This window comes from Numenius arquata, chromosome 4, assembly GCF_964106895.1.
Source record: "Numenius arquata chromosome 4, bNumArq3.hap1.1, whole genome shotgun sequence".
Lineage (NCBI taxonomy): Eukaryota > Metazoa > Chordata > Aves > Charadriiformes > Scolopacidae > Numenius > Numenius arquata.
The window spans coordinates 2,297,924-2,370,012 of record NC_133579.1 but is presented as its reverse complement, the minus strand read 5'-3'; the positions used below and the strand labels follow the sequence as shown (position 1 = coordinate 2,370,012).

Here is a 72,089-nt window from a genome sequence, read left to right as displayed (position 1 = left end):
ACACAAGCATGGTAATGAAATTCACAGATGATGTTAAATTGCAGGTTGTGCCAGCAGCAGCCGAGACCGGCAAATAATAGGGGGTCTTAGAAAAAAATTTAGAAACGTGGGCCGAGAATAACAAAATGAGAGTCAACTTGGAAAAGTGCAAATGCATCTGGGGAAAACTAATTCGAAACAGATACCCAACAAGAAGAATAAATCTGGAAAGCGATGATACTGAAGTATATACCTGAGGTGACAGAGGATGGTGAGTGAGATAATGCATGAGTCTGCAGTGTCAAAAAAAAAAAAGAGCCAATAGGATTTGGAGCAGCCAATACAAGACTTCTCTTCCCCACAAGGTTGAAGGGATGGTATCTGGAATGTTCTGGTTACCACTAGGCATTGCCCAATCACAAAATGCAAAGTAGAACCTTGATTTTAAATCAAGGGGGATCCAATGGCAATTTAGAAGTTGTGTCTAGTCTAGTAAAATTATCTCATTTTTCCTTTCTATTCTAGGGAGAGAAAAAAAGAGAAAGGAGATAGAAAGCAGGTGACCTATAGCACAGTCCATTCCACTTACAATAAAACCTACCTGCTCAAGGATAAATATGCATCTCTCTGTGACTGCAGAAGAGCTTGAACTCTGAGATGATGAACTGCCTAACTTTGAGTAAGTGTAATTATATTTACTTTATTGTACCCTCTCCAGCCCTCCCTTGTGTCAGGGCTGTTCATGTATTTACTTTGCTGGATAAAATGCCAGAAGTAATTCAGGTGGAAACGGCTTCATATCAGATCTTGCTTCTGAATGCCCCAGCCAGCAGGCACCTTATCCCTGAGACCTTGTTGGCCTCACAACGCTTGCACTTCCAGGTGGCCAATGGTCTAGCCACAACAGGAGCCTGCTGCTCTTCTTCATTCCAATTAAATGGCAGGGATTTTGGATGTAGCAAACACAAATTTGAATTTGAATCTGGTCAGACTGACAAAGCTGTAGAAATGGGGTCTCTATTTTCAGTGTACTTTCTGCAGCCGAAGGTCTTGAGTGGAAGATATTGGCACTGGGGTACCGCCTTTGGATATCAGACACGCTTGCATGATGGAGCGAGTGTCCCACCCAGAAGCCTTGGATAGAGGTTAGGACGGGTTTCAGTTCATCTGGCTGTAGCTGTCTACCATGCAGGCATCAACACCTGAGACACATACAGGTACCTAAAGCCAGATGAGATTAACCCCACCTCCACTGGTTTAAAATGCATCTTTACATCAAACAGGAGCATGGATGGATGCCAGTACCTAGTTCCTAAAGTTAAGGCAGTGCACAGAAGCCTTGGTATCTTAGCGCTTGAGATTTTAGTGGATAGTTGATAAGTGAGATATGTACATAGGTGGCCACTGTAGCATTGACTTTCTGGACTTTTGTCGTAAACTTTGGTGTCTATATTCTCTATAAATATAGTGTATTTGGTACCAAGAAGGTATTGCATCTGGATCTTATCCAAAACCCTTACTGTTCCAGTGAGTGATGTGTTAACCCAGATTTCGGACTGGTTTTTGCTACCAAGGAACAGAACAAACCTTGGTTAATTAGAGCAAACACATCAAGCTAAGCATGCACAGCAGAGGGAAGGAAAGCCACATGAAAACTGTTTTCTCTTGCAATTTATCTGAGTTGTTAAAGGAGCAGAAGCAGCCTTTTCTAGTTGTTTTCAGAAACATCTGTGTTCTCTATTTTCATATTTCTATGAAGTAAAATTGAAAGAATAATATTGTTCCTGACAATCCTTTTGATTTCCACACAGATCTGCTTTGAAAATTATACTTAACAATCTATTCCATTCTTACTGATGGTCTTCTTTCCACTGGGTACCCAAATGCTTCTCTGCTTGGATTCACTGGATTTTTAAAAATCTGCCCAGAGAGACAGATCCACTCCTGATGGCAAACAACTCATGACGTTGGTGTATTTTCCTTTAAACTCTTTTCTTGAGAACATTTCACCTGCTTGCTCTGACATGACAATAGTTAATCAAAAACACCTGGTATATCACCCTTGTTATGGCACGTAGCTGATCATGTAGCTTCATCAGGCTTCAGAGCTGATGTCCAAGTCTAGCTCAACTTGGTCCTAAGTTAGCCAAAAGTAAGTTCTTTTGGCACAAAAGACCCATAGTATGTAGCAGATTAACTATCAGCATGTTTCTGGGTTAATTAAAAACCCAACAAACCCTTCACATTTCCTGAATGGGAAACTTTTGAGTTAAATCTTAATTCTGACAGAAATTGAAATTTTCAGTTTGAGGGGTTGTAAATGTTTGCAGTTTGCAGCCATGAAGATTGACGGGGAGCCCATGAGGTAAGTGCTTTCCTCTGGATGGCAAAACTATTCATGAGTTCTGCAAATTTCTTTCCTTCTAACACTGCCATTCCTGACCTTTACAAGTCGTGCAGAGGGTAGCCAAACCAAAAGTTACTAGCAAATTTTATTAGAAAGTGTTTTGTCTTCATGTGCTTCATGTGCTGTTCAAAAACTCATAATACTTAAGTGTTCTTGAATAGCAGCTCTTTTATTTTTAGTTTACCTCTTACTGATTCAGGGACCAACTGCCCAGCAGTGAGAGCAGAATACTGAACAAATACCTCGTCTCTGATGGAGAATTCATTGCTGTTAGATATTGGAATAGAAATTTTGTTGCCTGCATTTTTCTTTTCTTTTTTTTTTTTTTTAATTGTGCTCTTAAGTTTCTCATAGAATACCTGATAGGAGATCCACAACTTTCTTCTTTCATACACCACCAGGAAATATGGGGATGTAAAAATAAGGGGAGACCTTATCAACGCTTATAAGTATCTCAAGGGTGGGCTGAAGGAGGAGGGAGCCAGACTCCTTTCAGTGGTTGCCAGTGACAGGACGAGGGGCAACGGGCACAAGCTGGAACATAGGAGGTTCCACTCAAATAGGAGAAGAAACTTCTTTACGGTGAGGGTGCCGGAGCCCTGGAACAGGCTGCCCAGGGAGGGTGTGGAGTCCCCTGGAGACTTTGGAGATTTTCAAGACCCGCCTGGATGCAGCCCTGAGTGATGTGCTCTGACATGCTCTGGGCAATCCTGCTTCAGCAGGGGAGTTGGACTAGATGAGCTTTATGGTCCCTTCCAACTCTAAAAAATTCAGTGAAATTCAGTGAAAAGATTACTGGTAGGAACTTCATAATTTCTGGGAAGGAAAAAACCCAACACTGAGTTAATTTTATGAAGAAATATATTTCAGTGAAGAACTCCTTTCTACACATGCCTGAACACCCTTTAGATCCAGTAAGACATCTTGGCAATTTTTATAACTCCCTTGCTACTTCCTAGTTACTACAATAAATTCTTGATCTGATCACTTCTCTTCTAGCTGTAAAAAACAGAAATTTTAATTCCACAGGCTGAATTAGAGGATAAAATCCTCCATTCTGACTCTATTTTTTGTGCCTTCTCACTGGAATAATTATCAAAAAAGTCAACAAAAGTCTGGATAGCTTGTGTCAGAAAAGACAGATTGGAAGGGAGCCGCGATAGGAATTCTCATCGTCTTTTTCTGTACTTTCTGCATTATTTCTGGCTTATCATTATATGGTTTGTGTACTTCTTGCTACTCGGAGGGCAGGTTGTAGACATCTTTAACACCATGTTTATTTATATTTACCAGATGATTATCAATCATTTATTTACAAGGACTATTACTTCATTTTAACTTATTTTTAAGGGTTTTTTTTCCACCCATATGTTAAGAATTACTAAGATATGAGTGTAAATTGCTATAAAATTCTTGTTAGAAGTCTTCCAAAAAGCTACAGGTTCTACTGGAAAGCTTTCCCCCCTTCTTTATTTGGCCAGAAGGGGAGTTATGTTTAGTTTAGTGTAAGTCATTCTCACTCAACAGCTCAACACTTTGAGGTCAGAAGTTTGCAGATTTTGTGTATAGTGCCCTGAAAATAGTTTTTAATACTCACTTATTTAATTTAAAGAAAAAAAAAAAAAAAACAAATAAGAAAGGGCTATGAAATTTTGAAACCTGTAGACTCTGTTTGCAGCAAATGGATAATCCAGAAGCTTCTGTGAGTAAAAGGGAGAGTCACAAAAGTACCCTGCATGTTGGATGGATCTAGTAGGGACTCTGCAAGCAGTTAGAATTTGTATTACTACAAACATGAAAAAGACCAATTAAAGGCTTAATGTAAAATTAATGTAAATGTTTTGATTAAGAAAATTTCTTAAAAAAATTAATGAATGAGCTTCATAATTCTTTCTCTTTTATTTCATAATGAAATTTCTTAAAAAAATATAGCTCCTCATCTGGACTGGAAAAACATCCCCTCTGTGATCTGATTTCCAGTTAGTTCATATAAGTCATATCTAGTCTTGGAAAGAGCCCATTTTATCTGCACTGGGTTTCTATTGCTACTAAATGCACCCCTTGGTTCAAAGTGTGATGCTGAAACTTAACAGTAAAAGCACCCCTCAGACAACGTAAGGAATTCCCTTTCTACCTAAGACTGACTTTCCATGACAATGGCTGCTCTCAAAACCAGGAGTGAGCTGTTAAGCATAATAGTGAAATTAAACATTTTAATAGCAATGATCAGATTTCCAGAAGCATCTTCAGGATTTAAGAGCAATGTCTGATGGCTCAAAGTTACTTTCTTATTTAGAACACCCTACTCTAAACCAAAAAGTGGTGATGTCTAAGAAAAAAAGACTTCTTCAATGTGTTCAGATATGAGAGTGGGGCCCATGAAAGAAAAAAAATCAGGTATTTTCACTGATAAACTTGCATGAGAAGCATATGACACTCTGGAATACACTTCAAATTACTGTATGCTTCCATAACTCTGATCTTTTCTATGTGAAGTTTCTGCCACTGATTTTGCTAAATGTAAGCAGGTCAGAAGATATGATTATCCTTTCTCAGTACAGATTTTCTGACCCATCAGCTTTTTGCATTTCTTTTGATTTTATCTTTTATGGATGTAGATAACAAGACTTTTTTTTTTTTTTTTTTTTTCAGCATTACATAAAAGAGGGCTGTACATCACATTATTTCCCTGCTGTATGTTGACTACTTTACTTCCTACCTCTTTTTCATGACCACATTTGAAAGCAGTTTCTCCTTGGTATTGTTTTCCATAACTTACTGGATGTTCTGTTTTCAATCCCAAATGCACTCGCTTTGGACTGTTGAATTTTTTTTCTTTTAATTTTCTCCTATCTTCAAATCCATCCAAATTTTCATCAGCAACATCACTGCATTAGCACACACCTTTTCTGTCAAGAACATGAATGAATTGGTCTTGTCCCAACAGCAATCTTTGGGAAAGTCTATATACATTCTGCATTGTCTAATATAGGTATTTGCAGTACTTTTAAATTTTTTCACTATTTATTTGCAGTAAATATTTTCTATCCTTGGTTTTCCCTTTAGCTAAAATCCTTACCTTCTCTAGTAATTCAGCAACTTCATTTCAGTTTATAATTTCCCATAGGACATTATATCATATGCTTTATGCAAGCATAGTTATGTTTGAGCTACAATATTTGTTTCATTAAGAACCCAATTTATATCAACAAAGAAAGATAGCAGGATGGTTTATCTTAACATAACTTTTATAAGCTCAATTTAACTTCTTTACTTGGGTCTATTATTTTATTGTATTTTTGTTTTCCTTTTCACTGAATTTCACTGAATTTTTTTTTTTAGAGTTGGAAGGGACCATATAGATCATCTAGTCCAACTCCCCTGCTGAAGCAGGATTGCTTAGAGAATGCTACTCAGGACTGCATCCAGGCAGGTCTTGAAAATCTCCAGAGAAGGGGACTCCACAACCTCCCTGGGCAGCCTGTTCCAGGGCTCTGGCACCCTCACCGTGAAGAAATTCTTCCTCATAGTCGAGTGGAACCTCCTATGTTCCAACTTGTGCCCGTTGCCCCTCGTCCTGTCACTGGGAACCACTGAAAAGAGTCTGGCTCCCTCCTCCTTCAGCCCACCCTTGAGATACTTATAGGCGTTAATAAGGTCTCCCCTCAGCCTTCTCTTCTCCAGACTAAAGAGTCCCAGCTCTCTTAGCCTTTCCTCATAAGGGAGATGCTCCAATCCTTTAATCATCTTTGTTGCCCTTCGCTGGACTCTTTCCAGTAGTTCCCTATCCCTCTTGAATTGGGGAGCCCAGAACTGGATGCAATACTCCAGTTGTGGCCTCACCAGTGCAGAGTAGAGGGGGAGAATGACTTCCCTCGACCTACTGGCCACACTCTTCCCTATGCAGCCCAGGATTCCGTTGGCCTTCCTGGCCTTCCTGGCCACAAGAGCACATTGCTTGCTCATTGTCATTTTGCTGTCTACCAGGACTCCCAATTTTTTCCCAATTAACTCCCAACTTTTAATTAATTGTCTGATTCCTTACAAAATATTAAGGTTTGACTTAGATGTAGTCACCTGGATAACATCCTTTTTCCTACCTTTCATACAGATGCAACATTTGCTATTCTCTAATCTTATGCTTTCATCCACAGTCTCATTCTTTTGAAACTCTTACCTTACCTAATTATCTCAAAATTTTGAAATGGATGATAATCCAACTATATAATCTTGACTTCATTAAGATATCTGAATTCTACATCACATTCCATCCTGATAATTTTTTATCTTAATTTCTGTTATTCAGTTTATGTCTTCCATTTCATATCGAAATAATTAGTATTATTGAAAACTGAGGCAAACTACTAATTTATTGGGGGAGCATATCTAGATTATCTTTAATCTCAACCTCGGCCCTTTTTTTTTTATTTTTTTATTTATTCTCTTTTTATTTATATTCCCAAAGTGCCTTTCTTCTTCCCTATTTATTTTAATATCTTTTAAAGGTCTAACTCAGCTTGACTTTTGGCTATTCGCATTTTATTCCCAGCCTTCTTGACCTCTAAGAGATGATTTCTTGGCTGATCAGCCCTTTTTTCCATTCCTTGCAGCTCTCTTCTTACTCCTAATATCCTTTTTGTTTATTCATCCAGTTAGGTCTGAAGCTCTTCATTGTATGTCTTTTTTTTTTTTCCAATGGAAGCATGTTCTAGATGGTTATGACCCTTTGCCTAAAGCCTTCCTCTATACACAAGTCTTGAGTTCAGTCCAGATGACTTAATTAACTAGGATTTCCCCTTTTTAATCAGATTTGTGCCATTGGAATAGAAGTAGTCGTTATTTTTTTCATTTATTTTAAACTGAATCTGTCAACGAACATAGTCACAATTCTCAGAACTCCTTGCAATGTTATTTTATTATTCCGCTATTTTACAATGTCTTCTGAGTAGGTCTGTAGCATGATTCTTAGTTGTCTCAGTAATTATGTGTAAGCGATCACATTTTTAAGGTCTCATCATGAGTAATAGCATTTGTTTTCCAACCTGTATCTGTGAAAGCAAAGTTTCCCACATGATTACAGCTTGTAGAGCCATTGCTCTGGAATAGTGCTGTAATGATTTTTCTCCATAGCCACACTCATTCCTGGCTTCTAAATTTCTATGAGTTTGAGAGCAGTAAAATTCCTTTTTTTTTCCTTTTCTTTTTTCCCAATCAGTAAATTCCAGTGATACTTCACCTCTTTCGTCCTTAGTCTTATCTTTTCTGAATGGCTTAGTTATTCTTTGTGTATGACTGCTGTGTTTCTGATAGTCCCTTTCCTATCCCATTCCATAATTCTGCTCCCTTCATTTTGTTTCCTATTTTGCTTGAAAGCGTATGTAATGTATTTATTTCTTTCAGTTACTCCGTATTACGGATCAGATGAGGTTTCCTACATCGACAACACACAATGATTTCTTTACAAATGCGATAATTTCAACTGCTGTTTCTATTTTCTTTTTTTTGAATGCCTATCCTAGAACCAGTGAAATTCCTTTCTCCTTTGCCATATTTTTAAGATCGATTTTATTCTCTCTCTTTAATAAAACTTAATGTACAGGTTTCATAAATTTCTCAATACATCTCTTCTTATCATAAAGATCTTTCGGTTGCCACAACTATCCCTATAATACTGGAAACATCTTTTTCCTTCCTACAGTTTTCATTTCTCTTTCTTCTGTTCCCTTCAGCTAACCACCCTCACAGGAAAGAATTTCTTCCTCAGATCTAACCTAAATATCACCTCTTTCAGTTTAAAACCATTACCCCTCATCCTATGACTCTCCTCCCTGATCAAGAGTCCCTCCCCATCTCTCCTGGAGCCCCTTTAGGGACTGGAAGGGGCTCTAAGGTCTCCCCGGAGCCTTCTCTTCTCCAGGCTGAACAACCCCAACTCTCTCAGCCTGTCCTCACAGCAGAGAAGCTCCAGGCTTCTGAGCATCTTCATGGCCTCCTCTGGCCCTGTTCCAACAGGTCCATGTCCTTCCTGTGCTGAGGACTCCAGAGCTGGATGCACTACTCTGGGTGGGGTCTCAAAAGACACTTCTTTTGATGTCAAAGCATTCAAACTTCTTGAGCAATCATGATCCATCAGAAGTCATACACCGATGGGCCAGAAAGTACTTTGTTGCTGTTACCTCACCGCAATGTTTCACCAAAAAATAAAAGGAAAAATAATGAGGTAGAAAGAGTGTTCATATATGGATATATGACATTAATAGACATTGTCCAGCTTTAACTTAACAAGGATTAAGACCTGCAGCCCCCAGTGGCCTCGCCAGCAGTCTGTGCAGGACCAGCAAAAGCTCCCAAGTCATCTTTTGTGCCTTTGGGCTGACTTTGCAGGTGCCTTTCAAAAGTACACATTTAATTCCCCGTCCCAGAAGCTGGCATGTAACATATGCTCTGAGTTGCAGGAACCATCTCAAATAATCCTTGTTTGTTTAGAGAGGATTCCTTCTTGAAAAATATTTCTTCCACAAAGGAGGTGATGTGTATTTTTATAAACTTCAACCAAAAGATGTGTTCTGAAAACACATTTTCAATAAAAGTAGTTTATTTTGGACTGATGCAGCATTCATGTTTTTTAGCATATTAACAACATGATCTAGTGTTTCTGAGTCCTTGGGTATCCATCTATTGTTATTTTTTCCTGTTGCAGAGAACACATTAAGACAAGACCATTAAAAAAGGCATTTAAGTGACCCGAATGTGAGAAAAAGTCATCTCCAAACCCTTATTCCCACTCACAACTCCTGTTCCTTTCTCCTCTCCAAACCAGGAGACTCTGAGTCTACATGATGGCCAATCCCTCTAACCCCCTGCCTCTTGATTCCTTACTCACCCCTGGCTGGTCCTCTTCTCTAGTCCTAAGCCAAAAGTGTAAGCCATGGTGATGGCCACCTTTCTGCAGGCCCTGGAGAGCAGGAAGAGTCACTGACACATACAGTGGCGAGTACAGGGTTACGAAGATGATCAAGGGGCTGGAGCACCTCTCTGATGAGGAAAGGCTGAGGCACCTGGGGCTGTTCAGCCTGGAGAAGAGAAGACTGAGAGGGAACCTGATCAATGCTGATCAATATCTAAAGGGCAGGTATCAAGAGGATGGGGTCAGGCTCTTCTCAGTGGTGCCCAGTGACAGGACAAGGGGCAACGGACACAAACTGGAACATGGGAAATTCCGTCTGAACATGAGGAGGAACTTCTTTGCTGTGAGAGTGGCAGAGCCCTGGAAGAGGCTGCCCAGAGAGGTGGTGGAGTCTCCTCTGGAGACATTCAAACCCACCTGGACACGTTCCTGTGGGACCTGCTGTGGGTGACCCTGCTCTGGCAGGGGTTGGACTGGACGATCACCAGAGGTCCCTTCTAACCCTGACCATTCTGTAATAAGCAATGCAGCACAGTTGAGACCTTACACAGAAGTAGAGACACCGCTGCTGCCGCAGCACATGCCTTGGGCTCTGAAACGTGCGGTTGGTTTGTGGCACGTGTAGCATGTTGAGAATCCCTGCTCTGAGAGCACAGCTACGCTGACTGCTCTGCACACAGGGACACCAATTGCACTGGGAGGCAGTAAGAATATGAGTGGAATAGCAAATAAATACATATGGAAAACAAGATGTTTGCTCTTATATTGTAAGGGAATTTATTTTCTTCCAAAGCATTTCCTGAAAGTAAAATTAGGCTCTGTTACAGCCAGCATATTTCTGTCATCTATTTTTATCGCTGTAGACACTGGAGAAACAGCAAAACTGTCTAACATTCCCTGCTGTATTGACTCAGCCTGAGCCTTTTGGAAATGCTTTACAGACTCATGCGATGGGTGATACTTGATTCGATGCAATGTTTCTTTTGACCAAGAAATCAGAGATCTAAATCCTGGCCACAGAAAACAATGCGAACTGTTACTGTTCAGGTCTCGGTTGCTGAACAACAACAGGTCAGTTTGTTTTCTGTGTAATTGAGACACGGACAGTCTCACACGTGAGGGGACTACATGTCTGGTAGGTAGGTACTAACTTATCGGTAGTTTAGTTCCCCTTCCTGCAAGGTGAAAAGAGATTTACTTGATTAATCCTCAGGACTATTGTATGATTTAATAAATCATAGAATCATAGAATGGTTTGGGTTGGAAGTGACCTTAAAGACCATCCAGTTCCAACCCCCTGCCATGGGCAGGGACACCTCCCACCAGACCACGTTGCTCAAAGCCCCATCCAGCCTGGCCTTGAACCCCTCCAGGGATGGGGCAGCCACAGCTTCTCTGGGCAACCTGGGCCAGGCTCTCACCACCCTCACAGCAAAGAATTTCTTCCTGAGATCTCATCTAAATCTCCCCTCTTTCAGTTTAAAACCGTTCCCCTCGTCCTATCACTAGAATCCCTGATCAGCAGTCCCTCCCCATCTCTCCTGGAGCCCCTTTAGGGACTGGAAGGGGCTCTAAGGTCTCCCCGGAGCCTTCTCTTCTCCAGGCTGAACACCCCCAACTCTCTCAGCCTGTCCTCACAGCAGAGGGGCTCCAGCCCTTGGAGCATCTTTGTGGCCTCCTCTGGCCCTGCTCCAACAGGTCCATGTCCTTCCTGTGCTGAGGACTCCAGAGCTGGACACAGTGCTCCCAGTGGGGTCTCACCAGAGCAGAGCAGAGGGGCAGAATCCCCCCCCTCAAATAAAGCTTTTTGAAATGGTCACATAAGAAGAGTCATGCATATGTTAAATATTTTTTTTACACAGCAACAATAATTATTTATGGAATTGTATCAGTAACATTTCAGCAGTGACTGCCCCTAGAGGTTATCAGTTATTTAACTGTGACTGTATCAGGAATAAAAAGAACACTGAAGCCAATATTTTTTAACATACATCCGAAGTAGAATTTTTAGTTATTCAAATAAAATCTAAATGTTGCTACTTAAAAATAAAAAAAACCCCCAAACCCCAAAATGAAATACAACCAACCTGCTTCATCATATAAAAATAATTGCAAGGTATAAAAGTAATTCATTAAATGGAGTGTTTAGTTAGCTGCACATTTTTCCTGGGCCTGGTAATATTGAGAAACAGCATGTTCTCGTTTCTCCTCCTTAGATTCTTTTTGGTTTGGTTTGCTTTGAAACAACACATGGCAGCGCGAGCTGATTAGGCAGGCTTTGCTTCACCGAGCTAAGAGCTCGTACATGTGAGCTCAAAGAAATAAGAAGGCTTCTTCTCCCTTTCCCAGTATTGTTGTGTGCTTTCACAAGCACAACTTTGGGAGATGTAATAAAATAAACAGATTGTTTTTAAACAGATGTTCTTGTGCTGGTCTGCATGGGAACAGCTGATATATGAGGGAATAGTCTAAGACCAAATACAAAAATAATATTTAAATTGGAACAAGTGCCCTTGTGATTTACACCTAACGCTGCTCTCACTCTGACGGGCGGCCAAATGTTACAGAGAAAATATCCAATGTGTGTTCTCATTTTGAAACAGCGCAGAAGGTTTGCAGAGAGAAAAGCATGAAAGGTGAAAGACACCTCACAGAGTCGGCTTTAAGATGCAGTTCAATGAGTTGTGATGGGTTTGTTACACACAGCCACTCTCAAACTTTCTTAAAGCCATTTATATTTTTAGTAACTAGTCCAGCTTCAAGACTAGGAGTTTCAAAGGTGTCTAAGAAAGATAAATATTAAATTACTTTTGAGTTTGACTCCTGAGCTGCCATTCAAAGAACCTGATCCAACAGGGTGCCCGGGAGCTGAGAGCACAGAGCGCATCGTCGGGTGAAATTTTATGTCAGCTTCTAAATCTCTCCCGACCTGTGCTAACTACTAAAGCTGCACTCCAAAAAGAGATCACCTTCTCTGCTAAAAGCGCTCTTTGGGTGCTCAAAGAGAAGAATGAGAATCCACAGGATGGTAAATCAGTGCTGGGGACACGTCCCGTGGAGTGGTGAATCAGTGCTGGGGGACCTTGTGAGCATGAGAAAAGCTTGTCCCACAGAGGACAGAAGTGCAGGTGAGCATAGGGTGGGTATGGAATTTTAGAAGGAAGGTAGAATCGCTGTCCCTGTGGGTCTTCTGTTAAATTGGAGGAAGACAACGTGCCTCAGCCAGGGCCATGATAAATAGAAACACTTTTCCCCGCTGGCTCCAGTCCATAACGCTGCCAGTCAGCATGCAGAAAACCTTACTCCAGGCAGCAAACACCATGCTCAGATTTGGGGTAGGCTACAGAATAAATGTGATACATGATTTGGCAGAATTAGGCAGAAACTGGCCCACAGTGCAGGGAAGTAGCAGAGAGGAGTTAAATTCCCCTAGAGAGAGAGTTTCAGTAAGGGGAAATCTATAAAATCCCATCCTACAGTTGGTCGTTAGGGCATTAACAAATAAACGAGGGCTGTAACCATCCAAATATCTACAGCTTTATTTCGTTTTGGGAGACTGTGCCAGTGGTATATGTGCTCTGTCTGTATATGAGCTCAAATTTTGAGGTAAGGGGTGGTAGAATAAGGGCCCAGAATAAAAAGAGAAAGAAATGGCCTGCATTAAAGCAAAGGAGAAAATGTCTTAGCTTTATTTTAGGAAGTCAGACACTTCTTGGAGTTCTGCAAGGAGCTTTTGTAGAGGTTAACGTGGAGATCATGTCTGGTGGCAGGTCCTAGGTTAATTCTCTAGCTGCTGCCAGATCCCTCAGTGGGTCACATTGTACAGTGAGGGCTACCCTGGACTTTAAGGAAATAGTTTAATAATGTTTCTGGAGTGGCTAGTGCAGTGCGTGATGAAAATGCCTGCGCCCCTGCCAGTATGGAGCCAAACCAAACATACATAAGCCCGGGATACCCTAGGGCTGATCTTATTACCAAACTTCCAAATAAAATTCAAAATATTACAACTTCCTTTTTCCTTACTTTTTTAAAAAAAAAAAATTGAATGAACTTTTTAGAAGAGAGAGGGGAAAATTACAAGTGGAGAGAAAATGTTGCATGATCCCTTAGCTAGACATCTGGAAATCAGTCAGCCCTTGGGACAATCTTGGACTAGAGATCTGATTCCTTTATCTTCTTTATTCACAAGTCTAGTTCATATAAATACAGATCAAAACCCAAAGTCTACCTCTGAAGACCCAGAAACATATTCCAAATATTTTCAGTTGCCTTTCTTGTTTGGCAGGAGATGACCATGTTGGATGAAAGCACCTTTCCAGCCAGCGCTAGTCTGCAGTTTGCAACAGAACTGATTTTTTTTTTTTTTGGTTTGTTTTTCTTTTAAAGGAGGGATTTTTTCAGGAACATTGGTTGTTTAAATGGCAAAACATTTGGGCCCATTTTGTTTCCTGCTTTCTCCTCCTTAGCCTATAATTCTGTAAGATTGCCACCAGATGGCCAAAAGATCCCAGTGCGGTCTGGACACAGGTCTCCAAAGTGCTCTCAAGAATGAGAGAGAAGGTAGAATTTGCCATTTGAGCTCTGTGTCATAGGCTTTCTCAAAGCCTAGGCTATGGTACAGTAGGGTTTTCATACTTCTAGCACTCAGGATTTAAATAATGATCCCATCTATGAACAGGGAGGGCAAAAATATCAATAAAGAACTGTATGTCTTTCATATGGACATAATCTTTCCACAACATTATCCAGAGGACAAAAAAACGCTACCAAATTCTTATACTTATTCACAATTCTTTTGCTGGCTTAATTTGGTAATCCAAGTGTTATATGTCATCTCAGGTCAATTGCTTTTATGTTATTTAACATGTTAGGTGCCAAAGAGATATTAAATAACAGTAATCCTTTAAGGTAATGTGATATACCAAAATACTTATGCCTATGTTCTCATATAAAAAGTGTAAGGTCCTTTAGACACAGTTATGAAATACAAAGGAATCAGTGTTTGAAGCTATATTTTATTTGTATATGTAAATACCTCATCCTTTAGTACTGGCAAAAATAAGTCCTCCAGTGAGAACCCAGTAAGAACTGTTCTTGAAAAAGGCTCTTTTGGACTAATCTATAATAACAATAATGTAGAAAAGCAAAGTAGCAGACTAGGAAGAAATTTGCCCATGCAAAGAGATCCTGGCAGGATTCAGCTCTGCTCATGTTCTCAAATCATCTTCCTTTTGGTGCTGTGACCAGAAGGACTGTGGGTATATCCCACGGTTCGTGCTGGGGTGGGTGACTGCTTCCAGGCCACTTTCCCATTGGTCTTGTGGAAACGGAGCAGCGAAGGGAAGGGTTAGGGAGGGCTGGTGGGCTTCTGGGTCTCACCCGTACTCGGGGTCAGAGAAGGAGAGAACACTACTGCTGATGAAAGGCCCAGTAGCTGCAGCTTCAAAGATCTGTATTTCTGTACTGAAGACAGCAGGAGACTCAGGAGGCTGAGGAGATGGGGGGAATATCAGAAAGGTTCCCTCTCAAATCATACAATCATAGAACGGTTTGGGTTGAAGGGACCTTAAAGATCATACAGTTCCAACCCCCCTGCCATGGGCAGGGACACCTCCCACCAGACCAGGTTGCTCAAAGCCCCATCCAGCCTGGCCTTGAACCCCTCCAGCGATGGGAAATCACTGATGAGAAACTAGATTCCTCTTCTGAAAAGCTATTCTTTCTCCATGGACAAGCAAGGGGACCCAGGGCAAAGAGCCTCACCAGACTTTATTACCTTACGTCAGTCTCCTCCTAAGCTCATAGTATAGATATATATAAATAAACTCTGAAATTGGGTGATATAACTACCCCATGTTGATATGATGATAAGACATTCTTTCTCATTCATCCTTCCCTCATGGTAAATGACATCTAGTGTGCCATGTTTTTAAGGTCAAAAAGATGCATCTGGTTCTCCTGGCAGAATTTAGTAAGGTGCCTGAAGGACAATGATGATAAAGTTAGTTCTCGGGGGGGGTTCATTCCCATCTTTTTAGACCAGTCTCCAGGAAAACTTTGCATCTGTGCAGATGACAAATACCAATAAAGTAAATAAAGTTTAAAATAAAATATTATTTTTCTTTGAGTTTAAAAATGGTGCCTTAGTCATAGGTCTGATTCCTGTGTTTGCGTTTTGAATAATTTCTACTTGGTTTATTGAGAAAAATAACCTTTTGCCACATTTTATTTTCTCCAGTGCCAGAAAAATATGAAAGATAGAGCTACACATTTGGTTCTATCTTTTCCTTCCCAAAGCTGAGATTGTAAGGATCCTATTTGGTGCCATTATAATAATGATCCTATTTTATGTCATTTTTAAAGAAAATCTTAGATTTACCCCTTGCTTTCCTACCACAAAACTGAAGTGGTACAAAAGTGCCTCTGATCACTTAAAAAGTTTCATTTCCAGTGATGATGCTGGAAGACAACCAGCAGAAATTGAAGAGTCCATCTAGAATCTAGGGAGTATTTAGAGTGCCAGTTGGAGACAGTATTTCTGCTTAGGAAAGTAGTATACTTGTCTCAGAGTTCATTGATATTTAATAACCATGGAGGCTCATACTGTCTTTTGCAGCAAAGTTATACCTTAAAAATTGGGGATGGTATCATTTTTACTATAGTATTCCCTGCTAGGCTGTATAAACTCAACATTTCTGCTACATAGACATAATTCATTATAAACACAATCACTGTTCTGTTCCTTTGTGCTTTTTTCTTAAGTTTAAAGGACTTAAAGATTTAAGTCCCTCGTAAATAGATTTTCCTTTGAAGAGAAATATCAAGAACAAACATTAGCTGCATAAGTCCTAGGGATTTGTGAACTTTCTCTTTGCTGTTTTCAAAAAACTTCTCAAGGTCTGCATTTTCCTTACGATTTCAGAAAGCAACAATGTCAGAACATCTTAACTGAAAATCACCATAAAGAGGAAACTTTGGAGGAGAGCATACTTGAAATTAAAACACAAGAGTCTAAGGACAAAGAGACCTTGGAAATAGGTCCCAGGCTCACTCAGAAGATTCAGGAACTGTTTGATAAATGCAATCTCAGTTTGAGGATGCATTTCCCATCAGGTTAATGATGATGCAATGGTGACTTTTCACAGCTCTGGTCATTTTGCCTGAGACCTGCACGCTCTAAGTTGCAGAATAGCAACAAAATTCACTTGGGATGCAAACTTTGGCAGTGGCGGTGGCATCCAGTGGTTTCTTTTGTATGGAGTTAACCTTATTTTGGTAGGATGTGGAAATTTTGTGATGAGCTCACTACAGCAAATGAACAACCAAAAAGATGGACCAGTTAAAAATACCCAGGTGTTGATGGGAGATTTTTTTTCCATAATAATTCCCTAGGTCTTAGTAGGTAATTTTAAGTCAGAGAATTTAGCAGTCATTTAAAACACCATTCAGCACAAAATTAAATGTTGTTTGTGTCACGGTGACATCCAGCTTTGGAAATCTTCACTCCAGGCTACTTTTGCCACTCAGTTTCTGCTGGTGGATGGAGTTTGAACATACCCAACCTCCTTCCAGCTGTAACTTGGCAATGTTAGTGTAGTACTGTCATTTTCAAATGATTTACTCTACTTAACGCTGATGTAATTTACAGCTGAGTATGGCCCCAAGTGCTGATATTAGTTTGGGTTAATTGCTTTTTTCAGATTTTAGTAAATACATGTGCTAAGCTCACTGCAGAGTGTGTTTGAACTATCTTCTCAAGTATTTCTCAGCTTTTGAAGCAACAACGTTGCAATTAAATGCCAAAACAAGAGCAAAAAGACCTGTTTCTTACAGATGCTAACCCAGGTGTGAATGCAACAGCCCTGTACTTCAGTGAGGTAAAGTGATGAGCTCGGTGAAAGATGTTTCATCCAGTTCAAAGAGAGAAGAATAGAGGAAAGAACAGAAGAAATAATTTTCAGCACAAAATCTGGTGTGACACAAACGATATTTGTCTCTTTTTCAGCTTGTTAATGCCCTTTTATTATTTTAAATCGCCTGTTTAGAAACATTTTAGGGTTGAAATGACAAGGGGTATTTCCAGTTAATCTTAGTAAAAGGTTGGTGCTTCTCCTTAAGCCAGTTCCCGCGTCACACTGCTTTCATTCCTCCAGCCGCTGATATGAATGATGACCTGCTGAAGTGCATCTCTCTTGGCAATACGTAAAGCTGGCAGGGATTCCTGGACAGTCGCGTGCATTTACTTTATGAACAAGTGCACCATTCTGTGTACCAGCACTTACAGCGCATGGAACAGTCTGGAAAATACGGAGTGACTTTCTGAGAGGTTTAACTAACAAATCTTTTGTTGCAGGGATCGAAGGCTTGCAGTGACGGTGGCTTCTGCTTTGTCAGGGCTGAGAAGTTTCTTTAAAAATTTTGAGAGGGAGAAATTAAGCTAATTTGAGAATGAACAAGGGGATGAGTGGCTTCCATCTTCTCTGCCCTGTGCCATATCTAGACACTGCAAATATCTGGAATCAAGCTATGGTCACATTTAACAACAGACATCCTTTAACTTCAGTGTATCCCGGATGCCATCATTAACATACAGTCTTCTTTAAAATCATTATCATGGTTTTAAACTGAAAGAGGGGAGATTGAGATTAGATACTAGAAAGAAATTCTTTGTTGTGAGGGTGGTGAGACCCTGGAACAGGTTGTCCAGAGAAGCTGTGGCTGCCCCATCCCTGGAGGGGTTCAAGGCCAGGCTGGATGGGGCTTTGAGCAACCTGGTCTGGTGGGAGGTGTCCCTGCCCAGGGCAGGGGGTTGGAACTGGATGGTCTTGAAGGTCACTTCCAGCTCTAACGATTCCATGATTCTGTGATTCTCTGTTCTCAGAGCGAAATTCTACTACCACTGGTTACACTGAGACAGTAACCACTTTCAGGGTAACATCTGGTGAGTACGGCTGGGAGACAGCAGGAGTATTTTTAGCAGAAAATCTTTTGGAACTGTTAATTTACCCTGATTGATGATCTGCTCCATGGAGCGCATGTGAATACAAGATCAGATCCTGTCTGATAAAGATTGAGGGCGGTAAAGGGAATACAGTCTTTGTGTGTGGGTTGGAGTACTGTGTTTTATCATAGAATTGCCTGGGTTGGAAGGGACCTTTCAGATCATCGAGTCCAACCATCAACCCAACACTGACAAAACCCATCACTAAACCATGTCTCTAAGCACTATGTCTGCCCGGCTTTTAAATACCTCCAGGGATGGGGACTCCACCACTGCCCTGGGCAGCCCATTCCAAGGCTTAATAACCTTTTCAATGTAAAAATTTTCACTTTTTCTTTTCAATCTTTGAGTTGATTGAAGACTATTCTGTGAAAATTGGACCTTTTTTAATGTCCTGGAAGCTAAGATGTTATGGCATATATCAGAGTAGTTTGTATTTAATTGTACAGATTATTTTCTTAATGGAGGACATTAAAACTGCAAAGAAAAGCAATGCAAAAACTTATTTTTACATTCTTACTATGTAAGTTTTTGTGCTGTTGCCAGCCCATCCTGTTCTGCACCTATGCTGCAGCATTCTAATTCTTACAGCCTTACAGAATTGTGCTGAGAATCTAGAAATCCTTTTTTGAATATGAACATAATTTCAAATTATGCTTTGGAATGGAAAAGCTTGTTAAGAAAAATACCCATGAAATCTCATTTTCTGTGTCACTGTTTTTAAGGCACCACAATTCACTGATGTATCTGGCACCACTGATGGCACCGTTCTACTGATGTATAATCACAGCGCAGTGATTATAAACACAGCAGTCGGAGCTTAATCATTCCCATCAGCAGTGATTTCACTCGTCCTCAGACGTCCTTAAATGTACCATCTTTAAGCTGACACGGCACTATCTACCAGTTTTATGCCTGTTTGTTGAGAAATAAGGCCCTTGACTCTAAAATGGGCTGCTCAGCAACTTGTAACCCTAGAATTTAAAATAACTAAAGGAACCTGTGTGGGAACCATAGAACTCCTAGTGTAATGCTTTTCCACTGCTAGAGTAAGTGCACAGGCATGAAAAAGGTTCAAAGTAAGATTAAGTAGAACATGAAACGGTGATTTAATTAGTTGCATTTGTTCTTGTAAGTGAGTAATGAATCACTGACCCAGCATCATTTTGGAGGATCAGATTTTCCTATAAAATTTGAAATGGAGTACTTGACTAAGTACAGTTATTAAAGATCATACTGAGCTCTGCAGAAAAGTGGAGGTATTTTCCTGGATGTTTTAGCTGTATTCTAACTTGAGTACTTGAATGCACCCTTCTTGTATTTCCCGTGCTAATTGACAGGAAATGCTCTAGTTTTTAACCTATTTGTTGTTTTTTTTTCTTGTTTTTGGCTTCTTTTTCTGCTGCGTTCTGCTGTAAGTATTTCGTGCTGACAGGGGCACAGCTGGCTTTGGCACAACGAAATGAAAAATCAGTTCAAGATAATGGTGGTGGATTGTCAGGTTTGTACTTGAATTTAGCAGTCTGATGAAAATAAGATGCTCGTCTTCCTATTTGTATCTGGAGTTTGCACCTGCAAGCAGCTGTTGACCAAGAGCTGAATTTCTGGCAAATCTAGTTTCTACGATTTATACTGGTGTCTGACTCGGGAATTTTAGTCTCACTAATCTTCAGTGTGACTCAGGTGATGTAGACAACTTTGATAGTGGATATGGAGAAGACTGAGGTACTCACCGACTTTTTTTGCCTCGGTCTTCACCGGCAAAGTGCTCCATGCACACCTCCCGAGTTGCAGAAGGCAAAGGCAGTGACTGGGAGAATGAGAAACCTTCTCTGTAGGACAAGACCAGGTTTAAGATCATCTAAGGAACCTGAAGGTGTACAAGCTCATGGGACCTAATGAGATTCATCCACAGGTCACGAGGGTCCATCAGTCAAATCCATGTCTCTCCAAAATAGGATGTCATGTGAGAAGGCGTCAAATGCTCTGCACAGGTCCAAGCAGATGATGTCAGTTGCTCTTCCCTTAACCACCAGCGTTGTAATGCTATCGTAGGTGGCCACCAAATTTGTCAGGCATCCTTTCACTAAGGATTTGAACTTAGTGAAGCCATGTCAAGGCCAGCAAAGGGAGGGAGGGAGGTGATTCTGCCCCTCTGCTCTGCTCTGGTGAGACCCCACTGGGAACACTGTGTCCAGCTCTGGGGTCCTCAGCACAGGAAGGACATGGACCTGTTGGAACAGGGCCAGAGGAGGCCATGAAGATGCTCAGAAGCCTGGAGCTTCTCTGCTGTGAAGACAGGCTGAGAGAGTTGGAGTTGTTAAGCCTGGAGAAGAGGAGGCTCCGGGGAGACCTTAGAGCCCCTTCCATTCCCTAAAGGGACTCCAGGAGAGATGGGGAAGGACTCTTGATCAGGGGGTGGAGCCATAGGATGATGGGTAAAGTTTTAAACTGAAAGAGGGAGATTTAGATGAGATCTCAGGAAGAAATTCTTTCCTGTGAGGGTGGTGAGGCACTGGAACAGGTTGCCCAGAGAAGCTGTGGCTGCCCCATCCCTGGAGGGGTTCAAGGCCAGGTTGGATGGGGCTTTGAGCAACCTGGTCTGGTGGGAGGTGTCCCTGCCCATGGCAGGGGGTTGGAACTGGGTGGTCTTTAAGGTCCCTTCCAGCTCTAACGATTCCATGATTCTGTGTTTCTATTATAGTTAACTGAAATTGCAAACAAAATTACAGGTGAAATAATTGGTTGTACGTATTTGGAACATGTCCATTGAGATAACTCTTTTAAGACTGAACAAGATACATTATTCCTGTTTCTCTGAAAATATTCCTTCATTCCTTTTGGCTGGAACTGTTTTATGCTATTAGGGTAGGGCAACATATTTCAGTTTGTGATAGCGTCTTCCATTACTGAAGATCCCTCTCAGTTAATGTAGGTTATGAGATTTGCTTAAATGAAGAAAATTCTCTCTAGTCTTCTCTCTAGTGTATTGACACTGACTGTGATCCATCACTTTTGTACATTTTGAAAAACTGGTAAAGTCAAGTTGTAAAACACTTTTAAGGCGAAATTTTCTGATATGGAGCTCTCCTTTCCAAAGACTTTTCTTGCAATACAGATTGAAGGTCTTATTGTACCTTGGGATAGATCATATCATATGAACTTCCGTATTCCTTTGCAGTCTTAAACATCTCTTGAGGGTAAAAGTCGATGAGAAGCCATCATCGATGAGAAACACCAGTTTGTTTTGTATAGGTACAAATTAAGTTATAATTTCAGCTGGCCTTGAAGAAGGCACGAATGGTGCCTATGGCTTCAGCTTTCATTATGAGTACAAGAAGAGCAGGTGGTGTCTCTCAGCAGGTCACAGCATCACTGATTCTTTAACTTCTGCAATAGCAATGGTTAGTTACTTTTTACTAGCATTCAGGAAATACTTGCTCTAATTTTTCTTTCAGAGGAGAAAAGATGTTCTGTAAGACATAACTAGTGTATAAGAGTAGCTGATTAGAGGGTTATGTCTGTTGTAATCAAGGAAATTCAAGGTGTAGCCCCAGGTACAAATGGAAGCTGTTGTTATATATGGATTAAACTACTATATTAAAACATATATATGTTATATATGGATTAAACTACTTCAGCTGTTTATATGCCAACATAACTTTCAGCCTTCTTAGGTAGCCTAGAAGTGCCCTTCCATGTTTATTTACATCACTGTGTTATTTAACATATGCAGTGTCGGCTGTTGAAAGCCCAGGGTTCCGCAGTCACTAGAAGTGTCTGATTTCAGGGGCCAAAAATCCCAGCAGGAGGTTGACTGAAATAAGAATGGCAGCTTTTCAGTGCTGAGAAAAAACTATTCTTGTATATAGCTTGTAAAAGACCTTATAATCTTCCCAGATTAGGGTCATTATGCAGTATAAAATAGTTATTAGCAAATTAATAAAAAGAACACACACAGTAACCGTGCAAACATAGAGGCCAAATGAAACCCTGGTGTAATCAGTGGAACTTAATTGATTTCATATGAGTTGTTCCTACCTTCATTTCAGTTGAACTTAGTCATTTCTGTGAGTGCTTAAAATAATTTTTTGAAACCACTCTGATTAGCACTATATCAAAATGTCTGATAAAACAATGGCTTTGTTTTAATAAATTACAGGATTTTAACATTAGAATCCATTATATTTTATGAACTTGAACCTTGATCAAGAAAGGAATGTCATTTTCTTACCAAAATATCAGCATTGTTGTATACAGCTGGGAAAAAAACCTTCAGAAGGGCATCAAAGAATAATATTGTGCTCTGTCTCTTGTTAATACAGAATGTGGAATTCCAATTTGCATTTGCATCACTTGGCAAACCTGCTGTAAAAACAAACTCAACACCACCATTCCCCTTTTTTAAAATATTTTGTCTAGTTGTATTACCAGAGATCTTTGTCAGAGATCTTTGCTTGAGGTCAAAGAGGCCATTGTATTGCCTGTATTCATAAAAGTGTAAATAATCTAACAAGACATAGAAGATTGACATGAGTTGAAGGTGTCTCCTTTAGTCTTTGCCAGTTTTTTTCCAAATTGAATGCAGATGTGTTCAGGGGAAAACTGCTGATGACAGGAGTGATCTCAAAATGAAGAAGTTAGAGTTACCCTTCCATTGACGATATTTTTAATTCAGGTGATATAAATAATAGAAATGCATCTCTCTCCAAATCTTTTAGCGCCAAGGAAGAATTGTTACAAAATTAGTTGTAACAAACCGACAATAAAAAATACACCTTTGCCCAAGGCCAAGACTTAAATTCAGGGTGAAGCTTGATAAAACCATTGCCACTGTTTCTGTTCAGCAGTAGGAAGTTCTTTTTCCCCATCCAGTCTGACTCATCAGGCCCAATTTCTCCAGAGCCCTTCCTGTAAGTGACTCACTGACAACTAATCAGTGTCATTTATCCTTCTTCTCTAATGAATGTTTACACCACGATGCTGCAAACTTCCCGAGAGCCAGCGAGTCCCACATGCTTTGTCTAAAATGGAGCCAGTCCATTGCCATTTTCCAAGCAGATCGCAGGACCGAGCTTCATTTTTTCTATCAATTTTAATAAAAAACATAAAAACAAATGTGAATGTTCTTTAATATGAAAGGACTCTCAGTTACTTGATTTTTACAGGGTGTACTTTCCACCTCGTTGTTGAAAGTAAGGGCTTTTCTATATTGTTTCAGAAAACATTTTGTGAACCACATTTGGTCCATGGGCTGCATGTTTCAGTTTATATAGAAAATACGAAACAAATGAAAAAAGTTGATTTACCCAGGGTCCAAAGTGACTGGCGTTTCTGCACCAAAAATGTCAACACTCAGGAACAAATTCATGTAAGGCAAAAATTCCAGAGGTAACCAACATCAAACAAATGCCTGATGCTAATGGATTTCTCTTTCTCTCCATGTCACTAGGGTAGGACTTGCTTGAAATGTTTATAACAGCATTTCTTAGTAGAAGACAACATAATCATCAGCAGGAAAAGGAGAATATGAGACTTGTGTTTCTTCTGATGTAAATTCGATACCTTGCTGAATGTTGTTATATTTTTCACTTCGCAATGACTGTTGAACCGTAGAGGAGCAGAAGAAATGAAAGGGGAAAAGTGCGGAGAGCCCAAGCTGCAGAGAACTATCCCTCACACGTCTACGAAGATGGATTTCTCTGAAAGGCTTATCTGAGATTGCTTGTCTTCTCATGCACAAATGACTGAAGCAGGGACCACATCACCCCAGAAGTGGACAAAAAACTCAAAAACTTTTTGATTAGTAATCCTTCCTTAGAAGGAGGAAGCATGAATAAAAATTGCCCAATTCTCTTCAGAGTGAAGAAAAATTACCTAATTTACATGAATCTGCTCTTTATCATAACATCATAGCATCATAGCATCACAGCATCATAGAATCATAGAATCATGGAATGGTTTGGGTTGGAAGGGACCTTAAAGATCACCCAGTTCCAACCCCCCTGCCCTGGGCAGGGACACCTCCCACCAGACCAGGTTGCTCAAAGCCCCATCCAGCCTGGCCTTGAACCCCTCCAGGGATGGGGCAGCCACAGCTTCTCTGGGCAACCTGGGCCAGTGCCTCACCACCCTCACAGTAAAATAGATAAGTGGATAAACTCACCTGTAAGGCAAAAAGAACTGGGTTACTCTGTTGTGCCAAAATTAGCAGAAGATAAGCTCCATCTGACAACTTGCAAACGGGAGTGGTGTTTCAAATTTAGAGTGGTTCAAATGAATGATTTTTAATGTAATTTGACTACTTTGCCTATGGACAAAACTAAACTAAATCACATTGAGCAAATAATTTTACTCAGTCTAAAGCACAGCATAGCAGGCTCTTCAAAAGTTTTGGGAACCAAAACATGAAATCATGTTAGAAATCAGAGTAACTTGACCTAAGTACAAAGAGAGTTAACAAGTACTTCCTAAAATGGGAAGAAGCCTTCTGTATTCAGAGTGTTCTTTCCCCTGGGTTCTAATGTCTTATATCATAGGGTTGAGATGAAGTTCAAAGTGGGACAAAGCCAATATCTTTGACCTTCTCTTAGCAAAACAAACAGTAATAGTGAGTGTCAGTAAAAGCCCAATAGCAATGAATGTTTTTCTTAAACGGTAGAGTCGAGTCAGGGACCCAGCTCTCCCTTCCTTTCTGATGGTGAGCTGGTTCCTCTGCTGGAAGGCTCAGCTCAGGAATTGAAGGATGGCAGTGTGTAAGTGTGGTGAGAGAAGCTCCATGGATGTAGAAGGTGAAGAAGGAAGGATGTGGATCACAACTCACAACAGTGTTGTAGTTACTGAACACATAAGCCAAGTTCTTGCCTTATGACCATACGTTATGAAGGAGGTGAATCTTCCAAGAAGCTATAACTCCACACTGATTTCCAGTAGACTTTTTCTTTATCATGTGCTTAAACAAAGCTTTCTTCATTGTGATTTTTTTTTCGAGTTTGTATAAAAGTTTAGTGTTGACATTTTTGTAGAATTTCTTCTATGGCATCTGTTGTTTTGGCTTTTCACTTGCTACCTTTAATCAGTTTTACATGCCTTTAACCACAGTTTTTGCTCCCTATCTTCCTGATTATTACAAACCTGTCAGGTAGATCTACTGAAACAATTCTAAGCCTTGTCTTTCTAAGATTTTGATATACCTTTACATTTAGTAAGTAGGAATAATCTTCCTCAAAAATGACTAAATTTTACCTTTGTTCCAGGATTTGGGATTTTTTTCAACCTTTTTTTTTTTTTTTAATTTCATACATGGCAGTCATCTGTGGCCATGTATCTCACTTCTAATGAATAAAGGCATCATCAAAGGGATGTTCCAGTCTCAGGAGATAACTATGACTGCAATAATTCTTGCCTGTTGCAGAAGAAAGGCCATTGATTGCTGCTGCATTCAGTTCTGTCCAGTATTGCAAATGCTGTCTTCATGTTTAGAGCATTTATAATCTTATTTCTTTACAGCTGCAGCCTAGACTTCTCCAAAATAAAACCTCTGTTTAAAAGCAGGGCATGGTTTAGAGCTGTACTTGACTCAATACTATTGCAGTCTTTGTTATTTCTTGAAGAGTTACTTCCTGCTTCATTTTGGTTTTGTCTTACAGTCTCTTTGAAGCGGTCACTTTTGACTTGATGCTGGATATTCCTGTGGGGTTATGCTTTACAAGGCTTTATAAGTCCAGTTTACAGCAGTACTGTCCTGCTTTTCTTTCAAGAAATTTCTCTGCTGTTGCTCTACAATCACAGAATGACTCAGGTTGGAAAGAATCTCAAAGTAGGGTCAGCTCTGAGCTCAGGTTGCTTAGGGCTTTGCTCAGTTGGGTCTTAAAAGTCCCCAAGAAGAGGGATTGCCCAAACTCCTGGGCAACTTGTTCTGTTTCTGGACCATTTACATGACAGAAAAGCTTCTTAATCTATTCTGACTGAACCTCTTGTTTCAATTTATATCCATGTCTCTTGTTCTTCTGCTGTGCACCTCTGTGAAGATACTGGCTCCATCTGCTCAGTTATCTCCTCAAAGCTCCTGCCAGGCTGCTCTCAGTTCTCCCCCAAAGCCACCTCTCCTCCAGGCTGAACATGGCCTACTCTTAGCCTCTTCTCAGGTCAAACACTGCAGGCCTTGATCATCTTGGTGGCCCTCTGCTGAAGTCAGTCCAGCTTATTGGTGTCTTTCTTGTGTTGGATGAGGTGTGTATGGAAACCTGATGCTGTCTAAAAACTGCCGAGTGAAAGAGAATAATTACTTCTGTTAATCATCCCAGGAAGCTGTCAGCCTTTGATGCAAGGACACACTGCTGGCTTGTATTCATTTTGACTACCAAAGCCCCAGGTCCTTCTCCACAGAGCTGCTCCCTGCCAGTATCCCAGTAGGCCCAGCTTGCAGCAAGGGTTTCTTCCCAGCTGAAGGTTTTGGCAATTGTCCCTGCTGAATTCCTGTTGGCACATTCCTCCAGCCTGTCTATCATTTTTCCAACCTTCTCCACCTTCACTTCCAATCAGTCAAAGGTAGTAGGGCTTCCCTTCCTTCTGTGCAGTTGGGGCTCAACCTCTCATCTATGCTGGGCCTCTGTCGTCTTCCCAGATGCTGTGCAGTCTGTTCTTTGTCCCACGTCTCCTTATTGTGGTGACCTGACACCTCAACCAGCCCATGGCTCCTGCAAGCAAGGACAGTCTCCCACTATGTAGTCTGTAGGCTAGGATGTGGGTGGCCACATCCTCCCTCCAGAACCCTGCCTGGGTCAAGGGCCCTGTTGTGCCAGAAGATTAAAGATGTATGGATCTTTGGGCCATAAATAGGTGAGAGAAGTATTTAGAAACTGCTAGACCTGGTAGAAGAAAATGTGTGGAGCTATCTTTTCCCAGCAACTTCGCTCACTCCAAAGTTCTTAGAAGACTTCCTAGAAGTCCCCAGAGATATTAGAAGAAGGTCTCAGAAGATCTAGAAGAAGATCCTGGAAACTATTCTGAAAACTATTGTGTCTATTAACTTCAGTTTTCCATCTTTTAGTAGTTATCATTTATGTTGAAGTCACATTCTCTGAGAAATCACGTTCTCCATTTTGGGTCTCTGATTCTTATTACAATTTAGTCTTGAATTAGTGATTCCATAAAAACTCAAAATTACATGTTTAACTGAACAGTCTCAAATCTGTTGTAAATGTTTGAAGAGTTCCATCCTCTCTTTGAGTTTTCATAGGAAACTGATATCTTTCAAAAGGTTCTTTCCCTCTAGGAGTTCCATTTTGCTAAAATATCTGTAGTACAGTCTGATAACTGCCTTATGCCACTTCACTCTTCCGGAATAATAAGTGCTCCTCATGTCTTTGGCCCAACCTTATATAATACCTAAATACCTTCTGGTTACCTTTTTATATTTTTAAATTGATTTATTCATCCTTAAGAAGAGATGAAATCCACACTCAAGATTTCGGCTGCATTTCTAGGCAAATTTTACTGCATTGAAATGTTTATCTTATTAACTATTATGCATTTAATAACTCACCATTTGTCTTCCACTTGTTGAGAAATTGTTTCTTCCTCTATGTCCTTAGGTGGTGGTCTGTGGGAAACTGGTGTCAGAATGTCTGCATGTCTTTCTTATAATGCTGAGCAAGTTGGCAACATAAAAATAAAAAACTTTTGGAGGTAAGAAAGACAGAAATCTAAGCAGACCTCTATCACATACACAAAAAAAAAGGTTAAAAATCATAATACTCACACAATATTATATTCTACCACAGTCCTTAAAAGGTTATCCATTTGGTCCAAATAGATGAGTTAGAAAAAAGACAGGCATTTAGAGGCACAGATTTAGACATGTGCCTGAAGCTGTAAGCGGTGAACAGGTCAGCAGCTCATCCAGAAGCTGATGTTACTTTTTCTGCTTCCAATACAGTGAACTGGTCACTAAACCTCATTGCCTTCAAAGTAAATATTTAGAAACTTTTTCAGGTTTAAATTTAATTTCCTTAAGCAAAGTTCATTTGGGCATATTCAGGTCAAACATCTTCTGGAAGGTTCTTTTACTCGCAGAGGTTGCATATGAAGGAAAAGGAATCCTCCAAAGGTCAGTAAAAATACTGCAGAACATAAACACCCATCCTTCAAAACTGGTGCCAAGGTGCTACACATCTTTCCATTAAAAAAAAAAAGAAATATTAAAAATGTTGGAAATGACACAATGCTAGAATCAGAACCCGATTTGCAGTTGAAAGATGTTGAACACCCCCCACCAAATATTATTCTTTTTTACTTCAGTGTTCTTCAAAGTTCTAAAAAGGATGCTTCAGTCCAACAGAAATGAAACGTAAACTTCTGCCTGGAAATGAGAAATGTTGCCTTTTTTAGTATTGGTATACACTGGATTTTTCAACTGCATTTTCAGTTATAAAGATACTTAGAGCACCAAATAAAGGGACTGCATTATCAAACTTATGAGACAACACAAAAAATGTTTAGCCTTGGTCACAATGAGCCCACAAGATGAGCCCCGCGGACACTACACTGACGGCCGGGGAGATTTTGTTTTAAAATTTATTTATCCCAAGAAGTTAAGCACTGATGCATTCATCTGTTTTCATTATGCCGGTTATGATAAGGTTCCTAAAAGAACACTGTAGCAATGCCCAGAGTGGTGAAATGTGACACAATAACCAAAGGAAAGTCTGGAAAATGTGTCCTTAATATGACAAGTGCACTTCGCCTGATAAATTCTTAACCCTTCTGCTTCTCTCCTCTGTGGCCACTGGTTTCTCCTGAGGTACTAGTGAGAAGAATACTGATTTTATCAGTGCCTCAAAGTGTGCTAATTACCTCATTTCTGAGAAATGTTATATTATGCCTGGCACGGCTCTTTAGCATCCACTCTACTCAGCAGTAATTTCTTGGCAAAGCAGAGTTCTTGCTACATGTAATTAGCATTTCCTCCCATTATAAATAATCATTCCTCATTTTCTACTAATTTTTTTCTAAGCTGCTGATACACTTCCAGTAACAATAGATAAACCCGAGCAAATTGTTTCATGAGCCTTCCACATGCCAATTGTTTTACTCTTGCCACCTAATCCTGTGCCATTGGCTCCATAGTATATTAAGAATACTAGTGTTTGTGCTTGATGGAAGTTATATTTTAAACTTCTTTGGAAATTCAAGAAAAATATTTAATACTGAGAATATGGCTGTTCCTATTGTACTTGTTCTATCTTCTTTGTTTAAAGCTTTGATTTCTGGGTGGAATTTGGATCTGGTACGTGTCGATATATAGGATAGGGTTCAGTTCAAGATGAAGACACCAAAAGTAGTGTCTATATGTGAGGTGAGTGCTAAGCCCCCAGTGTAGTCAATAAAGATACAGTCAATACAGTCACTGATGTTGAAAGAGTTGTTCAAGCAACCTGCCAGGGTGGGTGTCCCCTGAAACTTGAGATGGCCTTGTCTGGTCACCTTTTGTACTTCAAAAAGGCACAGATCTTCTGATCTGAAGCAGACATCTCTGATGCCTGGCCATCTTGAGTTCCTGGGTTGGAACTCAATGATCTTTAAGGCCCCTTCCAACCCAAATCATTCTATGATTCTATGATTTTTTCAGGAGCTTAGATAGCTCTTTGGACACCTATTGTTGGTTGTTACAATCCTAAACTGAAAATTACTGCTATGGGCCTAGTTGGCTTATGATTTGAGACTTCATCCTTGGCACTGCTGTAATTGATGCCATTTCTGTCACCGTACTGCCAGAAGGAAGTAGATAATGCCATGGCATTCTTGAGTGAGTAATTTATGTTTCTTATTCTCACTTCACCTGTGCTAAAAAGGCCTACTCTTCTCTTTTTTTTCTTTTCTTTTCTTTTCTTTTCTTTTCTTTTCTTTTCTTTTCTTTTCTTTTCTTTTCTTTTCTTTTCTTTTCTTTTCTTTTCTTTTCTTTTCTTTTCTTTTCTTTTCTCTTCTCTTCTCTTCTCTTCTCTTCTCTTCTCTTCTTTTCTTTTCTTTTCTTTTCTTTTCTTTTCTTTTCTTTTCTTTTCTTTTCTTTTCTTTTCTCTTCTTTTCTCTTCTTTTCTCTTCTTTTCTTTTCTTTTCTTTTCTTTTCTTTTTTCTTTTCTTTTCTTTAGATACAATAGAAAACTTATCTTCTTTTCCAGGACGATCCAGAGGTAAGTAGATCTGTTAGGACTTGGCAGAGCTCAGGTCAAAACACTGCCCTCCACGTGATCCTTGAGTAACCATAGTCACGCTACTGAGCTTCCCAGTGCTTCATTGCCTCTGGGTGATGGGTATCAGTATGATGAAGTATCGAAAATGCAAGGCCTAAACTTGAATGTACGAGACTTTTTGATCTTAACTATGCCTGGAGATATGGAACAGGAAAAAAAAATGCACATTGGTTTTTAATTCTATGAATGAATTGTCTGGCATTAAATTTATAATATCAAAAGTATCTGGAATCCCAGACAGGCAGTTAGCAAAAAAAAAAATAAAATTCTAAGGTAGTTAGGGAAAAAAAAACAAAACTAAATATTCCAAGTTTAATTGTCTAATGTTAGCAACCAGCATAAAACTAATTTGGTGTAAATACACTGTTCTTAAATCACAGAATCACAGAATCACATGGGGTTGGAAGGGACCTCCAGAGATCATCTAGTCCAACCCCCCTGCCAGAGCAGGTCCACCCAGAGCAGGTTGCACAGGAACATGTCCAGGCGGGTTTTGAATGTCTCCAGAGAAGGAGACTCCACCACCTCCCTGGGCAGTCTATTCCAGTGCTCTGCCACCCTCAAAGTGAAGAAGTTCCTCCTCATGTTTAGGTGGAACTTCTTATATTCAAGTTTGTGCCCATTTCCTCTTGTCCTGTCCCTGGGCACCACTCAAAAAAGACTGGCCCCATCCTCTTGACACCCACCCTTTAAGTATTTATAAGCATTAATCAGATCCCCAAGACCCCAGTCCCCAAGACCCAAGTCCCTCAGCCTGTCCTTGTAAGGGAGATGCTCCAGGCCCCTAATCATCTTTGTAGCCCTCTGCTGTACCCTCTCCAGCAGTTGCCTGTCCTTCTGGAACTGGGGAGCCCAGAACTGGACACAAATGATGACAATTCAGTTATTACACGGTCATAATTCATTTACTAAAATAAATGTCAGTCAAAATGATAAAGCTTATGCTACTTTGTTGAGTAACGGATGATTAGAAGGTCAGAATTTTTATTTATAATCCAAGGAATAAGCTGCAGAAGAACCAAGAGTGTAGTGAGTCATTACTTCTATTGTACAACAAAGACAAAGATGGTGCATTTCATAAGCCTATATCCTGTTCTCTTTGACCCATGCCTCTGTACAGCCTCCTTCCCAGGTAAAACATAGATTTTATGCTTATATATTGTATTGCCATTTCTGCTTTTTTCCTATGTGTGAACAGTGTTTCTGTGAAAAAGCAGATAATTTCTAGTCAAACCTTAAAATACAGTCCATTTCCTAGAACAGAGGGAGTCTTTCAGTAGATAAACTGAGTTATTTTTCTTTCTTCATTTCTTCTACATTCTTTCTCATTCCTGATTGTATAACTTCCTTCATTGGTAACATTTGCCGACATTAACTACAAGAATTATTGCCCTTTTTTTTTTTTTCTCGGGCTGCTCAGTAACCGTGTTGTGGCAGCCTCGGCTGGCACATTCTGTTCTTAATTAGGTTTACAGATATTTTGACTCATTCCATGGTCTCACTAATGTCTCTCTCTGGCCTGTAACCGTCTTTTGTCACTGGTCTGATTGTTTTCTCTTTGTCTTTTCTGAGTGGGCTGAAGAGTCGGGAAATAGTTCTTTTTGTGTATATTGCAGATGGTTCCATCCACTTTTTCATTTTTCTCCTTGCAAGCTTACAGACATCTTCGAGGTTTCTTTTCTCTGTTCTTCTTCATTTTATCCATTCCTCCCCTTGGCACGGAACTTCATGAGGACTTTAGTGTGGCTCCACTGGTTTTGCTTCCTAATTTTCAGTGCGTGTCAGGTCACTGACTCATTTCTTTCAGGAGAAAACTGAATGCACACAGGTTCGTGATTGTGTGCCTTAGTTGTCAAGCCTGAGAGTTACTATTATTTTTTCACTATTTGCTACTGCTTCTTATTTGAGAATTTACCATTACAAGAGGCTTGGGTCAAGGCATTCTCGTGCCCTAGGGTCTTTCATGTTCATAATAGACTTCTTGCTACTGTGCTTGTTAGTATTGCTCATAACCTTTTTTTTTTCTACGTTTAGATGAGTAGTTACACTGACTGCCCGTTAGACATGGAAACAAATAATTAGGCAATGACCACAAGCAATGGAAATGAAAGTCATCTCATAGACTGGCCTGTTCTTAAGGAAGAACAGCTCAATGTTACAGCTGTGGATGTCATGGCGATTTTACAACGGCTATATTACAGGGCCATTTACATCCTCGCTCTTCTGGTAGAGCCTTGTCTCATAACAGCCTCCAAGTACTGCCATAGGTTGAATATGAGGAAATAATAATAGCAACCTAAACTGTGACTAACCAGTAAAATCTACCCTCTGAACTTCCTGAGATGCTAAACTGGTGTCTTCCCTTTGATAATTTACTGCAGCTCAGATGAAATCAAAGGACCTGCGGCAATTCAAAGGAGCTGAGAATTCTTCCCCTTGTGTTCAGACAATGGGAGGACACTTCCTGACGTTAACATAAACAAGTACGCGCTTCATTTCAGAAGAAAGAAGATTGGATTAAGCGAATCATCCAACATCTAGCCCTGCAGAGACAAATGATGTGTTAAAGTTTCGTGTATGATCATGTAAAGGAATACCTGCAGCTGCATTGCGAGCAGCGGTGTTGGACGGGCTGGGTGTACGTAGGGGAATATAACTGGCGATGATACTTTATACTTCCTTAACACCTTTCAACACAAAGTACATTACCAAACGCTAGTCATTTGAGCCTTACAACATGTCTGTAAGAGACTATTATGCCATTGTAGAGATTGCACGCAGAGATTAAATGGCTGGGGTGAGGCCACACAGCGAGCGAGCAGCAGAGCCAAGAGGAGAGCGTGAGCGTTGGCTGCCAGCCCCATGCTCTCACTACCAGACTTCGCTTCCTTAATTCCCATATTGCTTCTCTGATACAGCTACCGGAACTTTTGAGCCCTCCATAAGTTTGGGTGTAATATCAGCCCGGTTGCGTTTCTCTCCCCTCGCCCCCCTTTTATGACGTCGCAAAATATCGCAATTACAGTTTTTAAAGGATCTCATTTTACGGGTTGCCCCAGGTCGCTCAGCCCTGGTGGGGGACCAGCCTGACATTGTGTTGCTCCCCATCCCCTTGTCCCCAGTACACAATTGCTGGCTGGGGCTGCTTCTCTCTGCTGGCTTTGGCCGTGGCCTCAGCGTTATGCCCTCAGCTCTGCTGTGTGAGTGGCTGGACCGTTCTGTGCCTTAAATAATCCCAGCTATATGCTGGCTAATGCGAAACAGATGTCTCCCAGGCACCGGCAGGAGCTTTCAGTCCGGCTGCTCCCCTAAATTTCTCACGGGCGGACATTCAGGTAACTACTATGGGTTGCCCACGACCTGCCTTGGGTTCTGCCTGTGCCTCTGAGGGTGATGGGGAGGGAGGAGGGCGGAGGGGGAGTGGGGAGGAGTGGTTCCCCCCCCAAGCATCCCCTGTGCCTGGCGGTGAGCGGAGCAGCAGCTGTCTCCTGCCTGCCCTCCTGCTGCCGGCCACGGCCCGGGGGGACACACACTGGGGACGGGACTTGGGGGGACGGGACGGGGGGGATGGCATGGCATAGGTTCCTTTTCCTGTGACCTGGGGTGACAGGAGTTTGCAAAGTCTCCTCATGTGGCTCCTGTGGGTGCCCCAAGAGCTGCGTGCGATAACGGTTGCCGAGTCAGAGCGATGCTCATGAAATGAGAGGGAAAGGAAAAAAAAACCCCAAACACGGAGAAAAAAAAAAGGTAGGAAGTACCGAAAAGAAAAAAAAAAAAAAAAGAGAAAAAAGAGAGTCTTGCATGTTGCCTCTTTGTACTATAGAAACTGGGGGTGTGACTGAAGATCCAAACCACCTACACCCCGGGATGCTCCAATCGCTGCCTGAGTGCGCTGCACCGCTCCTCCCCTCTCCTTTTGGCCGAGCAGAGACCTTCAGAGAAACTGCCTGTTCTGGCTCATACAGACTGCAAGATATAAAAGCTGTGAGCAGCTCCTGGGGCCAGAAGCTTCAAAAGCAGCAGAGTTTTGTTCTTTGGGGGTTTGTAATAAGAGACACTCCTTCACAAAGGTTCACATCATCATATAGGAGAGTGCTATAGATACTGGGAGAACAATAGACTGTATTCTTCTTTTTGTTTTTTTTTTTCTTGGTATTATCCAGAGGTAAGCCATTCAGCTCAATAAGTTTGCTTTGCATGCAGCTTTATCAATGCTCATCACATTTTGCTGAAGTTAAGATTTGAATGCTATTTCTGAGATGTCCTGCTCTCATGCTTTATATGTTTTCTTTTGCCTACTTACTAGTTTATCTGTGCCACATTGTGTCAGAAAAATCCATGCATATAGGATAGGCATAGCCTGGGATGTATTTTTCATTTTCAGTGGAAAGCATTCCCTGAGGTTTCTTGCAGCCTCCCATTTAAGATTTATGGTGTGGTTTATGGACTGAGCTGGTGTGATAGCACTGTCACTATTTCAGGAATCCTACTAGCTCTCATCATGTAATTCATGGGATAATGGTATTTCATTTGGTGTGTTTGTAGCAAGAACATATCACTGAATGATAATATGGTAATCGAAAATTGCTCAGTACATGTTCTCACTGGATTGTTCTTATGATTGAGCTGAGAGACAGAAATCATATTTCTGGTCACAGCCTACCAGCTCACTTTGCCTTGCTACCGGGATGTACAGAATCACATCTTTGACATCTTCTCTTCTACAGATCTGTTCTCTACTGCCCTGACTTAAAGCAGAGCACCTCTGTGGCCCATCTTTCTCCTTTGGCCCCAAAAATGACAGTAATCACTGCAATCAGTTGTGCTTTCCTATTTTCCATTCTCTGTGAAACAAGTGCATTAGTGTTACCCAACTCCACTGACCTACTCCTGTCAGACAATAATTTCACTGACATTGAGACAGCTTTGGCAGCTCATCTGGACTCTGCAAAGATTCCCAAAGCCAGGCGGAAGCGCTACATTTCGCAGAATGACATGATTGCCATTCTTGATTATCATAATCAAGTCAGAGGCAAAGTCTTCCCACCTGCTTCCAACATGGAATATATGGTAAGTGAACTTTGTTTATTTCAGAGTAAAACAAACCCTAAGTCAGTGATTTCATTTTCTTAAACAAATTGTGAGGGTTCAGTTGACAAATGATTTTTAACTATTATTGCTTACTAAAACGTTCTTTCCTTTTTTTTTTTTTTTTTAAGTTGCATTAACTTAAGCAAGCAAAAGCTAAATACTGGGCTCTGAACCTTTTACTTGTCCTGTTGAAATTTTGATTTCTGTGAGTAGCCCCGATGAAGCTTCTGGGACCCAAGTAAATGAAGTTGTGAGCTAAGTGCTTCCTGGCCTGAGGAACAGTATGTGGTCACAGCATGTGATCCCATGTGTTTAAAGTGCTAATTGTTAATAGTCCCATTGCTTTTGTGGGGTACACTGAAAGCCATCACCCTGATGGATGCAAAAAGGGAGCCAGTGACCATTTCTGATTTCTTTCACATGTAATACTTTCAGAGACGATGTGGTAAAACTGCGTTTGCAAAGTCATTCATCTGATGCACTGTGTTTTACTTACTGCATATTGTTGGTGTGCACCTAATACTTTTATTTTTCCATCAAATACAATGCTGCTTTTAAACGTTTCTCTAGTATATAGGATTTCCATGTGCTCACAGTGTTATGTTTGTGGCAGGCACCTTTCCCCCTTATTGGCAGATACTCATTATGTGAATTATCTGTTCCTGCAGGTATGATAAAGTTATTCATTCACTGTGATTTCATACTTGGCACTACTGCCCTAAGCAGCGTGTTTGCTGTTCTGTGTTCCAGCTCTGAATGCATGCACGCTGTGGAGCTCTAATTTTAAACATAGGTTGGGCAGGCAAAATTTTTTTTTTACCTATTAATTAAGGCATTCACACTGTTTTGAAAGCACAGACAAGTTGTGTCAGCACCATAATATGTGCTTAAAGTCACAGAGTTCCTCATATGACAACAGACGGTTAACAGGTTTGGGAAACAGGACACCAGCAGCTGGACATAAAAAGGGAATAACAGTAATAACAACTCCTCCTTTTTAGCAGCTAATGACTAACAGTTTGGACATCTTTCTATCACAGATGTTACCTAAATCTGGATTTGATAATATAAGCTGCCTAGCACATCCCAGCAGCACCTCGAATTGCTGAACGCACTCGAAACATTGCAGGGTGAAGACCTGTTGTCATACCACAAGCTTCAGAAGTTTGAAGTTTGGTTAAGTGGAAAGGTCAGAGACAGAAAAAACAGAGAGGTCAGAAGTCAAGCTCAGTCATCATTTTCATCGCTGTGCTCTCCACTGACGTCTCCTTTGATTCTGCATAAATAAACTTTGTTGTAATGTCTGAGGGAATGGCAGCCTACCATGCCCTTCCTTGGCTTGTGTGTTTTAGAAATGTGCTCCTGCAGTTTGCTTAAGTGAAGCCAGCACCCCGTCAGATTCCCAAGAGATTCCTAAGTGCAGTGTTCTTAGCCTGTTCCTTAAAAAATCCTTCAAGAGAGAAAGTAAGCTTCCTTGATTAAATCTATTTTAATGTACTCGTATGCATAATCTGCCAAGATTTTACCTATATAGGTTGGGTGGTCCGCTGCAGCTTTGCTCTGTGATGGTGTTGTGCAAGGCTTGATAAAAAATTAAGACTGAAGCTCTGATCTTTACAGCTTACATCCTATTCTTTTCCTTGTCCTTCTCACTATTGCTTTTACCAGTACCAACCAGTCATGAGTACCATTCAGCCTTCCAGTCCCGAAAGGGGCTCCAGGAGAGATGGGGAGGGACTCTGGATCAGGGAGGGGAGCCATAGGATGAGGGGGAATGGTTTAAACTGAAAGAGGGGAGATTTAGATTAGATACTAGAAAGAAATTCTTTGCGCTGTGAGGGTGGTGAGACCCTGGCCCAGGTTGCCCAGAGAAGCTGTGGCTGCCCCATCCCTGGAGGGGTTCAAGGCCAGGCTGGATGGGGCTTTGAGCAACCTGGTCTGATGGGAGGTGTCCCTGCCCATGGAAGGGGGTTGGAACTGGGTGATCTTTAAGCTCCCTCCCAACTCTAACCATTCTATGATTCTATGATAAGATGTACTTGTGTTCCCATCAGTAGTCTCAAGGGCAAGGTCTGAGGTTTTCTTTCGCAATTGGTTTCCCAGTCTCAAAGTACTTTGTGACTTCACGCCGCAGAATTCAGAGCAGCACCTCAAGCCAAGTAGGTAATGATCCAAAGTGCAGCTTGAACTTGGATCCCCAAGGGGCAGCCAACCTCTTTGCCACCATTTCTCTTTCAGAATTTAGTCTGTGTGTCCTATGTAACTTTACGAACAAAAAGAAGCCCAGTGAGCAACATCCCCCACAGCTTACTCTGCCATCTGCTTTGTAGCCATGGTAGCATCTATTTAACTTTTTACCTCTGTGGCTACAGAAAGGTTTTGGTAGGGAGGTCTTGAAGATGACATGGTGCTGTAAAGCCAAACTGGGACTGGGGACCTCTGTATCAGTAGTGTCCATTTGAGTTGGCTTAGTCCATTCTTTGGTCTCTGTATAGTTTCAGTGTATGGAAAAGTGCAGTGGTAGTGATGAAAATGGCCTTTCCCTTTTCCCCTTTCCCCTAAGAATGGCTAAAGAAGATGTCACATGGTAGAAAGCTGGAATTACTAACAGATACAGTAAATTGTGGAAATCTCTTGTAACTGTGTTGAAGTAGAGAAGGACTAAGCAGTTTGGAAGTACAAGATTCTCATCTTTTGTCTGCCCACAGTCATACTAAATTGTGTTTTGTTCTTTTTTTCCTATTTCTGTTAGTGTCCTGTCCACCGCAGTTAGGGACTCTGTTCTTCTCATGAGCTGCTGTATCACATTCTCGCTTCTGTGTAGTTCCATTTGCTTTTTTCTTCTCCACTGGTAAGAACTCAGGGTTTAGCTGTATGGATTGGTTCTTGTGACTCCAGTTCTCTAGACTCAACCTTTTTTGGGCTTTTGTCCTTGACACATTCTGTTCCTTCCCCTGATTGCAGTCTACTTCTCACATATTCAATGGGGGTCAAAAGCAAGGATGGGAGGCGTTGTTCTATTACCAATACCCAGCAAAAGAAACAAGCGTGTCTTTTGCCCATCAGACTTTGAGTAATCTCCTCTTGGATATTAACATCTTATGAGTCAGGCTTTAAAGTAGTTCTCCTTTTTGGTTCTGGTTCTGGTATCCCTCATGTCTTTAGTGGGAAGTTTTTCTGCAAGTACAAGTCTAGAGTCAGGGCGTATGTGAAGGAAAGTGAAAGAGAAACAACTTTCAGGCCTACAATGCAGAAGTAATAACCTCTTTTTTTCTAAATTTGTTCTTCTTATGATATCCTTCATTCTCCTTCATCCTAAGACTGCTGTTCTCCAGTCTTTGCTCATGCTCTAAAAGCTGATGCTGTGCCGGCAGAAAGAAAGATGAGACCATCCTTTTGACCTGGCAAAGGTTGAAAATCATCCACTTGGTTTTGCGTACTTCTTCTGGAGAAATCAGAGACCTTCCATAAAATTCATGATGCAGAAGAAGTGAGGTATAGTATTGCCTGCACCTCTCTAGTGTGAGTGGTACGTAAATCTGCAAATCCAAAAGAAGTCTTTGAACAAGCAAATCCCTTTCTCTGAATGCTAATTCTGTTCTTTAGAGGCCTGTGTTGCCTTTTTGGAACATCTCAGCTCCTTGGTAGGCCGGTAAAGATTTGCAATGTGTTGCCAGCTGAAATTTGAGTCTCATAAAACATGTTGTTTAGTATGTGTCGGTACTATCTTTAGGCTCTCAAAATATTCATTATAGAAATACCGGTTCCTATGAGAATCAAATGTTATTTTTACCTTCCCTACGATCATCCCCTCTTGAGGCCATTTTCATGCAAATCCATATGGCCTTTGTTGTGGCAAAACCTGGTTGAGCAGGTGCTTACATACAGGCATGCTCTTTACAGTTTCGCATGCACTGAGCAGAAGTGATAACTCTGATAGAGCTGGGTCCTAATGAGAATGGAATGCTGTCCTCTATGGTACTCCCATAGGCAAAGTGGGAAAAAGTTGTTTTAGTTAAGAGTACTCTAAGGTGATCTGACTAACTAGTTAAAGAGCCATCACAAAAGACAAGCTGTGAGTAGGCTCTGCAAGGATGGCTCTGCATCCAGCTCTGGAGTCTTCAGCACAGGAAGGACATGGACCTGTTGGAATGGGTCCAGAGGAGGCCACAAAGATGCTCAGAGGGCTGGAGCCTGTCTCCTATGAAGACAGGCTGAGAGAGTTGGGGTTGTTCAGCAAGGAGAAGAGAAGGCTCCGGGGAGACCTTAGAGCCCCTTCCAGTCCCTAAAAGGGCTCCAGGAGAGATGGGGAGGGACTCTGGATCAGGGAGGGGAGCCATAGGATGAGGGGTAATGGTTTTAAACTGAAAGAGGGGAGATTTAGATGAGATCTGAGGAAGAAATTCTTTGCTGTGAGGGTGGTGAGGCACTGGCCCAGGTTGCCCAGAGAAGCTGTGGCTGCCCCATCCCTGGAGGGGTTCAAGGCCAGGCTGGATGGGGCTTTGAGCAACCTGGTCTGGTGGGAGGTGTCCCTGCCCATGGCAGGAGGCTTGGAACTGGATGACCTTTAAGGTCCCTTCCAACCCAAACCATTCTATGATTCTATGACTCTATGAATCCTGAGCCCAGTACTGATTAACATAGTCATTAATAGACTGACAGTAGCATGTCTGAAGTATAATAGATGGGGCAGGATTGTACACTTAAAAACAAGAAGCTGAATGTTTGTGGAATGCTGTGTGAAGATTTTAAGAGCAGAAAAATGCTCTAGATAAAATCGAGCCTGCTTAGGTATGTTCTGATGTAGTTTCCATTCCTTTTTGTTCAGCGGTTCCACAAATGGACTTTTATAGTTGGGAAAATCTGCTGCACATTGAACATTTCACTTTGTAGGACTCAAAATAGTAAAAGGTTCTCAGACTTGCCTGAAACTAGTTAGTTTAGATACCTCGGAGTTATTTCATGGCAACATAAAGATAGTTTCTTATGAGCTGGTGGCAGAGGAGCTGAAAGGGAATGGAGAATTTGAGCCTATTCATTTCAAGTAAATCCACATGAAAGACTGTGATAAAATGGAGAAAAGAAATGAACTGTTGTTCTAAAATGAAAGTAATTGTGTTCCAAAAGAAGCTCCTGTAGTCCTATGAGGGAGTCCATGTGAGTCATGGGGGAAGTCTGTGGCCCTGGAATGACCCTCTTTGCTGAGGTGATGAATTTGGAGACTTTGCTTCCTGTCCACAAAGATCCTCAGATAACTTACAAAGTCAGGTCAGAGAAGCAAGAAAATAGACCACTTAGTGGTCACAAATGTAAATAACTGCATTGTTTTTTCATTCCTAAATTTGAAAGTCTTGATAAAATTTTCTTTCTGTCAAGGTGATCTTAAAAACGCTCTATGAATCTGCAGTAGGTGATCAGTAAGACAAAATGAAAAAGAAACCTACTTCAAGTTTTCCAAAGTCCTATTTAATACCCAAAGCCTTTTATATGGATGTGCAAAAAAGGAGTTAATTTGGGTTTCTATCCAATTCAAAAGCATTTCTGATAAATAAGCTCCTCAACTTGTTTACCTATTTTTTTGCTGTTGTCAGTGTGGTTTCTTACAAACCATTCTAAATCTTAGAGGACATTTTGTTCTTGAGTTGTTTGCCCTGGCTCATCTACATGGTCCCACTGAAATCATCCATGTCTGAGTAAGGATTGCAGGGTTAGTTCCTTCAAGATTTATGTCTAATGAGTTGGATGGGATCTCTTAATTCATATAGTTTATCCCTGCCCTGTTACAGGACTTCCTTCTGCATTAAATACATATGGTTTTCATCTTGTCTTCTTCTGAACACATATAGTGATGCTGTCTCAGTCACATCTCTTGGCAAATATTTTACCTTAGGAATAGAAATGATTTCCAAATGTCTAACCTAAATATTTCCCTCCAAAAGTCAGATAATTAATGTTTATATACACTTTTTAACTGCCTAGTAGAATTTATCTCTGTTTTTATTTCAGACATTATCCTTCACATCTTTACTGGTAGTTTTCTTGGCATTAAGATGCATGCATGTATATAATGTTTCCTTAATTTCCACGTGCATGTCTTACAAATTACAGTTGTGCTCCATTTACACCTCTTTTGGTAAATAAGTGAACAGCACCCTTGGATGTCAAAGCAGATTGGGCCCATCATTTTAACTGTGCACGTGTAAAGACACAAGTGCCATAATGCAATGGAGAATTTACTCTAGAAGTTACTTTTTCCACCTAACAGCCCCATTCCCGTAAATCCTATATATACGTTGAAGGTTGAAATAAAGTAATCAGATGGAGAGTCAGGGCACAAAGATCTTAATCTGCTTTTTATCATGACAGAGCATAAAGTAAATCATAGAATCATAGAATTTTCTAGGTTGGAAGGGACCCTCAATATCATGTAGATCACCATGAATCTCAGTATCTAAGACCCCAGCCTTCTGGGAGGAGAGATATCAAGGGGTTTGGAGCTTTCCCAGTGTAGTCTACCCATCCCAGTTTGCTGTGGCTTTTAGCCTGCTCTGTGCTGAGAATTCACAGGTGAGGTGAGAACAGATAAGAAGGGATGTGGTGGTGAAATGTGTTCACTGGCTCCAGTTTCTCCCTCCCACAACTTGTGTTTCTGTTCAGCCAACTCAGTGTGTCCTCCAGCCTGCTGCCAAAACCCAGCACCAGCAGTGTCTGGAGAACATGGGCTAGTGAATTCTGGAATATCAATCCTCTCAGAAAATGAGAAGAAAACAGAAAGAACCGATGTGGTTTACAGGGTTACAGTTAGGAGTGCCTGTCCGCACGACAGCTTTGAAAGGAAGCAGTGATTTTACAGCATACTCAGCCTTTTTCTACAGTGGAGGTAAAACATCACAACTGGCAGTAAGCTGAAAGAAAGCGAGCGTAGATGGAGCTTATCTTCTGCTAATTTTGGCACAATAGAGTTACCCAGCTCACTTTTGCCTCACAGGTGAGTTTATCCACTTATCTGTTTTACTGTGAGGGTGGTGAGACCCTGGCCCAGGTTGCCCAGAGAAGCTGTGGCTGCCCCATCCCTGGAGGGGTTCAAGGCCAGGCTGGATGGGGCTTGGAGCAACCTGGTCTGGTGGGAGGTGTCCCTGCCCAGGGCAGGGGGTTGGAACTGGATGATCTTTAAGGTCCCTTCCAACCCGAACCATTCTATGATTCTATTTCCTGCTGCACCGTTGTCAATAATGCAACACTGTTCTACTCGTTGGCCATCAGTGAGATACAGGATACTGCTCATTTTTCCAGCAGAGTTTCACCTACAGAAGGCGAGGAACTCTCATTCACTCCCAGTAGCTAAACTGGTGTTCATCTAAGGTCAAATCAAAGTGGATGCTTAGCTATAAGAAGTGCAAAAGCCATCAGTTCTGTTCAGAGTGAATGACAGAGGACTTTTTTCCTGGAAAGCTCTCCTTGAAAAATCTGAAGAACTTCCCCCAAAACACTATTGTTGATAAATATTGTGATAAAGAATGACTGTGTTAAAATTACTTTGGTATTAGAGCTCCATTCCAATGTTTTATGCATGAGAATTTTAAAACATCCATCTCGATGGTGTTTTAGAAGAGAACATTTACATTATTTAAATTTAGTATTAGTAGAAGGCCTTCTAGGAGTTTAAGCAAACAAAAAACAACCTAGTAAAGCCTCAGATAGAAAAGCAGCCTGCCCAGAGCCCTCAGAATTAGACATTCCTTTATTATTAAATTTAGCACCTCTTGAACTTCTTGGCTAAAAACAGAGACAGGGCATTTTTCACAAGAATCTGCATCCAAAGTACACAGGATTTCATTTCATACATGAATGGAGATGATAGTAACCTTAAGCCTCTCAACATTTTTATCCTCTTTCTGTACCTGAAAAGAAAATCTGAAAAGAATAGTCTATCCAGGTCTGTGGAAATGTGTATCCTAAAGACAGCAAAAGATGGAAACCTCAGGATAACCACTTGTTTGCTTTTTGTACACAGAATATTGTCTTCTGCCCAGGCATCTCCATGTATTAATACACCCGCAGGTGCATGGGATGGGGTTTGAGGTCTATTTTAACTCAACTGAGAATGAGCTGGTCTCTATCTGCACTGCCATATCTGTTAAACTCTATCAAGAGAAAGAATCTTAAACTGAGCTTTCTTCTTTTGAGAATAAAGAACTATTGTTCTTATTCTTTATCCCACAGAAAGAAGAAGTTGCTCTGTGTTTTCTTTTGTGTCGTGCTGCCATATCTTTCAGCTAGAGCTACTGATAAGTATTTTCTTTGAAAACTTTTAAAGAAATTAAGGACATTTTTTGTTTTAATGAAAACTTCAGTGGTTAGTAACAAAAATAGTAAAAAATGTGGATTTCTTTTCCATATAGAAGAGAAACAAAACACCACAAAAGAAATACATTTTTCATTCACATTTTGTGGTTTTGAGAAAAGGCAATTTGTTCTGCTCATATTTAAAAAGATAGAGGTCAGACACCTTCGTCTCCACACTTATGACCAATTGTCAGGGTGACATGGAGCTAGACAAAGTTTGGTCCTTTCTGTTACCACTTCTGAGATAAGCTCTTGCCAATTAAAATAGGCCTTGCAGTAGGTTAGGAAAGCACTGAGTATTTTAAGATATGTAGCTCTGATATTTAACTTTTCCAAAAGCTAAACAAATAATAGCATATCAGGGAAGCTTATTGTTATTAAATCTGACAGCCTACCAATTTTCTTTGTTACTTATTGTTTAAAAGTCTGGTGCCAAACATGAAAAGAAATGTGGACAACCTTTAGAAGAAAAAAACTGACCGTTAGCAGTGGTCAAGCTTCAAATCATAGAATCATAGAATCATAGAATCATAGAATCATAGAATGGTTTGGGTTGGAAGGGACGTTCAAGACCATCCAGTTCCAACCCCCCTGCCCTGGGCAGGGACACCTCCCACCAGACCAGGTTGCTCAAAGCCCCATCCAGCCTGGCCTTGAACCCCTCCAGGGATGGGGCAGCCACAGCTTCTCTGGGCAACCTGTTCCAGGGTCTCACCACCCTCACAACAAAGAATTTCTTCCTGAGACCTCACCTAAATCTCCCCTCTTTCAATTTAAAACCATAACCCCTCATCCTATTGCTCCACTCCCTGACCAGCAGTCCCACCCCATCTCTCCTGTAGGCCCCCTTCAGGAACAAATGATAGGAGTTTGAATTTGGACCAGATAGACACCCAGGAATATAAACTTCTGTATAAAATATAGACTTGAATTTTCATAAGAAAAGAATTTCTGGCAATGAGGTTTCTTGGACATCTGTCTGGTGATACCCTGATTACTATAAGAGAGGCCTTCTAATACTGAGCCCTTCAGAAGTATGAATCAGAGGTTTGGAGGTTTGGCTATATGAGAGCAAATTGACTATAAAACATCTCACATTTTTTCTTTGAGTTGCAATGGAGTATTGGACAAGCAGCTTGACGTATTAACCCTCTATTTATTTGCAGAAGAATGAAGTGCAGAACTGTGATTCCCACCAAGATTTTTTTTTCTCTAGAGGGTGGACTTGGGAAATTTTCTATGTAAACTTTCTAATTAGTACCTAATGCTTTTAGGAAAGGGCTTGCACATGTGGTAGGCACCGATTACAGTATGCACAGTAAAATTTCTAACAGGTGGCAGTTGAGAGCAAAAAGTATTCATATTCTTAGAGAGAGAGAGACAGCCTAGAGTCCAAATGATCTCAGAGCCCAAGTAAATATATACAGTTTGCCAAATCTGTCTATAAATTCCAATGAGCTCATATGTTTTCATCACACAGTATGTATTGAAAAAAAGCGAAGGCAAAGAGAGGAGGCTCTTTCAGTCACTCTGCTGAAAAAGCATGCGGGCAGAAGGGCTGGTGGCTTGTTTTGTTAAGCTTTGGGCCAGGTTTGGGGTAGCAGACGTGGTGGGGGGTCCTAAAGAAAGTCTCTGCACCTGAAAATGCTACAGGTTTGACTATAGAAAAGAGAAGGGGAGAAGGTGTGGAAGGGTCCCTCCTGTGCCCTTCAGGCTGCTGTGGAGTCTCTGAGACAGGGCCACCGCACAGGCAAGTGGTAGGTGGCAGAATGACCCAGGCGGACAAGACCTGCAGGTTGGAGGGCAGCAGCCTGCATCTGCCAAACCCCTCTGGGACCTGCACTAGCAGCTGTGGAGTGCAGCTGCACAGATGGGCTGGAGATGTCGGATTTCATCCCTTGGCTTCCCAAAGCTTTTCTCGCAGGAAGAATTGAGGTTTTCTTCTTTCCTGCTTGCTACCGTTCTGGAATTAAGAGGTTCTGATATTCACCTGGGCAAAAAAGCAGGAGCACGGGGCTAACGGGGAATAAAATTAGAAGTCTGAGGTAGAAAAGTTAGGTTTTTGAGTGATCACTGCTAAAAGAAGGTCCTATTGGGCACCTTTCTGAGGTGCATAGGAGCCACTGTGGATTTGTTTGTGCCAAATAAGAATCTGAAGACACTAATAGGAGTCCACAGTAAACTTATATTAATGACAAGTAAGATGCCAAAAATGATGAACAAATTGCCACTTTCTATTACGGCAAAGTGTGACAGCGCTGGCATGCAACCGTATTCAAATTGCGTATCCCAACATTTCATTTGCAACCTCATCACGTAACTGCAGTTGTGGAAAGAAGCTGTTGAAGAGGACTGTCCCACTGTACTAGGAACTGGTGAGGTCCCACCTCGAGTGCTTTGCCCAGTTTTGGACCCCTCACAACAAGAAAGGCATTGAGGGGCTGGAGCGTGTCCAGAGAAGGGCAACGGAGCTGGTGAGGGGTCTGGAGCACAAGTCTTGTGAGGAGCGGCTGAGGGAGCTGGGGGTGTTCAGCCTGGAGAAAAGGAGGCTGAGGGGAGACCTTCTCGCTCTCTACAACTCCCTGAAAGGAGGGTGTAGCCAGGGGGGGTTGGTCTCTTCTCCCAAGGAACAGGCGATGGGACAAGAGGAAATGGCCTCAAGTTGCTCCAGGGGAGGTTCAGATTGGATATTAGGAACAATTTTTATGGGGAAAGGGTTATTGCACATTGGAATGGGCTGCCCAGGGCAGTGGTGGAGTCTCCATCCCTGGAGGTATTTAAAAGCCGGGCAGACATAGTGCTTAGAGACATGGTTTAGTGATGGTTTTTGTCAGTGTTGGGTTGATGGTTGGACTCGATGATCTGAAAGGTTCCTTCCAACCCAGGCAATTCTATGATTCTATGATTAAAACAACGTATTTCACCTTTTTGCTTTGGATTTGTGCTCAAACCTATACCTGATGCTGTCACTCTGGCTGTGCAGTTGATGGCAACCAGCTGAGGGGCCAGTAACACTGCAGCTGTGGTGGCATTACGGGCAGCAGCCCTTGCCTGATGGGCACTCAAGGAATTCCTACAAGGGTGGTGAGGGACTAGGATGTGTATGTTTTGCTTAAAGTACTTGTTTTGCCACTGAGAAATATGCAGAATATTATCCTAGCTGATATGTCATATTGAAAAAAAAAACCCCTCAGTAAAGTGCCGAGGGCTGCTGCTGGTATTTAATATTCAGAGCAGTGCCGTGCTGGGGTTCTCTTGTTCCCTCGTGCAAGCGAGGGGGGCTTCCTTTCTTCTGGCAATAAAACGGAGCCAGGAAGGATTAAGAGTTATGATGGCAAAAGAACGGAAGCACAGTTCTGTATTGCTTGAATGCTTTAAAATGATGATTAGCAGGCCCAGGTGAAAATCACATCTTTCTAGATTCCCCTGTTAGCCCATCTCTCCTAGCTGGCAGTCTCAGGGAAGGAGTTCTCCTACTTCTCCCTTTTTTTTTCATGTTTTCTTTGTGACAATGAGGGCTGTAAAGTTAAATGCTTCTAAGAACATCCAGTTTGCACACAGATATCCACATAGAATGAGGAAGGTATTAATACAGCGTATCACTGTGTATTTTGCTCACTTTGTATTTACATCACAAATTCTTTCTACCTGTTACCATTCATAAACACTTGCAGAGAAGAGGAGGGTTCATTGCCATTTGCTTCCCTACGGATGTATCTTTCGCATACACCAAGACATGCATAAAGATATGACAACACTAAGTCAGATATTTTCTTTTGTCACTGGAAATCCGGACTCTGAACTTCAGGGAAGGTATCTAAAAACAGACTAATTTTTGTCTCTGAAAATCAGGAAATCAGGGGAAAAAAAAAAAAGTTAAAAATATTTCAGCTTTCTCATGGAAAAGCATCCTTGGCTAAATGGTCATCCCCATTGTAATGATACTTTTCCATTCTCCACGTATTGCATAATGAAGAACTAGACTATGAAAGGATTAGGTTGATTTTTTTTTCTCACTCCCCATAGTTGCCAGGAATCATGGATCTTACTTTTCTCTTCTTCCAAGCTCTGAACTTTAAGAATAACTTACAAAGGGGTGCCATTCCAGGTGACCATATTGATCATTCCTTCTCAGGTGTGACATCTTGAGTGGGGACAAATAAAACGTTAGTTTTCAATTTACCTTCTCAGCTCTAAAGATATTACTGTTTTATGTATCTGTTTTACTTGGGGGCTATTCTACTGCTTGAATCAGTCCTTTTTTTCTACCTGTAAGAAAGCTGAAATAAATATTTCATCTGCATGTACTTTATTTTTACTTTTGAAGTTGTGAATTATCAGAAAAAGACAATGTAACATCACTCTTAAGGAAAGTAAATGAAGTAAAGTGTTGACAGATCATACTGATGACATTGTAAGCAGCCACTTATTGCTTTCCGTGGGAAAAAAAAACCAGTAACCACAGCACGTTTTGCAGATTTTATCAATCAGATTATAAATCCAAGGATAGGTATCAGCAAAACGGAAAATGAAAATTATGAATTGTCATTCTTTTTTTCTTTGACAATGTGTTGAAGAGATGTAATAGAAATGGATGGTCATTTCAATATTTATAAAGCAGCCAGATTATTTTTCCATTTTAAAATTATGAAATGTTGAAATTCTGATTATTTTTCAAATAGAGCGGAGATATCCTCTTGCAGAAATGGGAGAAAAGACATTAACATTTTCTGCTATACATAAAAGCAATTTAGGAATATAACATTTTTACACTTCCAGGGGGAGGGATTGTCTGTTTTTAGGAAAAGTATCCATCACAGATCTATGTAAAGTTCCAAGACATTTGTCCTTTCCTTTCTTGACTTACTTAGTGATACTTTGGATGCTCTATACCACCCCAGAACTCATTTACATCACTCAAAATATGAGAGCAAGCCTTGACGGAGTAAGGAAACCTTCTCTCTCCTGCCCTTTTACAAAATGTTTAAAATGTTCTCTCCAAAGCAATGAGAAACATCAAGGCATATGATCAAGAAACTAACGTAATAATCATACATGGCCCCTTTTATGATGGAGCTTTTCCTCCTGTTTAGCAAATTATGGAATTAGTGTTCATTAAATTCACCTATATTCTACATCATGCTTCTAGCTCTTCCATCCATGGAAAAATCTCTCAGAAAATGACCTGACATAGCCTTTTCTCCAGGTGTCAGCCTCCTTCAGATGGCCAAGCTGAGCTCTAAGAGACACGGATTGCTTCCTAGAACCCTGTGGACTGCAAACTGACATCTCACAAAGTCAGCTTGAAACTCGGTGTTTTAGTACTGGTTCCAGGCAGAAATGTTGTGGTGGCTGTGTCTGAACTGTCCTACTGAGTCAGGTCAATTTAAGGAAAAAACAAAGTCATGTGGTAAGCTTCACTGATATTCACTGACTTGGGGCTGTTGGTGGCCGAGAAGTTAAACATGAGAAGATAACGTGTGCTCACAGCCAAGAAAGCCAACCCCATCCTGGGTTGCATCAAAAGCAGCATGACCAGCAGGGCAAGGGGGGGGGATTCTGCCCCTCTGCTCTGCTCTGGTGAGACCCCACCTGGAGCACTGTGTCCAGCTCTGAAGTCCTCAGCACAGGAAGGACATGGACCTACTGGAATGGGTCCAGAGGAGGCCATGAAGATGCTCAGAGGGCTGGAGCACCTCTGCTGTGAGACAGGCTGAGAGAGTTGGGGTTGTTCAGCCGGGAGAAGAGAAGGCTCTGAGGAGACCTTAGAGACCTTTCCAGTCCCTAAAAGGGCTCCAGGAGAGATGGGGAGGGACTCTTGATCAGGGAGGGGAGCCATAGGATGAGGGGTAATGGTTTTAAACTGAAAGAGGGGAGATTTAGATTAGATCTGAGGAAGAAATTCTTTGCTGTGAGGGTGGCGAGACACTGGAACAGGTTGCCCAGAGAAGCTGTGGCTGCCCCATCCCTGGAGGGGTTCACGGCCAGGCTGGATGGGGCTTTGAGCAACCTGGTCTGGTGGGAGGTGTCCCTGCCCATGGCAGGGGGTTGGAACTGGATGACCTTTAAGTTCCCTTCCAACCCAAACTATTCAATGATTGTGTAATTCTATGATATCCAGAGGTCCTGAATGAGACTGTACACAAGAAAAAGATTTAATTTCCTATCCTTTGTGTAATTACACAGTACAAATATTATTAAGACAGACTAGATGGTTTCCAACCTGTTGTGCAATGAAAGTGAGAGACGCTCCATGAAAAGAGAAGGTCCTCAAGGAGGGTCTGACATGACTATATACACCTCCTGCTTTAAGAAAGGTGCAGGTCCCAAATGACATGGTTCCTTAATGACATCAAAATCCCAGGGCCTGATGTTTCATTAGCGCTAACAAAGGTCTCCAGACCCTGAGAACCCTGCTTTGAATCCCTGCTCTGTTTTAGTCAGTGTAATTTAACCATGACTTCACATATCCGTCATCCACAGATGTTCTCAGCAAGGTTTGCACATTCAAGCTGGCTGTGCCAATAGATGTTGCAGTAGGGCACTTAAAACTAGGAATATGAAACTTTTTACTTTTCAAATAAAATTACCACCGGGTAAATACATCCAGAGTAGAACTATGTTTGCAGCAATACAGCAGTCCTTTAAAAAGTTTGCAGCGAGAACAAGTGATTGTGATTAAGACAGCATTTTGTAGTTAGTTTTGCATACACTTGTTCAATGTTTTCTACTTACAGGTAAAGCAACGAGGTTGCTGTCTGAAGTACCTTGTTGCTTTTCAGCTTTATCTCCTCTTCTGCAACAGGGTTTACCCCTTAAGACATGTGTTGAGCAGGGTGTCAAAAGAAAGCTATTGGTGTTGGGAGTACAATTCTAACTGTAATGAGAATGAGCAGAAGAACTCTGTTTCTAAATTCAAATTGTGGTTAAAAATGGGTATGTACACCATTCCTCAAATTAAAGCATAGCTGTCAGTGTAGGGAGGGAACTGCCAATTATTGTGGACAGATCTTTGTAATGTTGTAGTGGCTTCTCTTCTTTTTCTTCATCATAATGTGTATTCAGCTTCACCATCATTTTAATACCTACGAGGATATTTGTGACCAGAACCTCCTGTCCAATAAAGCTGTTCCAACAAAGAACAAAACGGCAACCCCATCCCTTCTACATACAAATTATCTAAGAACAACTGAGAGACAGCTATAGAAAGAGCTACAGAAAGGGACCCACAACATTAAAAGGTTTCCTTTGGGAAAGGAAGCTCACGTTTGGGGCTTTGGGAAATTTAATTCAACATTAGAGAGATTTTGTTTTACACTCCGTTGCTTGTTATACATTATGGGAATAAAAGAATTCATTTTACTATTTGTTTACGGACTGAAACAAACAAAAAACCCTGATCTTGGGTGGATGGCCTCACTGGCAAAATTCCTGCTGACTTCATTAATGTTAAGATTTTAGTCCTAACTCTCAAGAAGCACGTGCTGTGTGAGTGCAGAGGACACCCCAGAGCTGCCTCAGAAAGCCTCATAAAGTGGTCTCTGGTGCTGAAACTCCCCACGTAGAAGCACTACCCTGTTCCCTCTCTTCAGTCCACTTGACAATTTTTAAGCGAAGTGTAGTTTTGAAGTGTAGTTTTGCAGGGAGCAGTGCAGAAAGCAGAGTCAGACGACTTTCTAGGAAAATAGTCTTTGGCTGAGGAAAGAAAAATAAATTGGCCAAAGGGTGTTCACTTCAAGTTGCCAGTGGAAGTGCGGTGAGATGCTTTAACTCCATCGCAGCTCAGTTAGACGCAGTTGAGGAGTGGGGAGGGTTTCCATGTTGGACCAAATCAGTGATCTAGAGAGCCTGGGGGGGGACATATTTATTTTGGGTGGAAGAAAGGTGACTGCTTCCCCAGCTGCTAACGAGATAGCAAATGAAGATTTGCTATCGCCAGGGAGAGAATGAGCATAGTTTGGCACTGGGAGTTTGCACGATTAACATTTGAGGATGAGTCACCTCCTCAGATCTTGACCCACTGAGTATGCAAATCTTTCTCCGTTTTCCCTTTTGCAATTCTGTGTTCATGTCAGGCAGCTTTCTCTAATGTTTAATAGAAATACTGGACTGGCCATCATTTCAGAGTTTATAATTTTGTTTATTGCAGTGTTTTTTTAAACTCTTTGCTAGTTACCTTGAGCTTTTTAATTTCTCCTTGTACAGAAACTGCCCCTCCGGCTTTCAAGTTATTTGGGTTTCTCTTTCTAGGATATGTTTTCTATTTCTTTATATATTACTTGTCTGTGTACAACAGTGAAGCCTCATGGGGTGAAAAACCTAAATGTCTTTTCCCTCTTCTTTTACATGCCCAAAACATGGGACTGAACTGGGATACAAAATAGTCCAAGTGTGGACTCAGGATCAGGCTTCTTTTGAAAGGGGTGAACTATCAGTACAGTCTCTTTGAGTTTAGATTTTAGGTCATTATGAGATAATAATTTTTGTGCTTCAGCCTATATTAATTATTTGCCTTTTCTTGTGGAGGTGATCTAGAGCTACTCCCAGAGGGTCTGAGACCACCTTTTCTTCTAGGAAATTAAAATAAAATAAAGAAAGTGAAGCACTTCATCCTCTCCCATGAAATACAAATTATTTAAATAGCAGGAGGGGACTCTATAAGAGGTTTTCACCAGCCTGCTAATGAAGGAAATTAAAAGATGTTGCATTTGCTCCCCTCCCCTTTTTTCTTATTCAGTGGTTTCTTTCTTTCTCTTTTCTTTCTCTTTCTTTCTTTCTTTCTTTCTTTCTTTCTTTCTTTCTTTCTTTCTTTCTTTCTTCCTTTCTTTCTTTCTTCCTTCCTTCCTTCCTTTCTTTCTTTCTTTCTTTCTTTCTTTCTTTCTTTCTTTCTTTCATTCTTTCTTTCTCTTTCTTTCTTTCTTTCTTTCTTTCCTTCTTTCTTTCTTTCTTTCTTCTTCTTATGTTTACAAAACGTTTCCTATGTCCAGAGAGTCATCAAGAGTGAGTAGACAAGGGAAAGCAGACTGTACTGTATATCACGGTAAAGCTTACTTGCCAAAACCACAACTTTTTAACTGAATTTGAAACAACCCCCTAAAACTTTACCAATCAAATGCTGCAGATGATTCCTGAGGACTAGAAAATGAGGCTGCGGAGAAATGAAAGTGGACTAGCAACATTCTCACCATCCAAGGCAAGGGCCATGCCTACTTGAGAGAGGGCATTAATAGCAAAAACCTGATCCAGTCTTCACATTTCTTTCAAACACTTAACATCCTATTTTGCAAGGCAATTTAGTACGTGAAAATATGCTGGGTAGAAATCAGGAGCTTGGTGCTATTTGTGCAAATACAGTGTACGTTTAGATTATTGTGGGCCTGCAGCCAGGTCACTTGGGAGCAAGCACGCAAAGCCTCATGCTCGGCCTCCTTGGCAGGGAGGGCTCGTGCCAGAAACATGATTAATCCCAGCGAAGGAGGGTGTTTATGGGGTGTCACAGTCCTGGCGGAGCTGCCCCTCATGGCTCCACACCAGGCAGCTGTGTTTGGACCCCGGCACTGGATCCCTTGGCTCCTCCATTCCCCTGGGCCTGGGCAGGTTCCAAAGGCCAGCTGCGGCCCCGCGCTCAGGCACACTTCCTGGGCCCAAAGATATCAGGCCCACCTATTTTTCCTATCTATTTATTATCTACCTATTTAACAGCAGGTACTTCTATGCTTGTGCCTGCTGTTGCCCCACCTTTAAACCTTCTTTTTGGGGACCATTCATATACCACAGAGATTATAAAAGAGAGATGGTGAGGAACTCTTGATCAGGGAGGGGAGTGATAGGACAAGGGGGAATGGTTTTGAACTGACAGAGGGGAGATTGAGATGAGACTTTAGGAATAAATTCTTTGCTGTGAGGGTGGTGAGAGCCTGGCCCAGGTTGCCCAGAGAAGCTGTGGCTGCCCCATCCCTGGAGGGGTTCAAGGCCAGGCTGGATGGGGCTTTGAGCAACCTGGTCTGGTGGGAGGTGTCCCTGCCCAGGGCAGGGGGTGGGACTGGATGATCTTGAAGGTCCCTTTCAACCCAAACCTTTCTATGGTTCTATGATTCTATGATGATTCTATGATTCTATGATAAGAGCTATTTATATGCTGGCCACATTCAGTTGATTGACTTAATGTCAGAGACAGAAAGCAGAACAAATGTCTGTACACAGTTTTCTCCCTCTTGGGCCTTAGAGTGTTTCCTGGGTTTGAGCTGGTGCCATAGCAGCCCCACGTCCCCTCTCTTGTACCCTAGTGCTCCAGTTTAGCCTTCTCTTCCTGAGTTATAGTCTTATCTCTAACTCCTCCTAGAAACTCCATTTTTCAGAGCTGAAGTCAAAGTATTTCCTGGCTTGAAGACCATTCCTTCTTAGCATGTTCTTCCTAACACTTCTCTGTTTTGTCCTTTTACTGGCAACTTGCTTTGACTTGGTTCTGGGACCTTTTAGGAAGAAGTGTAAACTAAATCTGCTCCGCTTTAAGCACCATTCATCTTACTTTCCATAAGGTGCTCCCACTTGAATGGAAGATCATTTGCATTAATGGTTCATACTGATCTCTGTCACACTTCTTCAGCTTTAATCCAGAGGTACCTTGCTCACTCCATAGTAGCAAAAGCTTGGTTCATTGATATGGCAATTTCATACAATTTACTAAATTTTGTCCTTTTCACTTAGAGAAATTTCACAAACTGCCAGAGAGAGTCAGGGCATGAATTACTGTCCTAGTCCGTGATCTTTGGTCAGTCTGTTCACTCTGCAGGTTTGAGAAATTGAAACTATGAATTCAGTGTTAGAAATCATTATTAGCTCATAAAACAGAAAATATTTGTGATGTGGGCCACCTTATCCTTTGACAAGTTTATTTCTGACTTTGCCTGTTATTTCATACCACACTCAGAGAGCCTACTCTTTGTTTCACAGCCACTCAAGGTTTATGAGTTTCGGTTTGTCTTTAAAAAGCTGCAAAGGGCTGGGTAGGCAATTTTACCGCATGCTGTTCCTGCCTTTCTACTTGCAGTTCACTAAAACCGTCCTGCACCAAAACACTCCACTTGGGATATTCAAAATGCACTTCTAATTCTAGGATCTAGAGCCTATTTGGGTATCACTCAAATACGAAGATATGCTGGGATTTGTGTGTACTTATAACAGTGAGAGATTCTTTATCTCCAGCGGTGCAGTACGTTCTATTGCTGTTATCTCTGCTATTGCTGAGACAATATTTGCTGTGAAGAAAACAGTGGAGTTAGAAATCAAGCATGTGAGAAGGAAAAACATGTAAAGGAGACAGTGTTTAAGTCCACTTGTCATGTTTCTACCATTGGAGGAGAACTTAAGAAGTCAAATTGTCTCTTACAGAGCTGTTGTCTTTTTTTATTCCAGGCAGGGAGTAACGTCAGCTCCCATGCAGGATAAAATGATGGAGCTCATACCACACCTGGAAACTATCTATAGGCTTAGTCTTTGTGGAATCCCTTTTCTTGACCTTGTGGCCTCAAATATGAAAAGCTGCCACACACACTCTCTCTGGCTATAGATACTCCTAAGATCTTATTTCAAATGTGTTGGGGTTTTGTGGAGTATGTAATATCTGCACTGGATTGTTCTTCCCTGTCTGCCTCTCCTTCTCTTTAACTTCCATCTGAGTCCCATCCAACGTTTCACTCCTGTCCACACATGGATCTCATCAACACAGAAGGGAAAACGGCAGGAGAATGCCTGCTCAGGGAAGGGCTTTTCCAGAAAAAAGGGAGAGATCTGAATACTTGGCTTCCTCTGATGATGTGGATGGGATTTCTGTCCAGTGATAGGGCAAATCCTGCTAGATCCTGTACGTGTTGCCCCACAGTTTTCTGAATTGAAGAGCTCTCTACCTAGTTTACAGATCTGATGTGTTATGATAGCTTATTTGTGACTCAAGATACTTGCTTCTTGTGTTCTTGCATTGTGATCACTATTTGTTTTTTCTGTTTCTACTGCTAAAGATATTTTATTTTGTCAGGTTTGGGATGAAACTCTTGCCAAATCTGCAGAGGCTTGGGCTGCTACGTGCATTTGGGACCACGGACCTTCATACTTACTGAGATTCTTGGGCCAGAACCTGTCTGTAAGAACTGGGAGGTAGGCAGACACCCTAAAAAACAATTATTTTGTCAGCCTTCAAACAGCTTTTGAGATCTAGATCTTAGACTGATGCAAGTGTCATCTAGAATTCTAGAACTGATATCCAGGATTGATATCCATCTATGTTCGTTTGGCTTAAGAGTATTATTGCTTAATACTGTGCCCCTAGTGATGTGTGGAGAAATGTGTATTTAAGTGACTTGCATCAGAGGGATTAACAGCAGAAAGTTCCAAAATATGTAAATCTGAAATGACATGTATTTCTTTCTGTCTTTTAAACAAACCCAGGTATCGATCTATTCTCCAGCTGGTAAAGCCGTGGTATGATGAGGTGAAGGATTATGCTTTCCCTTATCCTCAGGACTGCAACCCCAGGTGCCCCATGCGATGTTATGGACCCATGTGCACCCATTACACACAGGTTATATAAATTACATTCTTCTATTCCATACCTACCGTCCAAAGCTGGACTTTTCTGTGATGTATTTATAGCTCTCTCTCAAATAAATGTGTGTGTATATATATATATATATATTTCTTTTCAATTTGGACTTCACCAATAATAAATATTTATTCAGATGGTTTGGGCCACTTCCAATCGTATAGGCTGCGCCATCCACACATGCCACAATATGAACGTCTGGGGATCTGTTTGGCGACGAGCTGTTTACTTGGTATGCAACTATGCGCCAAAGTGAGTTGCTTTTTTTTTTTAATATTGTTTATTTTTATTCTTCATGCATGTTTTGCTCCTCTCGTAGCACTGCTTACTGCTTTTTCTGCAGCTTGACTTCTATTTGTGCTTTTTTTCTGTGGGCTGCTCCTTCATTCTAACTTTACATCTGAACATACAGCAAATGCATGACGTTGGTCTACAAGGAAGAAAATGAAATAACTTCGTGTGTACGGAACAAAACCAAATGCTCGTTTTCTGTTATTGTTGTTATTATTATTAAAATTCTTTTTATCTTCCTCCTCTGTGCAGTCTGCACTTTACTTCCAATTCCTTATTTCTTCACTCTTTTATATATAGCTATGGTAAGCTAGATTTCCTCAGATAGGTTCCAGGTTCCTTTGAGCAACCTGGTCCAGTGGGATGTGTCCCCTGCCCATGGCAGGGGCATTGGAACTTGGTGATCCTTAAGGTCCCTTCCAACTCTAACCATTCTATGATTGTAGGTAAGCAATTCCACTGTAGCTCAGGTCCTTCATTTGCTGTAAACAAACATTGTTGCCCACGAGATACCTTTACTTGTGAGCATGCTGCATAATGGCATCCATAGTATAGGTTTCCTGCAAAATCCATCTACTCAATGTCTACAAATCTCATCTTGCCTCAGTATTAAGGTCCTCCAAAGCATAGGCCATAGACACTCACAGGGGGCCCCAAGTCAGGGTGCTGTGCAGAAATCTGTGTTAGGTTGAAATGAAGAAATTAATTTTCTCCCAGTATTTCCTAGATATCATTCCAAGCTTACATCTGGGTGCAGAGCGAATCAATAAAGTGTGGCTCGGGGAGAGCTTTGATTTGAGGTCTGGTTTGGACGAGTGCTTCAAAAGCAGCATGGACCGTGTAAATGGCTGGTTTCTCTGACTGTATAATATTAGGCAAAAGCCATAGATCTGTACAGGAATGTAAGTATAATTAATTGAGCATGTTTTCCATAAACTCCCAGTGGCACGGGTCCATTTGTGGTAAAGAATATGCAAGAATATGTCATTATTCCAGCTGTTACATGAGTAAAAGAATTTTTAAAAATTTTACAGCTTAAAAAAAGATAGGATTTAGTAAGAAAACTTGGAAAAAACTTTGGAAATCAAGATTTGTCTTTAATATCTACTTATGCCTTCTGTCTTTAATACCTACCAGAGAACAGTGGTAAGAAATGAACGTGAGGGGTATCAGGCAGCAAAATCTGTACCTGACTTTTAGCTCCACAACATGGACTAGGTGAAATAAATTTTTTTTTAATATATCTCCATTTGAAAAAAAAAATAATTAAAATTTACAACCTTCCTAACATACATCTCTCATGTTTGTATACAGGAAAAGAATGGTTGTATGCATTAGGCATTATTGAAAACTGATGCATTGTTTATATATGCATTTTATATTTTCTCAGTCAAAAAATCCCACTGTTCTCAAAAAGCAAACCAAAGCCCAGGGTTACAAGCTGCTTTGGATGAGATTTTGAGTAGATGTTTGATTCATAGGTAGTGGAACTGGGATTTTCACATCTACTTCTTGCACAGGCACAAAAAGGATATTGAGTGGTCTTCTCTGGCTTAAGTTTGTTATTCCTAAGAATTAATTAAGTTGAGTTAAGGACATTGGGCTTGTAACATTTGGCACGCATGCAGAATGCATGTCGATAAAAGCCGTGTCTTTCTGAGTAACCAGCACATCAGAAACTCCTCTGAAGAAGAAGGGGTTGAATATAACAGCCCCAATTTGAATTATTAATATTGGAATTTGGGAAAGATTTAGGATTTAGAACTCAGTAATTTTCACTGATGCCATGCTGTAATGCCAAAAATGCCTATGCTTCCGAAATAATGAAAAAACCAAAAGATTAAGGAGGATAATTACAAAGTTTAGAAAGACCCTGTACCTGGTTATCTGACAGACTGCCACAAATCAGCCATAAGCTGCATAGCAAATAAAGCAGAAATCAGCTTTCAGAAAACTCTTTCTGGATTTCCATATCTGTTATCAAACTAAATATATTTCCTGAGCACTCAGTCTGCTGTACCCATTTGGAAGAGAAGTAGGAATGAGCAAATTATTTGAGAGATTCCTACTTTCTTCCAAGGCACAACCCAGACCAGGGCTTTTGATCCAATATTATTGGCTGGGAGGTGGGGGATGAGAAAATTTTTCATAAATACTTGCATTACTCACTGCTATACCACGTCACATGCAAACTGGAGGAAAGTTCTCTGCTCAGTGAGACATAACATTTAAATAAAAAATCTAATTTTAACTTACTTTCTGCCTACATCATGAGTGTTACATGAATCTCTAAAAGCCTGGGGTTTATATAAGCACCTAAAAGTCTGGATGCGTTTTTCAGATGTTCCCTGATCTTTCAGAGTTACCTCTTTTCACATGATCACTATCCAGACTTGTAGCCCTTTCCCCTGGGCTCTGTTATGCAGCTCCATTCACCAGATGGGAGCCCTCCTTCTTCTCCCATTAACACCTATGAAACCCCTACAGATGCCCAAATATAGTTCTTTTTAATACATTACTGGTGCAAATAGTTTCATATTTCCATGAATTCAGCCTCACAGCTTCACAATGCGGACCCAGGGCAGTGCAACCCGAGGACAAGATTTTGCTCAGTTCATTTTTCCACTTTCCAAAACCTAGCTTTTAAGATAACAGCCAGACAAAAAAAACAATTGCTCAAGAAACACCTTGCACCAATGCTTATATTCCTAATTTCTCATAAATATAGCCCTCCAGTAAAAAATGCTCTGTCCCAGGCTTGGAGAGTCAAAAATCACTTGGCTGTAGCAAAACAAGAGGACTGGGACTTCACCACAGACACTAAAGGATATGGAAGGGACCACGGGCCTGGGGCAACGTGGTCATTCTCCTGCTGGTTTTTGGGAATCAGTAGATCAATGTTTGTCAGTAACCTACAGGAATATATATTTTTTAATATATTTTTGTACTGTTAGGTTAATGTTTGGTCTCTATGATCTTATGATTCCTTCCAACCTAGACGATCCTATGATTCTGTGATCAATGTATGTTTTCAGTAACAGGGCAGTTTTAGGGTATCCCTGAAGACATTAACATTAATGTCTCAAAACAAGTATGATCTAATGATTTTCTTTCTTCCTCTCTGAAATTACTAAGCATTCTTTTTCCTTTTATATTTCCAGGGGGAATTGGATTGGAGAAGCGCCATATAAAGTAGGAGTCCCATGTTCTGCTTGTCCTCCAAGCTATGGAGGTTCTTGTACTGACAATCTTTGTTTCCCAGGAGTAACATCAAACTACTTATACTGGTTTAAATAAGTTAAGGTTTACATTATTATTTTTTTTTTTAAAAGGATGAGTATCAAGAAGCTTGTATATTGATGTTTGCACATATTATATATAGAGAGATATTGTAATAATACTCTGATGTTTTCTTTTTATATGCTTTTGTATAATTAGCTTTCAAAGTATAGTATAATTTGGTTTTAACACTTTGGAATTTAAGTCTCACATTAACCCCTTTAGATTAACATTTTATTAACAGAGAACAAATGAATTTTCACCTTAGCAAGTGTAGCTTCCTGAAGATTAGGTTCTGTTAAAAGCACATTAAAATATAAAATATGGCTTTCTTTTAAAAATAATAGCTTCAGAAAGAGAAGGGTCATTGTTTAATACTGTGCTTTAAAAATGGAGTGTGCTGTGCAAAGCAACGAATTGTCCTCACGCTCCCAGTGGTTCCTCCCATTGACACCCGTGCTTTCACCTGCAATTATCAATGGGACTCCCAGCATAGGAAAACGTATGTGCAAGAGAAACTGCAGGATCTTACCTACCTCATGCACAACATCCATTGGTTTCTGGCATTCCCAGCGTTCAGCACACGGCTGCTGCTAGCATCAACGACGCCGGTGTGCAGACAGGAAAATTGGAGAGAGCGAGGAACCACACTGGCCAAGATGCGGTGGCTGTGAACTCATGTGCCTGAAGTCTTCACTGGATAGGAAGCTACATCACTACAAATATTCTGGTGTAACAACACAACCTAACTCTACTTTTCCATGTTTCTGAACACGGTCAGAACGGTATAATGGTGCTTTGCAGCAGTATATTTATTCTTGTACAGGGAGGTAAAGAAATACATTGCTACAAAGCACCTTGTATCAATACATGACATCCATACTGTCTTCTACGCTATACGTTTGCCAGTATAGGTGCTATCCCCCTGGCTGAAGTTCAGCCAGGTGAAACTTTCAAGGAGAGAGCAGGCATAAAAGTAGATAAAAGGATTTCCAAATAAAAGGCATCAGGCAACGTTAAAACTTCACACAGATTTGTGACAAAGATTCGAAATTTCTAAAGCAATTGGCAGTGTCCTTTAAAATATATTCCAGAAAACAGCTGTATGAATTGATAAAACCCAAATCTATTTATCCATAGCTTTCCTACCAAACCGTGAATGCCTTATGGGTGCTTACTAGAACATTTATAAAAAGGATCTACACTTTAAGCTAGGATGTGATACAGTTAGTTTTCTTGAAAAAACAGATCAAAAAAAGGAGGAAATCAAATATCTGCCACAACTACGATGTCATTGAAATAGCCTCAAGTTTTGGCTTTGTTTTACAGGGCAGAATGTACTCCACTTTAAATATACGTGTTTAGTCTGCTTGCACTGCCACATTTAGACCTCTGAAATTTATGAACTTTGAAAAGTGATACTGAGCAGAGCAAGCAGAACAGCAGAGGGTAATTTCACTAGTGCTACATGTGTGTGTCCCCTGAAGTCACTACTAATTCAGTCCGTTTGAGGGTGTTGGAGACAGTCTGTCACCAGAATACGAAATGTCCTGTTGGTGATATCAAAAGAAAGATGGGACTTTGAATTCTTCACGTTAGTTATTCTTTTTCCTTAGCAAGACAGCTGTGTGTGGGGAATGGGCTCTACAGCCTGTGAAGCGTAACAGCCTCTCTCCATCTACCCATAATCTCATCCCTCAGAGAATGTCAGCGACTGGTCTGTGGCTCTTCGGACACTTCTGGTTAGTGACACTGCTGTATCTGACAGGACAATAACCAGACAAGTGCATTGTCTTAAAATGTGTCCATGTTTTAAAAGAACAACACTTGTAATGTTCTACTAACACTTATCCTAACAGTTCCCATAGAAATGGTTTTCCTTTCTGGTTCAAAGGGCCTTGGACTCCGGCAGTGCTCAATCAGTCAAGCACTTGGGCTAAGTAAAATCCAGTCCTGTTTTGGGAGCAAATCATCGCCTTTTTTAAGCGTCTTCTATCTACATGTTGAAAGAATTCAGTGAGACAATACCAATGGGTGGGTCACTAGCCCGCACCCAGCCCAGTTCTTGACAAAGACGCATGGGGCAAATACATCTTTGTTCTGCATAAGAAATCTCCGGAGGTCAAGACAGCAAAGTTAAAATGGTGCATCTAGCCATTTTCATTATTTTTTTTTTTTTTAAAAATACAAGATAGGAAGCAGAGCATAAACAAAAGTTCAGGTTAGGCCATAGAGCCTACAGCAGTAGGTCTGACAATAAATGACTATGCACTTTGGAATTTGCAACATGTATGTTGTATGGTACACTTTCCAAACAGGAGTAGACATTGTAAATTAATTTATAATTCTGTAATTCAGCTAAAATTATTATAACGGGTATATATGTTATCGTATCTGTTACTTTTTAAGTTGCTACAAATACCTTGATTTTGTGGAATATTTTGTTTTCTGTGGGAATAGAAAACTTTGCTCTTAACAAACAGGTATGCAGGTTTTTTTCACAACATCCCGTAATGGTGCTAGGGATTAATTATTGTAATCACACTGTAATTGACACCAGCAAAAAATGATCTGGGTATAAGCTATTTCATACAAGCAGCTCCTGATAAAACCAGCCACAAGCACTCAAGCATTGGCTGAATATTTTTCATTGACCCGAGAGGTTTACAGCTCATTGGATGTTTGGTTACCACTCGGAATTTGTCCTTCCACTTTATTTAATAAGTAGTTTGCTTTCTGTATTTATTATCTATTTAAATCGCCCCAATTCCTATCATCTTTTTTTTTCTCTTGGGTTGGGTAATGGCAATGCCAGTAAAGCTCTGCTTTGATTGCAGTGTCCTGATTACCTGACACCAAGCGTTGCTAGAACAAAAGTACAGAGATCTGTGGAAGACTTGGGATGTTTTTGGCCGTGTATCTGCTCTGCTACACACTGAGGGAAAGTCTTGGTGAGTTCAAGGCTATACTGAGACAAAGGACCCCCAGCTGCTGTTCTGATAGCCTTGAAGGTTTGTTCCTTCCAAGCAGAGCATTGTGCCTTTAAAGACAGAGAAATTAGCTCAGACTTTTGTTCTGTTCTAAATATAAAATTGTGAAAGTATACACACGCTAAAACAAGGCTAAAAATATTTTCAGTCAAAATACTGTGGGAGGCATAGGAGTAAAAATGAAGTAATTGATATCATTAATTATTGAGTGCCGCTGTTTATAATATCTGCTTGTGATTTTTTTGCCTCATTTAAACATCCAAGATGAAGGACAGTAATTGATACCTTCTGGTGCTAACCTATATGTTCTGGTGCTGAAGTTATACATTATTTTTTGTGGGAGATGAGGATTACTTCCAATATTACCATATACACTCCAGTGTTTGTGAGATCTTTTTCAGCTAAGCATGTCATATATGGCCACTAGGCCAGATTTGCTTTCAAAAATCTTTTTTATGGTTGTTTCAGGCTCTAATGAGAGTTTTATGTGCCTCAGAGAGGAAAATGTATTCCTATTCAAAACCAAAACAAACAGCACCCTCCCCTCATCACAACAGTGGAACGAATTATGGGGAGAGTAAGATCTCTGGCAGGCGTGACTGGAGACTGATGCTGAGCAGGTTTTAGTGATCCCAAATCCTCTCTCTCTGGCATAATAAATGCAATAAATTCAGAAAATCTAGGCTTGACCTCGCACACTTGTCCTTGGGAAGCTGTGTGTTCCTCTTCTCTGAGATTAGTTTGTACTCCTCTGAATTGGAGATGAGTTGGGTCAGGCCTCAGTGAGAACCATGGGAGGTTTGACATCACTTTTGTAGGAATGAGAAATTTGGGATTCCATGAGAGCTTTAGGGACAGCAAAATTAGACTTCATATGCTATCCTGTACCAACACTGGGAGATACCATGGGATTCTCAAAGAGGGAACCTCCCAGAGCAAACATGTTCTGTACCACAGGTGGGACATAACAGAAAGAAACATATTGATATCCTTATCCATGTCTATAGATAGATGGATATATGTGTAAAGAGATATATCTGTTTATAGATGATCTTCAATGATCATGTTGCAAGCATGGATGCCCTCTTGTGGTCGAGAATTCCAATGTGTTGGTTTGGTTTCATAGGAATCCAAAAGGTTTTAGGATTTTTTTAGAACATATGCAAATTTAGTTTGTTTTCTTCAAAATGTTGGCCTTGATTTTAAAGACACATAAATTAGTCTGTCTGCTTTCTTGAGAAATTAGGTCCATTGCATAACTCCTCCATTTCTTAGTTTTACTTGATTTGTAAGTACAGGACAATCACAGTTCTATTGGCTGTTGGTTATCTGTCATAAAAGCTTTATGAGTATGAGGCACAAAAGAGGCATTCAGATGTCAGAAAATTTTTTAGAGGTGTTAAATCAGATATGTTTCATAAAAAAGCACAGGTGGGAAGCCGCATTACTCAGATACTAAATTTAATGATCCCTAATAAAATAAGAGATTTAAATGTCCAAATTACTATTGAAATTTGCCAATTATTGCTGTTTTCAAGAAAACCTGTTGCTTTCTTCTTTTGAAATGATCTCAGAGAATCCAAGCACACAGCGTTTTTATTGTGCCCTTTAAAACTGTGCGAAATAGAAAATTTGTATGCTCTGGTTGTCAGATCGTAATTGGTCTGATGGTCTCAAAGTGCACAAACCTTCCTATTTAGACTCATAAGAAGAACATTTAACTTCTGTCAACAGTAATCTGAAATGACCACAGCCACCTTAAACTGCTTTCTGTCAATACAAAATACATTAAAAATCAAGAAAAACATAACAATGGCCCATCTGGTTAATTCAACAGATGGGCAACAGGCCACCTGGTAAATTCAAGAAAAGAAAAAAAAAAATCATTTCTATTGATAATTTCAAGACTTTCTTGCTGCTTAAGCTTTATTTACTGAGTTCCACTCAGAATATAGTTATTTTCTGTTAGAGAAGAATTTTTTGATCATGGGGCAAGGCAATGCATTTTAAAATTCACACCAGTCAGTGGAACAGACATAAACTTTTGAAAGTTGTCCCCACTCTGCTGAGCTCCCCTGAGTGTGAACTGTGATAAAACCAGACTGAAATGGTTGCAATATGGTTTTATCTCTGTCTTCTGCCAAAAGACAAAATTCAGCATGGAAAAAGATTTTGGCCCCTTATCATTTGGCAATCAGGTTGTTAATTCTTTAAGAATCCCTCATGCTGACAACCCATATAAATTATGCTAGGAGGTTTTTTGGCCAACAGAAGAGAGGGAATATCCCTCAGGTTATACATCTAGCTCACGACAGCGATCGTTATTCAAATCATTGTGCTGTTCATCGTGCTGCAAACTCACTACAGCTTCAATAGATCATCGTGTAAGTCAGGAATTATCCTAGATGCAATATTTAAGGTAAACAAACCTAAAGAGTGAATGGTAATATTGGAATCTAATAACTCTAAAGAGTTAAAACATCTTTGTTTCATATAGGGTGCTCTAACATAATCAAAACGGTGCTTAAAGGCAGGGTTCGTTTAAGAAGCAAACCATCTACAGTTGCTTTTTTCCATATACAGTAAGGAAAGACTTTTCTGAGGACTGAAAGTGTTGAGGATTGGAAGATTATGGTATTTCTATGCTTTTTATCTGAACCCAAGCCAAAACCAAAGTTCATTCAGTGTTTATTCAGTGAAATGTCCTTTCACCCCTCTCATTATATATTTTCATAATTTCTTGTTTAGATTTTTTGGATAACTGTGTGGGCGGGGTTGTATCGCGTTTTTCGGAGAAGAAAGCTTCTTGTGTAACACGTCTTGCAGTGAACTTATCAATATAACATTTCTTTCATATTGTCATATGATGCTATATACATGTTATACCTGAGACATAAATTTGTATCCCTGTTTCAACTTCTAATGCTATGAGGCTATAAAGAAGTGTATGTCATTTTGATCTATTTTGTAACATCTATGCATTTAAATAAATAAGTAAAATTGTCAGTATTTACACTTGGTGTTCCTTTGAGGCATCTTCTGTTGCTTCTTTTGTTGATTTGTTGCCTGAAGAAGACAAGTTTTCAGGGAGATAGTAAAAGACATATCTAAAGTGAATTTAAATTCAATTTGAATATGTTTATCTAAGTGCGTATGCTTTACACCTGACCTTCACTATGTACTTGAAATCTATCCTATATGGATAGGACCCTATCTTTTGCTATTGAAAGCCTCAACTCTTCATCAGAATTAGTGGTCAGGGGGTGTTTTCTTATGTGCCTGTGTCCAAGAAGAGAAATCCAAACTGTGGTGTTCCCCAGGGGCCTGTACTGGGTCCAGTCCTCTTCAATATATTCATCAATGACCTGGATGAAGGGACGGAATGTACCCTCAGCACGTTTGCTGACGATACAAAACTGGGAGGGGTGGCTGACACAGCAGAAGGCTGTGCTGCCATACAGAGAGACCTGGAGAGGCTGGACAGTTGGGCAGAGAGGAACCTGATGAAGTTCAATAAGGGCAAGTGTAGGGTGCTGCACCTGGGGAGGAATAACCCCCTGCACCAGGACAGGTTGGGGGCTGACCTGCTGGAGAGCAGCTCTGAGGAAAAGCTTGTCTGGTGGACAACAGGATGCCCATGAGCCAGCAGTGTGCCCTTGTGGCCAAGAAGGCCAATGGCATCCTGGGATGCATCAAGAAGAGTGTGGCAAGCAAGTGAAGGGAGGTCAACCCCCGCCTCTGATCTGCCCTGGTGAGGCCCCATCTGGAGCTGTGTCCAGTTCTCGGCTCCCCATTTCAAGAAGGACAGGGAACTGCTGGAGAGGGTACAGCAGAGGGATACAAAGATGATGAGGGGACTAGAACAACTCTCTGATGAGGAAAGGCTCAGGGACTTGGGTCTTTTTAGTCTGCAGAAGAGAAGATAAATGCTTATAAATACTTAAAGGGTGGGTGTCAGTAAGGTGGGTGTCAGACTTCTCCCAAGTCACAGGCAACAGGACTAGAGGAAACAGCCTCAAGTTGCACCAGGGGAGGTTCAGGTTGGATATTAGGAAGAATTTTTACACAGAAAGGGTTATCAAGCATTGGTATGGGCTGCCCAGGGAAGTGGTTGAGGCACCATCCCTGGAGGTGTTCAAAAGATGGGTTGACATGGTGCTGGGGGACATGGTTTAGTGATGGGTTTTTTTTGTCAGAGTTAGGTTGATGGTTGGACTAGATGATCTTGAAGGTGCCTTCCAACCTAGAATCATAGAATCATAGAATTGTCTAGGTTCGAAGAGACCCTTGGGATCATCGAGTCCAACCATCTGCCCTACACTACAAAGTTCTCCCCTATACCATATCCCCCAACACCACATCTAAACATCTCTTAAACACATCCAGGGATGGTGACTCAACCACCTCCCTGGGCAGCCTATTCCAATGCCCGACCACTCTTTCTGTGAAAAATTCTTTCCTAATGTTCAGTCTAAACCTACCCTGCTGGAGCTTGAAGCCATTCCCTCTTGTTCTGTCATTAATTACCTGTGTGAAGAGACCAGCACCAACCTCTCTACAGTGTCCTTTCAAGTAGTTGTAGAGAGTGATGAGGTCTCCCCTCAGCCTCCTCTTCCTCATACTAAACAGTCCCAGCTCCTTCAACCGCTCTTCATAAGATTTATTCTCCAGGCCCTTCACCAGCTTCGTTGCCCTCCTCTGCACTCGCTCCAGCACCTCGATATCTCTCTTGTATTGAGGTGCCCCAAAGCTGGACACAATACTCGAGGTGTGGCCTCACCAGTGCTGAGTACAGGGGCACAATCACCTCCCTACTTCTGCTGGTCACGCTAAACCTAGATGATTCTATGATTCTACGGGGCCAGTCTTTTTTCAGTGGTGCCCAGTGACAGGACAAGAGGTAACAGGCACAAACTGGAACACGGAAAGTTCCATCTGGACATGGGAAAAACTTCTTTGCTGTGAGGGTGGCAGAGCCCTGGAACAGGCTGCCCAGAGAGGTGGTGGAGTCTCCTTCTCTGGAGACATTCCAAACCCACCTGGACACGTTCCTGTGGGACCTGCTCTGGGTGACCCTGCTGTGGCAGGGGGTTGGACTGGATGATCTCTGGAGGTCCCTTCCAACCCCATATCATTCTGTGATTCTGTGACCAAAGGAGATATCCACAGAAAATCAGGGAGGTGTCACTGTCAATTTGGCTGAGTTCTCTTCCATGGAAGAAACCATGATCTAGTCAGAAAAGGAGCATTTCTTCAGTACCTGAGTAATTCTTCTTCCTCCCAAGGTGGTACCAAAGCTGTAAAAACTGCATTTGAAAACAAAATGCCAGAAACATATGTTTAAAAGAAAAAAGGAAGCTATATCATGAGGACAGGGGAGAACAGAGGGAGAAAGTGAAGGCATTTTTAAAATATGAAGAGTTCGCACCACAAAAGCTATTCAAAGTCAGTGTGAAAGTCTTTGGTTCTCTTTGACTCATCCTTCACAAGTTGGACACAACAAATCCCACTTTTCTTATAATTCAGCAGGACATAAAGTTGTTTTATACATCATTAATTTAGAGATTCAACTGGGAGGATACAATCTCACGGAAAATGGGAAAGGAAAAGCAGGCTCTTTCAGAATGTCACTGTACATTTTCTCTTGTATGCCTCTTTTTTCTTCAATTATTTTGTATGCTTTTCATTACACCTGTTTGTGATGTAGAAGTTAACTGAAATTTGGGATTAATATTATGTGTTATTATGAATAAATACAGCCTAAGCTGTTGACACTCCACAGGCAATTTTAACAGGATTAAGTCAAATGTCAGTAGCTGGCCAATAATATTCAGTGTTGTTGCTCGTATCTGCCTGATCTGAGCCCAGTTCTGTTTGGACTACAACAAAAAAACCAGTCGTTTTTCCAAATTTCTTACTTCTGGATGGACTTGACTTGGTTTCTTTTTCTCTCTTGCTATCTTGCTTCTCTCCCATCTTCCTCTTGACCTATGAATTGGTCTGCAGTTTTCGGAAAGGCAATGCTAAATCACATCAATCCACTATATTCTTTCCCATTTTCTCTCTGATGCCCTTTTGTCTGGATCTGAGACTGAAACAGAACTGACGATTAAAATTTCCCACTGGTTCCCTGTCTCAGTCTCCCAGTTTTCTAATCATGGTTTCCATCAGGCCGTCACACCTCAATTTTTCATCTACAGAAACCAGGACATGGATGGGCTGATGTGTATGTAACTCTCACCTCATTATGGAGAGTAGATGTAGTTGGCTCAGTTCCTCACGTGTAGAAACTTGAAATCAGTGGCAGAATCCACAGCTCAGACATGGCATGAGGTGCTCCAAACTGTGACTTCAGCAGGAGGAATGGTCTCGCTGTTGTCAGGGGGCAGCAAGGCCACATGTTAGAATAGTGCCGTGGTTTGGGGTGCCTTTATGTTATTGCACAGTGGTTACTGTCGGTCTGAGAACCTCTCGTGTAAACTAGGAGATTCAATATTCTTTAATTTTGGGGGAAAATGTCTACCATGCCAACTGGGTGTATGTCCGCAGGGTGACAACCCCATGTCTCCACAGACAATGTGTGGCATCCCAGCAATTTGTGACCCAGGAGAGAGGCAGAGAGCTTCCTTCTCATGAAAGTACACGCTGCTTGAGAGCCCAGTTTTGGGTTTGCCTTAATCTCTAATTCTGCAAGTCCCCAGTGACTTTGACATCAGAGACATAAATTTTATATACTTTGTATATACTTTGACTTTTTTTTTTGTTTGGTTGTTTTTTTTTTCATGTTAGTAACACAGTAATCTGAAAATTACTCGGTCATCCAGGCAAATTTTTCCTGTGTCTTTAACATAGTCCCTTACGTTTGACTGGGGGACCATTGTAGTAGTTGCATTCCTGACACATATGACCAGCCTTTACAGCAATGTCATGAAAATGCGTAATGGAAAATAACATAGAGTTCTCCTTAACAGATAATAGAAATTGAGAATATATTTTCTCAACTGTGCAGTGTTTATACCTTTTTTAACTTTCTCTGGGATTTCATCCGGTGCTCGAGCTCCATCATTTTGAATCCCCTTTTCATCTGAGGCAAGACAGGTTTATTTGATTTTCTCTGTGAAATCTAGCGCTGGACTTGCTCCACTGCATTATTTTTTTTTTGTCAAAAAAGCTTGAAAGTATGTCTGCAAGCCCCAAACTTTCCACAGTCTTGCTCAATTTGCAGTCCATACATCTGCAGCTACAGCCTTGGAGTACTGTTTTGCATTCTTTTGTAGACATTGGCAACAGTGAGGTGACAGTAGTTTCAACCAACAAGGACCTTGCGTAATGACAGGAGATTTTTCCACCCAGATCACATCCAAAGGTTCCTCTGTAACTGAATGTATCAAAATTCACTTTTATTAGCAGCCACGGCGGATGAGTCCACACTTGACCCTACCGTTGCACTAGAATCAGAACAGAGCATGGAGAGGGGCGTGCTAATTTCCATGTTGGACGTGAATAAATAATTTGCATTATTTAAGTACCATTTTGTCTTCTCTAAACTTTTAATATCCCTTTATCTGTTTGGGTACTGTAGGAGCCTTAGCATGCTGCTTGAAGTCTGATTTAATTTTGGCACCATTTTTTCTGCATCATTCTTCAAAGAGTCTTTGTATTTCCTCTTTGTTTGCCGGATCAGATGTGTTGATAAATTCTTCATACTTTCTGTGATCTACCTGCAGATCTTGCCATACAAACTTCTCCCCACGTTAGCTATTTTCATTACACACAATTGGTGTTTTTACTTTTTTTTTTTAAGTTTTTCTCAAAATCTTCAGCTCTTTCCATAGCTGCATCAGCTTCTAGTCATCCTCTTCTTCACTCCTTCCCTGTAGAAAGTGTACTTTCTGTTTAGTACGCTGCATATCACCAACATTGTCTATTTTCCATTGCAAAACATATGTGCCAAACATAACTGAGATGGCAGCCTGCAAAAAAACAGTGTCTCCCTATGGGTGTGTTGAATGTGCACAGACATGTGGCCTTTTTTCCTATGGGCAATGCCAGAATCCTGCTGTTATGTCAGACATGGAAAAATATTTGGCATTAGCCATCTCCTGAAGGATTTTTCCCCTCACAGGTAGTGGAAAATATTCCTCTTTTACATATTAGTTTGATTATTTTGGGTATTTCCATAAGCAAAAAGAAGCACACTGTTTTTTAGTAAGTGTGACCCCAGTGTAGTCACTGGGAGCTGTACACCAGTAACGCCTGGGAACAGTATAGATCAGTGAGCTGGGGACAAGGGGTGCTCCAAGAGTGGCTCAAAACCAGAGGATGCCTTTGGCAGTGCCAGAATATCTGAACAGAATACTGTTCCTTGCTGAACAAAGCCACATGGTGATGCCCAGAGAAGTTGTGGCTGCCCCATCCCTGGAGGGGTCCAAGGCCAGGCTGGATGGGGCTTTGAGCAACCTGGTCTGGTGGGAGGTGTCCCTGCCCATGGCAGGGGGTTGGAACTGGATGATCTTTAAGGTCCCTTCCAACCCAAACCATTCTATGATTCTATGTTTCCATGTTTACATGTGCAGAGTCTGTTTCACTTCTTTCCACATTGCCTTCACATCATGAAGCCTTCACAACAAAGTGGCCTTGATGGTTGTATGACAAAGCTCCAGCAAAAGGTCTGAATATAGTACCTCTCAAACTGTATCACAACTCAAGAGCCACAGGTGGGAAACATCTCACCTATGGACATCTCCTCTGTGGCTACCCCATCTTCCCAGGTGGAAGTGAGCAATAACAAAGATGATGCTCATCTAGCTTGGAGCTGTCGCCATTATTAAGTCAGCCTATGCCCTGCATCAATACTGCTTCCATAAAGACAAAAAGATGTGTCCTTGTCATAAGAGACTCCCTTCTGAAGCAACCTTAACATGCAGAGTGGACCCACTTCTTGGAGAA

General features: G+C 41.0%; 1 protein-coding gene across 1 annotated transcript; it reads left to right on the top strand.

The window, feature by feature from the left end:
• The first annotated feature begins 35,342 nt into the window (after positions 1-35,342).
• On the top strand, positions 35,343-60,168 carry PI15 (peptidase inhibitor 15). Its single transcript, XM_074146777.1, has 5 exons — positions 35,343-35,615; positions 56,017-56,135; positions 56,427-56,559; positions 56,717-56,832; positions 60,033-60,168. Exons 1-5 carry the CDS (start codon positions 35,343-35,345, stop codon positions 60,166-60,168), a joined length of 777 nt encoding a protein of 258 aa, XP_074002878.1.
• Positions 60,169-72,089: the final 11,921 nt, after the last annotated feature.

What these genes read in the sequence shown, in the direction of transcription:
- PI15 (XM_074146777.1), top strand. Translation starts at nt 35,343, where the DNA reads ATGACAGTAATCACTGCAATCAGTTGTGCTTTCCTATTTTCCATTCTC. An exon ending in CTTCCAACATGGAATATATG is followed by an intron (nt 35,616 to 56,016) that starts GTAAGTGAACTT and finishes TTATTTTGTCAG; the next exon opens with GTTTGGGATGAAACTCTTGC. An exon ending in CTGTCTGTAAGAACTGGGAG is followed by an intron (nt 56,136 to 56,426) that starts GTAGGCAGACAC and finishes AAACAAACCCAG; the next exon opens with GTATCGATCTATTCTCCAGC.